Source organism: Eriocheir sinensis, chromosome 12 (assembly GCF_024679095.1).
Source record: "Eriocheir sinensis breed Jianghai 21 chromosome 12, ASM2467909v1, whole genome shotgun sequence".
Classification (NCBI taxonomy): domain Eukaryota; kingdom Metazoa; phylum Arthropoda; class Malacostraca; order Decapoda; family Varunidae; genus Eriocheir; species Eriocheir sinensis.
In genome coordinates this window covers 15,507,836-15,575,830 of record NC_066520.1, presented here as the reverse complement: position 1 = coordinate 15,575,830, position 67,995 = coordinate 15,507,836, and the positions used below count along the sequence as shown (strand labels likewise).

Genomic DNA, 67,995 nt, shown 5'->3' with positions numbered 1-67,995 from the left:
TTTTCCTTGAATATAAGCTATGCATGTACCATGTGTTTTCCTTGAGCGTAAGGTATGCACCATATTTTTTTCCCTCCTGGATGAGTTGGTGCATCACATATCATACAGCGCACACGTACGGTAATCCACTGCGTCACTTCTCACAAAATGGTAAATCGCGTGTACTTGCCTTCCATTTATAAACTCTGCGGCATTCCACTCTCTTGTTACACTTTTCCTTCCGCACTTACTCACGGCTGCCACCGAGGCCACCACCAGCCCCTGCAGGCAAACCCGAGGGGGCCTAGCACTCCCTCCTTCCCTGATGCACGTCGCCATCCGTGCGAACCGCAAACACAGTGATCCGCCTCTTATACCAACGTCTGCGTGGCGCCGTAAAGCACATCGATGACGAGACGGACTGACGGCGGTGCAGTGGTGGCAGTAAGGCGAGGACAATGGTTGTGGGTGCATGCATGACTGTGTTTGTCCCTCATGCTGGGTGATGGACGCCACCGCCGCCGCCGCTGCTGCTACGCTAGTGTTGTGTTGTTGGGCGTGCGAGGCCGCGGAGGTGGCGGGACGCGGAGACCAGCTGGCGGTGTGGAGGCGAGGGAGGACAGAATGGAAGGGAAGTCCTCGATGGAGACGAGTTAGGTCTGTTGAGTGTTGAAAAAATAACGTTTCTGATGGCAAAGTGTACAGAACTCTCATGAACAAAAAAAGTGAACACGTGATTGTATCACGAGGAAGTTTTGCGATGTTGAAGTTTTTTCTAAGACGCCACTGCGTTCACATCCGTATACTAAAATATAAAAAAGAAAGTTGTTAGCTAAACGAGCATTCTGTGTCCGCATTTTTTGAGGTCATGCTTTCCTTTTCCTTCTACTTTCTATATAATTACTATTATTATCATAGGCTGAACTAAAAAGTATTGGTGCTGTTATGACAAACATTGGAGCATGGCCTTTATTTTCATATAATTGATTTGATATTGGAAGCAGTACGAAGATTCCTATCCTTAAAAAGTATGGAAAATAAATATAAAGCTTAAATCATGTCGTCCATCACATGGCAAATATTTTACGTGATAATCTGAATGCAAACCTCATGACGAGAGCCGCGTCATCATCACGTAATAATTTGTGAAACTCTGACATGCTAATTTTTCCAAAGCCACTTTATTCTCATCAGGGAAATACCTTTACGCACCACTAACAGCTGTTTCACCGAGCCAATGTCCTTATGATTGTTGAAAAGACTAAATTTAAGCTTTGTGTGGAGACAAGTTGTAGGGTGAGATTCGATGTGGGAAGTGTAGAGTTATAATATAAAGTTAATTTGTGACGTGAGATGTCAAGAAAATATAACACACGCACGCATATCCCCCCACCCACCCACACCCACCCACAAACATCCCGCTCTGTAAATACGAGAGAGAGAGAGAGAGAGAGAGAGAGAGAGAGAGAGAGAGAGAGAGAGAGAGAGAGAGAGAACGACGACGACGACTGACGACGACGAAGAAGAAGAAAAAGAAGAGAAGTAGAAGAAGTAGAAGAAAAAGTAGTTGAAAAAGGAGAATAAGAGAAAGAAAAAAAAATCACCAATGAGGAACTGGGTGTGTGATTGACAGCAAAAAAAAAAAAATAATAATAATAATAATAAAGGACAACGAAAGAAGAGACGTAGGAATGATGGAAAGGGAAAGGGAGTGAGTGAATGACGTATATGAGCGTGGGCGGTGGGAGTGACAGGGCGTGTGTGCATGGTGGGTGCGTGACCGCCGCCATCTATGAGCCTGACGCAGACCCATTGTAGGCTCATGGAGGCTGAGACTAATTATTTGTCTCATTCAAAGCGGCTCCCCATGCTTTCTGCTGATTGCCCGACGACGGAAGATTGAGGCCGCTGGTGTGTGTGTGTGTGTGTGTGTGTGTGTGTGTGTGTGTGTGTAGGGGTGGGATGAGAGAGAGAATGTTTTTTTTTTCATATTTCCTTCCCCCTTGTACTTTTTATAATGATTCTCTGTTGCCATATAGCGTAAAAATCTGTTATCATAAAAGTACAATGTTATAATAAACGTATGCGAGGGTCAGTGGAACCTACGTAGCGAGGAGAGAGGAGGGCGTTATGTTTTCGTTATGTCCGTCTGTCACTTGATGAGAAGAAGATTTACATAGATTTACATAGAAAATCAGACCACACAGACCCCATGGTCCAGACTAGGTGGTCTGTCCTTAAACCTAAGTGAATCTACACAAATCAGATGGCTCCAAAACGTTGCTTTTCTACTCTAGTTAATATTTAGTTCAAGGAAGTGACGGTCGAGCTTGTTTTTAAAGGAGTCAATCGTGTTACACTGGACTACTGACGGTGGGAGCTTATTCCATTCTCGCACTACAACGTTGGTGAAGAAAAATTTGGTGCAGTCTGAATTTACTTGTCTACATTTAAGTTTTATGCCATTGTTAATCGTTCGCAAAGTGTTATCGATCATAAACAGTTTTGTTCTGTCTACATTCGTGAAACCATTAAGTATTTTAAAACATTCGATCAGTTTTCCTCGGAGGCGACGTTTCTCAAGAGAGAACATGTTAAGGGTGGAAAGCCTTTCTTCGTAGGATTTGTTGCGCAAGGAAGGGATAATTTTTGTTGCCCGACGCTGAACACCTTCTAATTTAGCAATATCCTTTGCATGGTGGGGAGACCAAAACTGTACCGCATATTCCAAATGGGGTCTAACTAAACTATTGTAGAGCGAAGTATTACATCTTTATTCTTGAATAAAAAGTTTCTTTTAATGAAGCCCAACATTCTGTTCGCTTTATTTGCTGCATCGATGCATTGCTGTGAGAATTTGAGGTTTGACGCGATTTTGACCCCCAGGTCCTTAACGCATTGAACGCTTGTGAGTTTAACGCCGCGCATTTCGTAATCGAACTTCTTATTTCTTGTTCCAACTTGAAGGACCTGGCACTTATCTACGTTAAAGGGCATCTCCCATCTATCCGACCAAGCTGAAATTTTGTGCAAATCCTCTTGGAGGCTTTGCCTGTCTTCGTCAGTGAGAACCGAGTTACCAATCTTTGTGTCGTCTGCAAATTTACTAATGCGATTATTGAGTCCAACATCCACGTCGTTGATGTAAATAATGAAGAGCACTGGGCCAAGAACCGAGCCCTGAGGGACGCCACTAGTGACCGGCGCCCACTCTGAGTTAAATCCGTCAATCACCACTCTTTGTTGTCTGTTGCTCAACCAATTCGCGATCCATTGGTTTACTTGACCGTCAATACCTATTTGCTTTAATTTATAAAGTAATTTATGATGTGGGACTTTATCAAACGCTTTCTGGAAATCAAGATAGACTACGTCCAATGATTTGGTTACGTCATAAACTGAGAAGAGGTCGTTATAAAAGGTCAATAGATTTGATAGGCAGGATCTTTTGTTACGGAAGCCATGTTGTGAATCCCCAATTAATGAGTGGCTTTCGAGGTAACTCACAATTTTGTCTCTAATTATGCTCTCAAGTAGCTTACCTACAATTGAAGTTAGACTAATGGGTCGGTAGTTACCTGGTATTTTTTTGTCTCCTTTCTTAAAAATCGGTGTCACGTTAGCCTTTTTCCAATCCGAAGGGACGATGCCTTGTCGCAAGAACATATTGAATACGGTTGTGAGGGAGGAGAGTATTTCGCTCTTTGTTTCTTTAAGCAGTATAGGATATACTTTATCGGGTCCGGGACTTTTATTTGTTTTAAGTGAATGGAGAGCTTTAAGGATTTCATCGGTTGTTATTTCAAAATTAGGCAATACATGCTCGAGATTTACATTAGTACTGGTGTTGGTGGTAGCGGGAGGAAGACTGTTAGTATTAAACACCGAGGAAAAGTAATTGTTTAAGAGGTTTGCAATGTGTTGGCTGTCAGTCACTAGTGCACCGTCACTGTTTGTTAAAGGTCCAGTTCCACTTCTGATCGCCTTTCTGTTGTTTATGTAACTGAAGAAAGATTTCGGATTATTTTTACAGTTGGCTGCAATATTTTCTTCATATCTACGCTTTGCCTGACATACTAATCTTTTTACTCGTCGCCTGGCATCGTTATAAAGTTTAATGTTTTCGGGCGTGCTTTGTTCTTTCTTTAACCTGTAAAACAATTTTTTCTCCTTTACTGAGTGTTTAATTTCGCTATTAAACCAAGGTGGGCTTTTATTAGTGTTAATTCGCTTCTCGCACAAGGGGACGAATGTGTTCTGCTGAGTGAGTAAGTGATTTTTAAAGCTTAGCCAAGCTTCCTCTACATTGCCGTCATCTGATAATTGTATTTCTGTTAGTTTTTGTCGGATTTCTACGAAGTTAGCTCTTTTGAAATTGGGCACCTTTACTTTATTTTCAGTCACTGATGTTTGAGCTCTAATGTCGACGCGCACTAATTTATGATCGCAAGAACCGAGGTGTTCTCCTACCGTGACATTACTGACTAGGTTATCTTGGGTCGTTATAACAAGGTCGAGTATGTTATTTTGTCGAGTTGGTTCAGAAACCATTTGGCTTAGATAATTTTCTTCTTGAAATTCGATCATTCTATGTGACTCGCCTTCTGTACCTGACAGTGTCGCCCAGTCGATATGGGGGAGGTTAAAGTCTCCTAATATCAGTGAGTCGTTGTTATTAAGTGACTGCCTTAAAACGCTGTACATTTCAAGGTCGTCATCGAGTGATTGCCCGGGAGGCCTGTAGGTGACAGATATATTTAAATTGACTTTTGCAATGTTTACTCGCAAGCACAAATGTTCAACGTTAACGTCTCTTGGTGTTTTGTCAGTGGGTTGTAAATAGTTTTTGACAAAAAGGGTGACGCCACCACCTCTACGGTTTACACGAACATTGTTGAAGAGTCTGTAGCCATCTATGTTGTATTCGGAACTTAAATCAATGTTTGTGGTGTCGATAAATGTTTCGGTTCCAGCAATTATGTCAAAATTTTCTGTTAGAGTAAGACATCTCAGTTCATGATTCATCAAATTTGTTTCTTAGGCTACGCAAGAAGAAGATGATGAAAAAGAAAAAGAAAAAGAAAAAAAAGAAGAAAGAATTGATGGAAAGAAGCAACTGAAGAAAAAGAAGCAGAAGATGAAGAAGATGAAGAAAAAGAAGAAGCAGAAGAAGAAGAAGAAGAAGAAGAAGAAGAAGAAGAAGAAGAAGAAGAAGAAGAAGACTAATGCAGAGTAATTTTCTTCACCGCTAATAGATTAAAACATTTACTTTTTTTACTGTACACAGCGCACGTGACGGTAATGCGACAGTAAAGGCGGCTAACCCCATGAACGAGCGTTGCCAAGATTATAAACAGAGATAAAAAAAATGTATATAGTGGAAGTAAAAGGTCAGCCGTGGCAGTCCATCTCATTAGAGGCGGAAAAAGATGTCGTGAAATGGGAGATAAGACTGACGCGTGTGTGTGTGTGTGTGTGTGTTTGTGTGTGTGTGTGTGTGTGTGTGTAGGTCAACATATTAGGGATCAAATTATCTTCCCCTCTCCCCCAATCTGATTTATATATGGGATTATTTATTATTGTTGTTTCTTTTCTTTTTCTAATACATATATCGGCAACAGAATAGTGAGACCCGCACCGCCAGATACACCAAGACATAAGGCGTGAAACTGATGAATCCTAGAGAAAAAAAAGGAAAAAACTAACACATCTCTTTCTTCGTAAGTTTATTTTTCGTAATGCAAACCATAGTTCTCTTAATACTTAAACAATCGGACGGAAACCAAAGTGAAGAAAGTCAAAGGAACACAGGAAAATCTATATAAAAAGAGAGCATTATCAAACTCAGCTAAATACGAAACTTGGAACTTCATACGGAAACTAGAAACACAAACGTGATAAAAAAAAAAACGCGTGGGTACAATGCATTATGCCGCAAACTAAACACTACTGCTTAAGTCTGACTCAAGCTGACAACATAAACCTAAGCGTGTTTGCAAGCTGAGTGCTGATTGGCTACCGCTATGGCTTCCAATTTTTTTTTTTAACCTCTGTGTTTATCTCACGCAGCACTTTCTGCTAATCTGCACTGTGCTTGCGAACACGCTTAGGTTTATGTTGTCAGGTTGGGTTAGACTTAAGTGAACAGACTATAGCAAGGAATGAAACCTACTTTTTTCATGGTTTACTGATGGTTTTTCATGGTTTTCATGGTTTACACTATTAGGACAGGGGAGGATGCTAGAGCACTGCAGGAGGATTTCAACAAACTGTCAGCTTGGTCAGAAAAATGGCAGATGAGTTTTAACATCACCAAGTGTAGCGTACTTAGTGTAGGAACACGCAACCCATTACACGGGTATAGTTTAGACTCCACAGCGATAGGCAGATCAGAGTGTGAAAGGGATTTGGGAGTGTTAGTGAACTCTGACGTAAAACTAAGTAAACAATGTATTATTGCAAGGAATAGGGCTAACAGGGTATTAGGCTTTATCAACAGGACGATAACCAACAGGAGTCCAGAGGTCATCCTCAGACTCTATTTAGCGTTAGTTAGGCCACACTTAGATTAGCTGTCCAGTTTTGGTGCCCACACTACAGAATGGACATCAACTTGCTAGAATCAGTTCAGAGGAGGATGACCAAGATGATTCAGGGGCTGAGGAACCTCCCATATCAAAATAGGCTGAAACATCTAAACTTACATTCACTAGAAAGACGAAGAGTGTGGGGAGATCTGATAGAAGTATTCAAATGGGTCAAGGGTTACAACAAAGGCGATATAAGTAAAGTATTGAGAATTAGCCAGCAGGATAGAACACGCAGTAATGGATTTAAATTAGAAAAGTATAGATTTAGGAGAGATATAGGCAAGCATTGGTTTAGTAATAGGATGGTGGGGGAATGGAACAGACTCAGCAATCACATAGTTAGTGCAGGGACGATAGCTTGTTTTAAGAGTAGACTGGATAACTACATGAACGAGGATGACAGGTGGCAGTGAGGTGTGGGTGCAGTAAGGAGACAGGGTACTGGAGCGTACACCCGTACCGAAGGTAAACGAGGATCAAGCCTCTACCTGTAATCCTTGAAACTACACCTCACCCATCGTGAGTAGTGGGGGGATTCTGGAGCTGCCCTGTGTAGGCCACTCGGCTTCTTGCAGTTTCTTATGTACATTATCAAAAATCTATTTATGTGCGTTTTTATTCCATTCAGCTACAAGATAACTGATAACGTCTTCTACAGCATCCCAATAGCTATTTTACACTTGTCTCTTTTATTTAACTTTTATTTCCTCTCTGTTCAGGTTCTTCGTGTTCTTCGTGTGGAAGGGTGACGTGGAGGGGGAGAGGGTATGGATGAGGAGGAAGAGGGCAGGGAAGGAGACGGCGTCCCCTCCTTCATTAAAATTAACCCCGTCAGGAGGATGTGCAGGTGAGCGTACCTTCCTCACACCTATTACCCGAGTCTTCATTATCACACCTTTATTCTTTTAATTAATCATGCTGTTTCATCTCTTATCTCATATACGTTGTCACTTTTTGCTAATATCCCTAACAAACCCAATAAGTGATGTGTATGTGTGTGTGTGTGTGTGTGTGTGTGTGTGTGTGTGTGTGTGTGTGTTGCAGGGGGATGGAGGTGGAGGAGTTGGACGACGCCGGGGGGGTGGAGGCAAGTTCAAGCAGCGTGGTGGTGTGCCCCGCGGTGTTGCGACAAGTGTGCGGGCAGATGCGCCTCTCGAAGTAAGCTGAGTTTTTTTAAGTCTCTCTTCTCTTTTATATATATGTTATTGCCTGCTAGTCTTTAACGATATACTTTTCTGTACTGTCCTAAAGCTGTGGGACGCTGAAAAAGCTCCATTGTCTATACCTACGTTGCATTTTATTAAGTTTTTGATGGGTAATACTTTAAAAGACTGAGCGCTCTAGAGAGAATAAGAAAAAAATAAAAGTTAGACTGAATAAGGATATAATACTCAGTTAGGCCTATGCTGAACAGCTTAGGTTTGGTTGATTACTTGTGCTAATGGACGGCTTGTAAGGTGAAGATGACCAAATTTGTTCCATGTCATCCATTCATGTTTTTTATAGTTTTCTTCTATGTGAGTTTTTGGCGTCTCCTGAACTTCATTATTGTAATTTCCATTCTTTTCATTCCTTTCCTTCTTGTATTTTCTGCTCTTCGACCTCCTTGACATTCTCCTATTCTTTTCTCCTCTCTATCCTTCTCTTCACTAGAGTTTATGGAAATTTCTCTTGAAACAAATTTTGTGCACATGACCCTAACCTTTTCCCTTGAGGAGCTCCTCACATTTCAACAAACCACAATTTCTCCCTCTTTCTCTTTTATCATGCAGTTCCTTCCCCGACATTCTGCTCGTTACTGGGTTATATATTCTCTCACACAGAGCGCTCTGGCACTTCCCTTCCTCCCTGTACCGCTTGCCAGCCCCTTGAAGCACTACTTTGCGCCTCATGTGCAGAAATAGACTCACTCACGACCGACGGCGGGAAGGGAAACGAAAGTGCAGAGGGTTAGGGAAGGGAAAGAAAGGGATCATTTGCGAGAGAACTACGGGATTTTATAGAGGATGTAGGACATAACAATAGCTTTTATTGCCAGTGATGTCATAGGGGAAGAGTTAGATGTTTTCGATTGACCCATGACTATCTGATACGAAGAATCCAGTAGTTTTTCTTTTTTTATTCCATTGAAGTAGTAGCAGTAGTAGTAGTAGTAGTAGTAGTAGTAGTAGTTGTTGTAGTTGTTGTAGTTGTTGCGGCTGCTGTTTTTGTTATAGTATCATTACCATTATCATCAAGAGCAGTAGTAGTAACAGCAGCAGCATTAGCAGCAGCAACAACCGTAGCAGTAATAGTAGTAATAGCAGTACAATGGTAGTAGTAACAACAGTAGTAGCAACAGTAGCAGCAGCAGCAATAGTAGTGTAAGTAACTTCCCCCACCATGCACAAACACACTCACAAACACACACACGTACACCCACAGAGGCGGGCGTGGGGTGCAGTGGTCCCTGACGTCCCTGGCGGCGGTGAGGGGCGTGCTGGCTGCCCGTCCGTACTGGCGCCGCTGCCTGTGCCGGGCCGTGGAGGTGCCCAGCGTCGGGGAGCGTGAGTTGGTGCCCCTGCTCTCCCTCATGCCGCCGCACCGCTTCATCGTCATCATCGTCACCAACTCCAGCGAAAGGTTTTGAGGGGAAATTTGACTTAGTTCAGTTTCACGAAGAGAGAGAGAGAGAGAGAGAGAGAGAGAGAGAGAGAGAGAGAGAGAGAGAGAGAGAGAGAGAGAGAGAGAGAGAGAGAGAGAGAGAGAGAGAGAGAGAAAAAAAATAGGGCACCAAGGTATCACGTAGTTTTTCATTAACTAATCTAATGTTTCTTTTCATGATAGTCTTTTAGTGTTTATCGTTACACTGATACTGATAACTCGAGTAAACCCGCTAAAGAACCACGGAATACTGGCCGATTGACTAACGTGGACTATACTGTTAATCACTGGACTTTTCTCCTTCCCCAGCCTTGGTTCGGTGGTGGTGGGTGGAGAGTCGATGATTCAGGCCGTGTATAGATCTAACAACCTCCCTGGGCTGCGGCCGTGCCTTCAGAGCACTAGTGAGCCCTCCCTCGCCTTCGTCAGCTACGACATGGGCAAGGGGCGGCAGCGGCGGCGGGAGCACAGCAGGGGCGCCGCGCTGACCCTGCTCAACGGGGGCTGCGTTAAGGTCGGCATGATCCTGGTGGGTGTTATCGCCTGAACAGTCTGCGGTTGTGTTTGTTGCTAAAAGGGTATCGGGTTTTTTTTCCATGACACGAGATATTTCGAGGGACTTTGCCTCGTTTTGGCCGCTAAGCTACAGTTGGGTAATGAACGCCAGGGGGCTCACGCACGCAGCCTCCAATCCGCCCTATGTGTCCAGGGTGAGGCGTGAGGCGCGTCGTGCGTACGTCATACATCGGTACATGCGACGCTGAAGCACTGACGTCAATCGTTGCTTTTCTCTCCTCATTTCTGAAAAAGCATTAATTTTTTATCGTCCTCATCTCAGTGATTATTTTTTGCCACACATTTTTTTGGGTGGAGTGAGTAGTAAAAACTGATCATTAGTTTTTTTCTTCTTATGCATGTTATGCTCAGTGGTCTATTCATTCATTTATTAATTTATTAGTTGACTGACTGGTTCATTAATTTTTGTTTTTGCAGAGTAGAATGAAGCGTTACAATTTCTTCTTCAACCTTTTCCTTCATACATGATCAATCATATTTATGGAAATATACTAATATTGTAGTGAACTTTAACAGTTATGAGACTGATGACGAGAAATTGTTGTTTTCTTTGTACTCCACAACATAGCCATGTAACTCTCCACCTTTTACACTTAAAACATGCGTTAACAATCTCTATCACTCTCATGTGCCGTTTTTCTGACATTTGAAAGCATATAACTGAGGCCACCTCGTTCACCTCTCCAAGCCTTGATTCAGTGATTCCTCCCGGCAGATATACCAGCAGACCAAGATGCTCTACTCAGGCTTCCCGATGGACAGCTACGGGTGCAGCAAGCAGGACTTTCTAAAGGTTGTGTCCAAATACACCCAGCACACCTTCCACCTCAGGATTCCAGACCCACCGTCGCCTCAGCTCTCTAAAGACCCTTCCCTGGACGAGCCTGAGGATGCCACAACTCAGGAGAGGAGGCCAGACCAGGAAGAATCACTGGACGAGCGGCTGGACGATTGAATGAGTGTGGTCAGTACGTTTGTTGCAATTCTTGATTGATTGATGGTTTATTGTAAAGGAACACACCAAAGGAGAAGGGACGAACATGCCATCCCTACCCCCAGGCAATACATACTTTTTAAGGGGCTATCGAGATGAAGGATAATATGAAAAATTTTATAAAGATTCATGCAAGTCTATATGTATTTGTCCTGAAATGGATTACGTTGCTAAATGAAAGGAAAATACTAAGTTGAAATAAGTCATGAGAGATAATAAAGTATTAACTAATTATATAACTAAATAGATGGTAGAAAATGCTAAAGATGTCTGGAAAGGCAATACCCCGAAAAAGAAACAAGCCCCTGAAGTACTGTTTTGAAATGTAAAAGAAACAACTTGAGATTAGAAAATAGAAACAGATCTCGTAAAGAATATACAACGTGCCAGATGCGTGAGAGATTGATTGATTGATTGATAGTTTATTGTTGCAAGTAAAACAACAAAGGAGAAGGGAGGAGCATGCCATCCCAACTCCCAGGCAGTACAGAATGTGATTATACAACTAAGAATACATGAGAGTGGCGTCAAAGTGTGAAGACAATGAAGTTACCTGCAGCAATCATATAGATATAGAAAACATTATTTGGGGTTTCAAAATGATAGTACCGAGAAATAAAATAAAATAACAATATACATTTTGGATACTAAGCAAAAAGAAGAAGAAGAAGAAGAGGAAACAAATCAAAACAATAGGCGCCGTTAAAAAGAAGGAATTCAACTTTAGGCGCCGCACGTTCAAGGGGAGGAGGAGGCTGGTGAGATTAAAAACACGAAAACTTTGAACCTTTTACAGCAGAATACCAAGATTTCAGAGCATAAAGAGAGGAAGGATAAGACTGGGGACTAAAATCTGTCTTAGGATATCAGCACAAGACAGACAATACAATACAATACAAAGATTTCACGTTCACTATAATACGAGGGTTTCAGAATACAAGTGACGATGGATACAAAGCATTACAGGTCCAAAAAAGAAGAAGAAGAAGAAGGGAGGACATACTACTAAAAGCTGTACTGGAAATAGGCCGGGTAGTCAATGGAGCCAAGGTTTCTAAGAGGTCTAAATGTCAATAACTACCTGACGACTTTTAAGGTGATGATAGGCCTAAGGGAGTCACGCTTTTGGTTAATTGAGTAGGAAAAGAGATATCAGCAGGTTAACCCAGTAGCTGCAGGGATCATGTTTCTTAAAGGCCCCTCTAAGTGAAAAAAATGAGAAAAAATCATCACTCACGCAAACCGTTTCATAATATATATCAACGCATTTGTGATCAGTTTATGCATCATCTATTTTGGGGGGTTTATATCATGGCAAAAATTTGGCCCGTCGCTGCTACATGGTAAAGCCACAGATTTGGCCAGTCGCTCGTACCAGGTTAATAATACCATGATACCAATCTTTACCTGATGTTTTTGCCATGATTACTTTGGTTTCTTCTGCATGGTATTGGCACAGCTGGGGTGGGTAGACACTGGTTCCTGGTTGTCTTGGTATTATTCAAGAAGTTTGCTATTTGCTACTAATCATTCAAGGATTTTCCAGACATGCTAAATTTATTTTTTTGAATATTTCTGGCACCAGTTACATGCAAAATGCAAGAGCACACTGCATACAAGTTATGTGCTATGTTTTGATTTCTATTTGTAAAATTCTCTTTATATTGCTAAATTATCTGCAATGTTCTACCAGATTGTGGAAATCACCAATGACTGGAGATCTAAGGAATGGTCACCAATAGAGCAGGTGGATCAGTTGATGGCACGACACATAAAAGGTGGTGAGTATTTTTCACTGAATTGAGAACTTGTGGCAGTTCATGTTCCTAATGGTCATATGATTTTGTATTGCCACTTGTCTAAGGGACGCTGTTTTTAGATTACAGCTTTTTTATTGGCAATAGACCTTTGACTAATGCTTAAAAACTAAACATACTGAATTATTAAAGATGGAAGCCATCACCGTCTATCATGGTCAATCACATAACTTGTGTATAAAAATGAGCTTTCCAACTGTCATGGAGATCTGTGGAGCCACAAGCCTGAATAATGCAACAGTCACATCTCTGTGTCTAAACACCCTTCACTAGATGCATTATGTTACTGTATGTGGAAAAAAAAAATCACATTTTTTGGGAAATGTTAAACAGCTTTAATTTTTTAACAGACAATGGACTCAACAAACAGTTCAGGGATCACCATGCCAATCCTTTCCTTCAAAAAAATGGACCAGCAAAATTTCAAAGCCCCTGGAAACATTCTCCTAGTGGAGGGAAAGGTCAAGGGATGGTTGAGGTGAGTGTTCGGCATAGTTGAACAAGTTGCTGTGGTCAGTTTTTATCTTGTACAGGGCTCCCTCATACTAGTTATGTGCTTTTTTTTTTGTAATGAAGTACAGTGGAAAAAGACTGCTCTGGAGCTCACCAGTCATAGTGATTAAGGACTGAAGGTACTGGTTAACTTTTCTCTCTGGATAGGGATTGACTTGAAAGTCATGGGCAGAATGGGGCAAAGCATTCAGTTAGCAAATAAATAAGCTTGAAATTAATGGTGAAGGATACCAAAGAAGCAACATAGCAGCTGATTGTGAGTGGCTGGAGATGCTTGACAGAGGGGAGCTGATGAAGAGAATAGTCTTCTTTAGGAGAGCCCTCTGAATAGGAAGGGCTCATGATTGCAGCCCCTCCCCTAGAGATGTTTTGTGGACTCCATACACATCACTCGTGTATTTATCCGTTGTGTTTTTTGTTTTATTTATGAGTTTTGTGAAAATAATGCTACTCAAGATTTTGCATATTTGCTTGGATAGTTTTTAGTCAGAAGAGTACAATATGAATAGTCTGGCAGATGCATATTTTCCAAATGTAAATGGTGGGAAATCCCCATGCTAGGGCATGATATTCATATGTTAGACACATTAATTTTTTTTAGACGTATTTATGACTTACATATCACTATTTGAAAAGAGTGCCTCTGGTTCCCCATATTGTTTTTTTGCTAGTCTTTGTAGTTATTTTACTAATTCTTTGATTTTACTCTGATAAGCTCTTTTTCTGCAGGATGACTTTGACTTTGGGGACTCCCTTTGCACTACTGGTGTTCTGGACAACCTGGAAAAGATAGAGGCTTTGAACACACACACATCACCACTTGCACCTCAGCTCTCCAAAACCACCACCCAGCAGCATCCTGAAGGGACGTCAGGAGATCAGCTTTCTAAACCTTCAGGCCCCAGGCGCTCCCCTAGAATAAGACTACAAAACCTAAATGTACAAAAAAATGTAGTAATAGATGAAAGTGAGGAAGGAACTTCTCACAAGGATATTAATAACAAAAAAGGGCTGAAAGATGACGCACTCACATCGACCAGAAATGACACTACAGAGGCACTTGATGCCATGGAGCTCAATGAAAGTATCTTCCAGCAGTTGCAGCTGTCTGAACAGAAAGTGGAAGGTTTCGTAAGCCAATTGAAAGAAGGGTTTCAGAATGCTCCAGATAATCAAGAAAATCTCCAGAACCTTCCTAAGTCTGAGCCTCTGAAGCCGAGGAACAATGAAAATGAATGTGTAAAAGATTCTGTACAGTATTCAAATGTCAGGAAAAATGCAATTACGAACAGGTCAGTTAACACTCTCCCTGTCCATGCAACTGTGTGTGAAGCAGAAGCAGATAGTAATACTTGTAAAAAGAAAGTACCATCATCTGACAAAAGAGAAAACAATAAGGAAATTGAATGTGATGGCAAAAATCTAAGGAGTGCAAAATTGAAATATCCTGAATCATCAGTAAATCTGAAGCACAGTAATGAAGAAAGGCATACTCAAGAAGCAAAAGATTCTGCAGGAAAAAGTCCAAAATATCTAAACAAAGCTACTTGCAATAAAAGTCAAAACAAAGAAAATATAAAAAACATTAAAGAAAGAGTTGAAAAAAACATTATCGCTTCAAAAATGTCAGATAATAATCTTGAGGATGTTAAGAGTTTCAGGACATCACTAGAAACTAAGCAAAAAGGCCTCTTTCTTACTTCTGCTTCCTGTAGCAGCTTCCCTAAAATACCCACTTCTTTGGGCCTGCCTGCACAGCCCTTAACAATGGAGAGCAGCGAGAAAATTTGTGATACTGTACCTGATGTTGGTGTCAGTGGTCAGCCACACAATATTAAACCCAACTCTGAGACAAAATCATGCTTAAACTTTAGATTCTCAGTGAATGAAGAAGTGGAAAAAGAGCAAGATGACATCCCTGCAAACTTCCACAGCCCTCAAAACATTGGAGAGAAAACAGAGAACATTGTCATCAAATCTCCTCTTAACAGTACAGACTCACAAAACATCCTGTCAACTCAAGAGAAGATGGAGCTCAGTGCTTGGGGACTCCCAGATGCAGTTTTAAAGGTACTGTAGGATAGATGAGGTTTAGGAATAGAGATATTATTCTTAAATGCTGCCTATAAAGCTGGTAGGCTCTCTTATGGGGCTTGGTGGATGTCCCCAGCCTTGTCACGGTGCAGGCAAATTTGATAGTTAATGGCTGCTGTGATATATATTGGAGGGATGCAGAAGTGGGTGGAATATATGCATAGATAATGGAGCAGGGGAGAGAAGGCCTTTAATGCTTGCAATCTTATGTCAACACATTCACCAGTTTACCAATGTACTAGTGCCCTTGATAACTTTCTTTGTCATAAAAATATATCCTTTTTTATGTTATCTTATAATTCTAGTTTTGAAAGGAAATTTTTCATAATATTGTAACATCTCTCATCCTCAGTGCTACCATGAAAATGGGGTAAAGAAAATGTTTCCGTGGCAGGCAGAATGTCTGAGTCTTCCAGGCGTACTGGAAGGCAGGAACCTGGTCTATTCAGCTCCCACCTCAGCAGGTAAACTAAAATAGGATTCTTTAACTGGGTATTGGGTACTGAAAAGTCGGCACTTAAAAATAATGAATAGAAAATTCATTTTCATTTCTAACAGCTGCTGGAAAAAAGCTGAAAGTTAGTTGTCAATGATGTGCTGTCTGTTGGAGATCCAAACTCAGCCAAGTGCATTAGAGAGTATGAAAGTATTAAGGCAGTTTTTTTCTGGTCATTAAGAACAGTATTTTCACTTCCTAATGTGCATTAGCTGGTAAAATCATGGCTCCTCTCACTGTTATCTCTTCTTGTCGTGGTTCCTGCCCTGGATGGATGTGGCCAGGCAAGACGCTGGTGGCTGAGTTGCTACTGCTCAAGAGGCTGTTGGAGGGCGGCCGCAAAGGAATCTTCATTTTGCCATTTGTTTCCGTGGCTCGGGAGAAAATGCGTTACTTGCAGGTGAGTCATGTGTTGTGTCCTGCCTCATGAGGGTGTGCTGCAAGAAATAGAGCAGCCAACACTTAAAAGACCATTCTCATTACTCACTCTGTTTAATTATGTCAATATTTTTAACTGAACTTTATAAATAATTGCTATTTTGTTCTGTTATCTGATCACTTCTGTTTGCAGGGAATATTTGGGAGTGTGGGTGTTCGAGTGGAAGGCTTTATGGGGTCCCAGGGACCACCTGGAGGCCTTAAATCAACTGATATTGCAGTCTGCACCATAGAGAAAGCCAATAATCTCATCAACAGGTAAGATCATATTACATTTTAATCTCATTTATTTTTCAGATTGTTTCTTTGCAGTTTTACTTTAAAAACAGATTCAGAAACATTCTTAAATGAATTAGATTTCAGTGTATGGTTTTGTAATCTTTCTAAGTTGTTCTTTCCAAGCAGGATTCTTTGCATGCCTGATAATATACACGTTCAGGGGAGTGTGAGCCTAATTGTTCTTACCACTTTACAACCTAGAACTGTAATTGCCTAAGGAGCTCCTTTATGAATAGAAGGAGAGGTTGAAGCAGTGACTGAGTAGAATGTAATGGAAGTACTGAATGAGGTGGCAACAGACACTGAAATCTGTCAGTGCATTTATGTAGACGGGCTTTAATGTGCTTAAAGTGAAACAAAACTGAAGAGGGGAGTGGGAAAGTGGTAAAGAGAAAGGTAAAGTTGGGGCATACTCAATAGTGGCACGTGGCCTTGTTGCTCATCTCCGTTGCATTGGCCCTTGATCTTGTGGTGGGAAGAACCCACTACCCCAGGACACAGGGCCAGTGTGACATCTGGGTTACCACAGTTTACCTTCTCTAGGTTTCCTCAGGTAACCATTTATCAACCAGCCCAAAAGGGGGGATGAACAGCTAAGTGAGGTGAATGGCGACTGCCCAGGCTGGGAATTGAACCCGTGCCAGCAAATTTATAGCTAGGCACACTAATCACTGCATCACAGAGGCGTCATTAGTTGTAAGATTTTACAATTAAAACTCTTACTTCCAGGTTACTTGAAGATGGCCGTGTGAGTCAACTGGGCATCGTAGTGGTAGATGAGCTTCACATGCTTGGAGATTCTCATCGTGGCTATTTGTTGGAGCTTCTCCTTGCCAAGCTCACCTATGTCACCTCCTCCAAGCCATCAGATAATTCCTCTGATTCACCAGAAGACAAGGTGAGAAATGAATATCACTTTCCCTGTGCCATCTGTTAAGTCTCACTTATCACTAACACATCTTCAACTTTAGCTGTTCCCTATTCCATGACACTTCATTTGCTTTAAGCACAGTCATAGAGCCTATCAATATGTTACTTTATTTTTAAAAAGCACTCCAGTCCAGTCTTATAAATTGCTTTATTTATATATTATTTGAGTGAGAGTTCGGTTTGTATCAGGTGTCCTAAGTATAGGCTACATATTCATTAACTGTTTCTGAAGCTTTCTCTTGAGACTTAATTGGTTGATATGAGCATTGGTATTGGACATAAATTAAGTTTTCTTATTCATTGTTAGCCATAATTGTGATGCTTTACTACTTTCCAGAATGATGTTTTCCTTTGTCACTAAGCTCACATTCCCTTTTTCCAAGTTGCAAGATTATGTAGTGCATTTATTATATTTGTTTCAGGTGGTAAATAATGGTCTCCAGGTAATTGGAATGTCAGCCACCTTGCCTAACCTGGAGCTGCTGGCCGGGTGGCTTGATGCAGCTCTCTACACCACTGATTTTCGGCCAGTACCTCTTCGGGAGTCTGTTAAGCTGGGGACATCTGTGTATGACTCTGCCTTCAACAAGCTGAGGGACTTGAGTCCCCACATGACTTTAAAGGTAGACTATGTACATACTACATCAGGAAACATTTCCACAGTTCAGTGAAATTCCTGCAGGTTTATTTTATTTGATACGGCAAGCAATCTCTCAGTTATACATGGTAGAAGTAATGATAATATAATAAGTATATTCCTCAAGGAACACTTTGGCAGAAGACTCAGCATCTGGCATTGCATTACTGATATTTCAGAACTGAATTGCTTTCTTTTCATAATAATTCTATAAAGATTATCATTAGTTTATATTTTAAGGGTTCATTATTGATAAGGAAAATAATATTCAACATGAGTTTGACCACAATTGGAATATATTTTTCAGTGTTCTTCAAACTTTCCTTACTCTGGCCTTTTTTTTTTTATTTATTTGAAGTGAATGCTGCAGTTCAAACAATTCCATTTTAATTGAACATACATTTTTTGTTTGAGTCCTTAAGACTTGCAAAGCACTGGGAATTTTAGAGGAACAGCCATGTTATGAGTGTCCTCCCATCACAAGAATGTTTTTACAGGGAGACCGTGACCACCTCATGCAGCTGTGCTTGGAGACCGTGCTGGAGGGCTATTCCGTGCTTGTGTTTTGCCCCAGCAAGGCATGGTGTGAGAACCTGGCTGATGCAATAGCCAAAGAATTTTACAAGATAGGTAAGAATAAATAATCCTCCTCAGCTGTACATTAAAGGAGATGAGAGGCATAGTCATCACTAAGCAAGTTGCCGGAGAAGAAATTGGTCAAAGGAAATAAATCTTCAGGACCCTGTAGAATTTTTAGGCAGCTTGTAAGGAATTGTAAAGAAGCTCTCACTGGTGATAAGTACAGATTATTGAAATTAGCTTACATTCCTATTTTTAAAACTGGATTTGCAATCAGACATGGGATAAAAGTAATAATTAATAGTAATAGACTATTATACTGTTTTAGAGTAACAGTAATTGGTCACAAACTCCTTTTCCAGTTAAGAGAACTGGTCCTACTTAAGAGACATTCAAAATATAGGATTCCAGACAACAAGTGGATTGTGGGTTGACTTTCTGTCTTCAGCAGTTATCTCCTATTGTTACTTTCCCACCATATATCTATGATACTCATGAAGATTATGATAACCACCCTGTTGAATGTACCATTTTACCTTCTTCTCTAGGCAAGACCAATGGTTCATACCCCCCTGAGTTGGGTTCTCAGTTGCGCGATGCCCTGGATTCCGTTGGCATCAAGAGTGTCTTGGATGCACTGCGCAAAAGTCCAGTGAAGCTTGACAACATTTTGGCTCGCTCTGTTGCCTTTGGAGCAGCCTACCATCACGCAGGTCAGTAAAGTCAGTTCATCCAGGCAATTATCAGGAACAGAGCAAGATACGGTGAGGTCATGCTTCTCATGTTATTTAGGCACGGAGAATACCGTGAGAAGTGAAATCATGAAAAGTGTGTAATTGAAACAATGAGAAAATAGCTAATGGGATCATAGGGGAGCTCCAGTACCAAGTCCTCAAGGCCTAGATTGTTTTTATTAGGTTCTAGTCACTTTTATTTAACATTATTTAAACCTAATTTTATTGTGAAAACTGCATGCATTCTCATTGCAATCCATAACAAATGTAATTTATGGTTGTCCACTTCTATTTTTTTTTTTTTCATTTTCATTACACTCAAAACGTTTTCCCCTCACGTTTATCTCACTTGGTTTTCAGGCCTCACCTTTGATGAGAGGGACATCATTGAAGGAGGTTTTCGTACAGGGGCTCTGCGAGTTCTGATGGCTACCTCCACGCTTTCCTCTGGGGTCAATCTTCCAGCACGGAGAGTCATCATCAGGTCACCTATGTTTGGGGGATCCATTCTTGATGTCCTTACCTACAAGCAAATGGTTGGACGTGCTGGAAGGAAGGGAGTTGATTTGGAAGGTGGGTTATGAAGCACCAAGACAGTCTTGAGTGATTTTCTTCTTTGACTTTTTTACCCTTTTTACAGTGTTGATTTTGGGGAAACTGTACTGGTAGTCAATAAAGGAATCATTAATGAATTGTTATTATATGTAATCTAGTGTGTTGTTAGTATAAAACTGCAGGGTCATGTGAGACTTATCTTGAATTTTGCCAATATATTTAGTAATAATCTGGTTTTCTCAATTGCTTTCTAGTATGATTTACACCCCACCATAATCAACAATATTTACTATAGTTATGGCAGATATTTGATAGATTATTTTGTATGTTCTTGTTTAAGTAATATTGCTGCAACTATTCATATAAAAATCCTTGCCAGGTTTGAGGTCAAAGTTTCAGTAACCTGACTGATTATTGAATACAGTTGTATCTATGTTATTCAAAAATTATTTCCACCTACACACTTTTGAGGTAACAAGTACCTTGGCAAGACATTCCTACCACAAGCTCTTACTGACTAACCTTGCCGTAAACTCATGATACTGATTGGGTCATTATACCCTTCTATAACTGCTCTTAAGGTTTGCTGTTGCTTACCTCACCTGGTTAGCATAGGAAAGAAATTTGTCAGATAATGGAAGGGTAAACTGATGATTACAGGGGAAAGCATCCTCATCTGTCGTGAAGGAGAGAAGGAAAAAGCCCAGACATTGATGAATTCCAGCCTGCGTCCCATCACCTCGTGCCTTCAGCAACACTCCTCGCTCACCTCCAGCATGAAGCGCGCCATTCTAGAGGTAACGTTCTGCATGTGTATAGCTCTTTCCTTCCACCTCATCTAAGGGTCAGTGCTGAACATGGGAATTTTAAATGATCATACATATATATGTAAATAATATACATATTTACTGTATTTGTATTTTTCTCTTGCAGGTAATAGTCAGTGGGGTGGCCAAAACTCCTGAGGAAGTTAAAGATTATTGCAGCCACACCCTCCTGGCTGCTTCCCTGAGGGCTGAGGAGAAGGAGGCCAACAAACCAAGGACTGCACACGGCTCCCTCACATCCTGTGTCAACTTTCTGTTAGAGAATGAATTTATCAGGTACATTTGAATTCATGTGTGTGTGTGTGTGTGTGTGTGTGTGTGTGTGTGTTCTTTATTTAGTTGTAGTGTACAGGGTCTGAACTGTGCTGATCCTATCTCCATATGTACAGTTTTTGCGTCTCAACTAGTGACAACTGCTTCAATCACTTCTTCCTTTAATCCAATCCAAGCATCAGTGTTTTTGTGCAGAAAGCTATACTTCAAGCACATGCCTATGTACCCAAACTTCCCATTTTTTAGGTGTAACCTCATTACACCTGATTTATCCTGAAAGTGGGAAGTTGATGATAGATAATTGACCTTCAAACCCTCCACAGGCTGCAGGGTGAGGAAGGAAACACTCAGTATGTGGGGAGTCAGCTGGGCCTGGCAGTGCTGGCCTCGGGTCTTTCACCAGATGAGGGACTTCATGTTTTCTCTGAATTGCATCGTGCCAGGAAGTGCTTTGTCCTGGAAAATGAACTTCACATAGTGTACCAGGTATGCATCACTTAAAAGGAACTTTGAATGTTATTTAAGAAAAGATACATGGGGAGAATGTTTGCATTTTTTCCACTTACTGCAAATGAATAAATGATTTACTTTACATGCAACATGGGAGGTTGATCCTTAGGAAGTAGAAAGGTACAGTTAAGGACATTAAGATCATCCTTTATAATGTGTCATACTCATGCACCCTTTTGTCCAAACTGTCTTCCACTCTGTATGTAAACATTGCCCTTTTAGTTCTGCTTATTGTCTCCTTTATGTGTCATCCAAAGATCCAAATATAAAACCTGAACAATTCAGAATCTTTTTCATATAATATTTGAAATGATTGTCTGATGTCATAAATCTAAACTACATATCCCCTTTCACTTATAGAATGTTATTTTGATTTACCTTTTTAGGTGACACCAGTGTATGTGAGTGCTGCCTGGCCAGATTTGGACTGGATGTCATTCCTGAGGGTCTGGGAGGCCCTTAGTGAGGACCACAAACGTGTTGCTCAGCTGGTCGGGGTGGAGGAAAGCTTCATTGTTCGGGCCATGAGAGGCGCCATCAACAAAAGGGTAAGTAGCACCTTTACAAAAAGTTTTTATATATTTTAGTAATGGAGATCAAATATTTGCACAAAGAGGCATCAGATAACTTTAAACTTCTCCATCTCTAAATTGCCTGGTTATCTGTACATTCTTCAAAATTATGCAAGGTATAACCACTCCTGATGACTGGTTGATCACTGAAACAATACTCATACAGTTGTCCCCCAACCTTTGGGAGATAGGGGATAGAGAACTCTGGTAATCTGTGAAATTTGTAAATAATCAATTCCCTCCCTTGCATACTAAATTCAAAAGTGACCCTGAAAATTTATACATATTAAACAGTAAACAGCATGCCTCCTCCAGGTGCTGAACTTTTTATATGTATGTTTTAATGGAGCACCAGACTGAAGATTAAAATAAGCTGAAAAGGTCAATACATACTGAGACACACCAATAAATGGGTCTTCTGATAAAGTATGGTTGTAATATGAACAGTGCAATATAAGGAAAACCAGTGACACTTTGGGTGCTGTGGGAGGAGTCAAGTTCTTCTTGAAGGTGGACCTTTCAGCAAGTATGCTATATGTTAAGAAGTTAGAGTTAATGAAAGTAAATGATATACACATTATAGTAAAAGTCTGTTAAGAATACGTGGGTATTTTTTTGTCTTTTTTCCACTATCCATCATTGTAAATCTTCCACAGGTGCAGAGGCAGGCACAGCAGCTGGCAGTTCATCAGAGGTTTTATGCTGCCATGGCCTTGCAAGACTTGGTACAAGAAATACCACTGGATGAGGTGGCTGCCAAATATGGGGCATCTCGTGGTGTGCTGCAGAGTCTTCAACAGTCTGCGGCTACTTTTGCTGGTGAGTTGGCTGATTGAAATTGGAAACTTTTTTCTTGTAAATAGGAGTTAAGATATAACTAAGATGCAGCTCTTCCCTAGAAACCATAACAGGCAAGATTTCTTATGGCATTAACTATTATTTATGCTACCCCACATCCTCTGTAAGACTTATGGAGGTGCATAGTAGAGTTGGACAAGAATTCACAATTTTATTGTTATAAATAATTCTCTGCACCAGTGGTATTGCCAGAGTTAACTGTGGTATCAATTCTGACAGCCAGATTGGCATGCTAAGTTGCATACATCTGGTGAAAATAATATTTGCCTTGTGTATCTTACATCTTAGAAACAGACCAAAAATAAGTTATATCTCCAGGTATGGTAACAGTTTTCTGTAATCGGCTTGGCTGGAACAATCTGGAGCTTTTGGTGGCACAGTTCCGTGAGCGGCTGCATTTTGGTATCCAGCGTGACCTGTGTGACCTGGTTCGGCTTGCCCCACTTCTCAACGCTCAACGTGCCCGCCACTTACACTCTGCTGGACTTGAGACAGTGGCCATGGTTGCTGGTGCTGCACCTGCCCAGATAGAAGAGGTCCTGCGTTCTGCTACACCTTTCCATAGGTGAGAAGGGGTGTTGTAAGCTATATTCTTACCATAAATCCAAACTTGGTTAGTTGTAGTTGTTGAATCTAGAAGTTGATCGACTGGTGTTTTTCATAGAAATAATATGTCTATATTATTGTATTTCCTAATAATCTGAAATATTCTTAATCATGAGGTCAGAAAGGAATTATAAGTATTTCTTTGTGCAACCTTTCAGACAGGCTAAATACATCAGAGAGTGAACATTTATAGGTTTAATCCACATGTACAGTTATCTCTTGGTTTAAACACTTATTAAGATACTCAGGAACCACAAACAAAGATATTAGAAGTACAAAACACAAGATTCTTATCTGTTGCCTTGTCCACACTAGGCATGAAGTTGTGCAGTGTTACACAACCTTACTTATTCTGTAGTGATAAACAATGCTCAAGTGCACAAAGATTAAAGACAAAGGCTGTGATACATTCAATTTTCCTCTGACAGCACCAAGTTTGGAGAAGAAGCCAGCCAGGGCATGATCTGGCTGTCGACTGGCTCCTTTCTAACAGAGGCTGAGGCAGCTGCTCTTATTGTGGCTGAGGCCCGCCAGCTGGTGCAGGTAACCCATTGCACAATCACCTTTGTCAAATTCTACATATGCCATGCACTGAAACTGTTTGATATGAAGAGCTCTTTGATATGGTTATCATCTCTAATCTATGCCATCTTATCTTGTTTGAGCAAACCATTGTAATTTGTTTTCCTTATCCTCTCCCTGAAAGTGCCAAATATATTGAAGTGCTTGAGGGTGACAAAACTCTAGCTGTTGATGATATGATAGTAGAGAAGCTGAAATATGTGAGTTAGAATAGTGTTATGACTATTTGATATGCAAACTAATTTGGAAACAGGAGGGGATGCTTTAGGACTGGAGTAAAATTTTGCTTGTCCTGTTATTCAAAGGGACTGAGACATGAGAATGAATGCTAGAGCTAAAGCCATTCTTCATATGAAATTATTGAAAAACTGTTGAATAGCATAATATTAATTGTGGTGTCTGTATTTATAATCTTTACTAACTTAGGTATATTATTTTATTTCTTTAGAAAGAGCTGGGAATAAATTCTATTGACTGGAACCAGAAGATGCAAGGGGTCACAAAACCTAGCATGACCCCTCACACCTCTAGGCTATCTCAACAAGTGGTGAGGAAAACCACAGCCTCTCCTCTTGGGGGCATGGACACTCCCAGAACAGGAGAATCATTGCTCAAGAGGCAGCAAATATCTTCCCTCTTCACAGGCATCAATATGAAATCAGACAAGCATGCCTTGAACACTGGTAACAGCAAACAGACCAAGAGTGAGGAAAATTCATCATTACGGCCAGGAACTGCTCAACTTGAAAACTTGGACAAAAAGTCTGCATCAGAAGAGGAAATGTCAAGTGGGAATAATCATATGATCACTGGAAATTCTGAAAGTGTTAATACAATGGAACACTCCAAATGCCAAAATTCCCAAAGGAAGTGCAAAAAAATAATGAATAGTTGTGAAAATTTAACTAGTGGTAATATGGTGGGCAGTAATAGTAGCGTTGATTCATTGTCCAAATCCAGTGCCATAAAGGATGCAGGAACTGGAGCTTTGAGGGAGGTAATGAGTGAGACAGCGGGCATTACTGAGGCCAGCCGTGTCGATAAAAATACACCTTTCTGCACCAGGAAGAGTAGAAAGCATTTGACAGACTCCGTCCACCAGGTCTTGTTCACTAATATCAAAACACCGAAGGAGAGAGGAACGCAGAACAATGAAAGTGGGAATGGTTTTATTCCTGAATCGCAGGAAGACAAAGCTGACAATGCGTTTTTCCTGAACCGCAGGAAAAAGAAACGCAAAAGTACATCCTCCATTTTGGAAATAAAAGGAAAAAGATGCAATGATCTTTCCGCTCAGCCAGTTAAGGGTAGAAAGACAGGCGAAGGGACTATAGAAAAAATAGGTGGAAGTTTGGTATCTGACATGAAAGTAATGACAACACAAAGCAAGGAACACTTAACTGTAAACAAACTGGATTGTGGTGGTGCTGTTGCTAATGTCACAACTGGTGGTGTTACTAATCAGGATGGTAACATATCCCTTTCATATACCCCAATTAGGAATGAACTGCTTAATGAAATTGCCTTCTCAACACCCATCACAGTCCCTGAGGCTCAGTACAGCAAGTCACCAGCTCTTCCCCTGACTCCAGGATCAGACGTAGGTGCCTCTGTCTTCAACTTGATGATTAACAGTGGATTGAATGATAGCAGTGACTTGTTCAATGAGACTGATCTGCAAGACATTCAAGGGAACCCAAAAGATTGCAAAGAAATCTCAAAAAACTCAGAAGATATACAAACTAAGGACAATGAGAGATGCTCCTCTGAAGATGCCTATATTAATCAAAAGAAACAATTCTGCAGAAGAGAGTATCAAGGAACGACCAAGGGCTTCAACAGGATAAATCCAAACACCAAACAGAAGATTAATAAAATGAATAACCCAAATCCTTTAAATATAATAAATTCAAATGATGTTTGTATCCCAGAGTGTCAGACATCAAAGAACCTAGTCAGTTTAGAGAAGAACTATGATAACCAGGAAGGTGAGGACTGTAAAGTGACAACACATTCTTCTGATGTTTTAGACAAAAAGGACAGTTTTACCAAGTTTAGTGATTTAAAGTCCAATGAGAGTTTCCAGAGAGAATCAATGGAGGATTTCGTACTCACAGAGTCACAAAAAAATGGCTTAATGATGACAATGAACTCTCAAGACTCATGTTGCTCCTTAAGGCCATCACATCATCAAAAAAAACTTGATATATTTAAAGAAAGTGGTGACTCAGATTGCAATGAAAGCTCCCTAGACTGTCAGAAGAAGCTTGACAATAAACCAAAGAGGGAAGATAACATACTGGAAAACTATAATGGTAGCAAGATTTTAGAAACAGATAAGAAGAGAAAGCTACAACCGGACGCTGATTTACTTGTTCCTACAAAGAGGGTGTGTGCAATGCATGACAAAAGCTGCAACCAAGTGAATTGTGAAAACGAGTATGTGAAAGAACCTACTGCCCATGTTACTTCCAAAACAGACTTGGTGAAGATATCAATGAGAAAGGCACAAGAGATGGATGAAGACTTTCAAAACTCAACATACTTAGAAAAACTGACTGACTTGAGTGACCTAAGTCTTAGTGAGAGCAAGTCTGATATGGAAGGAAAAGGAACTGTAGATAACAGTCCTTCAGTAATTACTAATAAAGAAGATATTTTCAACCAAGCTTTTGATGATCTCACTGAATTGGGCAGTAAGAGCAGCAGCTCCCTCTTGTCTAGGGGAGATGAGGAGTCTCCTTGTAGAAAGTCCAGTTTTGAGAAAAATAATGTTTCTGAGCATAAGAAATCTGACATTGAAAGCACACCAAAAGATTATTCTGTATCAGACTCATTTCTGGATCAAGTTTTTGAGAGTTGGCCTCAAGATGATCAGGGGCCCCAGAACACTATCCAACAGCCTATGAGTCAGGATTCTCAGCCTTTGTGTGATGAGCCTTCAGTATTGCTCTTCCCTAATCAATCGGATAATCCAGAGAAGGAAAGGGAGAAAAAAGTGAATATAATTCAACCACCTCAAAATGGCAGAGATATCCTGAACTGTACAACTGAGGAATACAAACCACACCATAGAGAAGAACCAACTATAAAACCAGGAAGGAGCTCAGTTGGAACTTACAATAAAAGTGACAATGATGATATTTTTAGCCAACTGGAGATAACAGCGAGGACTGAGGCTCTGCTTGAAGGGGAGCCTGTTAGGAACAACACCTGCCAAGAGAGACTTTTTGCGGAGCCTATTTGTTCTTCCCCAGAAAGGCAGGAAAATCAAGTGAATAGCATTGCAACGAGGGAAAGTTCAGGGATGTCTGCGAAGAAAATGTCACATAAAAACATTACGAGTCACTCAGAGGGAGCAGTAATGCCAGCATCCATCACAATTAATGAAGTGGATGAAAAAGGAAATAACAAATTATTGTGTAAAACATCCAAAAACCACATTGTTGATGACTTTGAAGATACAAAATCTAAAACTGTAATAGCTCCTGGTAAATCTGGCCACAGCATTTCACAAGTAAAAGACAAGGGAATGAGGAACATGCAGGAACAACAACAGAAAGCGAATGGTGCAAATAGTTTGTCCTCCACTGTGAACAACTCATTACCAAGCACTTCTTCATTCTGCATTATTGATGTTGTAAATGACAGCCAGGTGTTTGCAAGCTTTGTAGAGGAACTAAAACAGCAAGCAGTGCTGTCAGTGGCTTTGGCGTGTGAGCGTGCTCCATCACAGAAGCAGAAGCAGGAGCAAGGCATAGGTGAGATTTTTTTCCACTCTTGTTTTTATCACATCTCAATAAATACATGAAGAGAGAATTTTAAGGATATCAAGGTAATCAGTCAGCTGTATGAAAAAGAGTACAAAATGGTGTGAATAAAGCATGATCACTAAAGCTAATACATGATATCTTAACATGACTGATCAGGATGGAGAATCACCCATAAAAGCCGCACCCCAAGACGGAAGGTGCAGAGCAGGACGAGGCAGCAGGTGGCCGGGGTGTTGGTGGAGAGCTCTGACCTTATGGTGGTTGGGCTGGCAGTGTGCTGGGGCCACCACGATGCCTATTACCTCAACCTGCGCACCTCCCAGGATGGTGAGTAGCTGCTACTTATTGTTGCCATGGCATAAAGTTTGTTCTAATGTACCCTGGTGTATATGCCTCTCATGTTTTCAGTTTTTTCATAATGAAATGTAAATCTCCAAATTTGATCAAACTTGCACAGGTAGCTCAAAGATACACACTAAATCAAATGAATTATCTAAATAATTCATGATAAAATGGTGCTTTGGTCAACAAATAGCAAAAATAGAAGTTCACCTAGCTGGTGTCATTAATGGCTGTTTTAAAAATGTGTTCAATTATTTTTTGTTATTCATCAGAACCCACCAGCTGCAGCATGCCTACTCCTGGCCTTAGTGATGCTGTTCTTCTGGAAGAAAGACTGGAAGCTGTTAAGAACTGTTTCTCTAATGGTATAGTTTGTCACTTCTTGTTGAATGATCTTAGATATGTCCGTATTATTCTTAATCTTTGCTTAAGTAATTCTGATAAATGTGAAAGTGAAAAAAAAATCTGGCTAACTCCAGTGACCCTCATAAAACAGAGAAGCAGTGTGTGGTGCGTATGTGGGATGCCAAGAACAGTGTACGGCTGCTGGCAGCGTCTGGTCTGGCTTGTGTGACAGGACCTGTGGAGGACCCCAAAGTGGCCGCCTGGATGCTGGACCCGGGAGCAAAGGAATCTAACATATGCAACCTGGTACCTGAACTTTCTCTTGCCATAAGTCTCAATTGATATTTTCTGATTAGCACTGCTTTGTTGTAATTCCATATAAGTGCCTACACTCAAGACAGAGCTGAAGTGGTTCTCTTTTACTGACCTACTTGTATAATACTTTAATTAATAATTTGTATAATAATAAGCTAAGGGCAAGGAGGGTTTAGAGAGGATAGGGGAAAAAGATGACAAAAGCAAAAGCTGACCCTTTGTATAGCAAAAAGGGATGTTAAAACTAAGAATATTTGAACAAAAAACTGTGCATTCAATAATCATGTATTGGGGTCTCCTAAATTTGTTTACTGTAATTCTTTATTGACTCTCACCATCTTCATTGCTGAGAGAAGGTTATTTTTTTGATTTTTCACAATGAACAAATTACCATTTTCCTAAGTGAAGTTCAGTACTGTTCTACATAACTTCAATCTTCATTTTCTGCCTTCGACAAAAATCTGTATTTATTTTTCTACAAAGAAATTACACAAAATTAAATGCTCCTGATGCTTCTTCCAACAGGTTATGAACCACCACTTGCCAAGCTTTCCGCTACTGGAGGGTGTGGATGGCTGCCGGGGCCTGGGAGGTCTGGGCACCACCACCAGCAACCCAGGGTCCAGCCGGGTACGGGCAGCAGTGGAAAGTGTGATAGTGTTCCATCTGACACCAGCAATAACTTCCCAACTCAGAGAAGTGGAAATGATGCAGTCCTTTGTAAGTACTGTAAAAATAAGCTTACATTATTATGAAATTTGTTTAATAAAGTGGTAGAAATTAGCAGTCCCAACTCACTTATTGTGAGTGACTATGGTATACTGTATGAGAAGAGTGAATCATAGCTATTGATGGTGGTATGGTTATTCCACTTGATGAGTTTTCCTTCTTGGGCTCTGACTTAATGCCTCATTATACTATATGTATAGAAAGGTCGAAATTGACACCAATACCTATTGTTACAGGTAGAAGTGGAGATGAGGAGCGTGGTTGAGCTGGCATACATGGAGCTGAATGGACTGGGCTTCAGCAACAAGGAGTGTGAAGCACAGAAGCAAATCATGCAGGTAAGAAATCAGAGAAGTGGGCCCTATCTTCTATGTCTCTATTATTCATCACTCTCCTATCCTTACTGGCTTATGCACCATTGAGCCGTCCATATTAATTTTCTCTGGAAATTCTCATTTCTTATTTATCCTCAGCTTTTCTTATTATGGCACCTTCCTTGTTTAGGGGTTAGCACACTTACATATAAATATGCTGGCCTGGGCACTTGGCAACCAGGTCACCCAGCTCTTCATCCTCCCTTTGGAGCTGGTTTATAAATAGGTACCTTGAGAAAGATGGGAAAGGTAAATTTAGGTAACCCAGATGCCACACTGGCCCTGTGTCTTGAGTATTGGGTTCTTACCCACCAATGGTTCAAGGGCCAATGAGATGAGCATGGTGGCCACATGCAGCTTAGCATAGTCTCCTAACTTTACTTTACCTTTGCCTTCCTTATGCCTGTGGCATATTGTTTCTTTACACCATTATGTGCTCTGGAAATAAACAAGAAGATTAGGTTTGCTAAACTTAGAGGAGAGAAAAGAAAGAGGAAGTCTAATTGAAATGTACAGGGTGATGAAGAAAATGGAAACAGTTGACAGGGATGACCACTATGTATGAGCACTAGAGATGGAAGAGGTCTCAATAAGATATTGAGGAAGACAAGGTGCTTGAGGGATATCTAGAAACACAGCTCTCCCTTTTGATGTACTGGCATCAAGAATGAACTTGAAAAGGAGATAATCCATTCCAAAAATATTCATATATTCAAATTAAACTTGATGAGATACAGATGCAAGATCCCATGAGTGTATATCACAAATAGGTTAGTATAATTAGGGAAATTCATAAGTGGTCATGCACAGATATAGTTAACATATTTGAAATCTGAAATTTGCAGGCAAAGCTGTCATCCCTAGAAAGAGAGGCACATCTCTTGGTTGGTCACCCCTTCAGCCTCAGCTCCCCTCTTGAGATTAGCAAGGTGCTGTATGGAGAGCTGCACCTACCTCACCCAACATCTCATGGCTCCAGTGCCGCTCCAAACACTAGGTGAGAGAACTGAATTTTATCTTAATTAATGCACCCTTCAATTTCATTCAAATAGATTTCTTTGTATTTGTAGTTGATGGCAAAAAAATAGCAAATAATTAATTAACAAAATGGTAAGTTCTGAGATCTTTAGTTTTTGTTTTCCTTTTGGAAGTTTGAGCCACATTACTAACAGCAGTGTACCGTGTGTGGCACAGGAGGCATGGGAGAGGGAGGGGTGCAGGCCCCACCAACAAAGAAGCCCTGGAGAAGCTTAAGCCTCACCACGCTTTGCCTGGTGTCATCCTTCAGTGGCGCAAGATCTATTCAGCCCTTACCAAGGTAACCTGACAGTTTCCCATTTACAGCCCATATTAATGATTTGGACTTCAGCCTGAAAACTTCCAAACTGATAAACTGATATTTTATTCATACCTTTACATCGTTCATATCATCTTACAGACCTTGAAAACAAAACTCAAAGCTACTCTCAAATTATGGACACTAAGTTTGATTACTACACAAGTTAAAATTGAAACTGACTTGGATATCATGTTTTTCTTTTTATAGTGACATTCCAGTGGATCAGTAAATCCCACTTTTCTGTGCACATGAATTATCTGCACATATTCAGTTGTACTTGTATATGTATTTGCATGGTGTTTGCGTCTCTTCATGGTTAATAAGTGTCTGTGCATGGTGGGGCAGGTGGTGTTCCCACTCCAGCAAGGGAAGGTTCACAGTGCCCACCTTGCCATGGACCGGGTCCACCCTGTCACTTACACCTTCACCTCCACGGGCCGCATCACCATGCACGAGCCCAGCCTCCAGACCATTCCCAGAGACTTCGACATACAGGTAAATATTTTTGTGGAATGATATTTATGAAAAGCTTCACCAATCAATGAGATAAAGTGTAAGTAGGTATGTGTGTGTGTTATTTAGTTTGCAAATATATATACAGCTTAGTGAAAGTGTTTTTGGTCATGCAGATACCACCACTTCAAGTGATGGGAGAGGACACTAGCAAGAACACTAAGAAAAAAGGGCTGACACAGTATTCTGCCCCATATTCAGCTGCCATGACTCAGCTGGCTTCATTGTTGGTGAGTGTCAATCCCTTAGGTTAAGATCCCACTGTGTGGCTGCTCTTTGTACACCTCCATTTCAGCTGCTCTTTTCTGTGGGTTTCATACCACTGCTGCATATTTGAGTGTTGGTCTTATGAATGGTGTAATTGTCTTTACCATTTCCTTATTGATATATGCAAATGCTACAATAATTTTTGCCAACATGCTACACATGTTCCTTACCTTTTCAATTATTTTTTGTATGGTGATAGTCAGCTATTGATAATTTATCCTAATTGTTTCTCTGTCATCATACTTGTAAATTGTTACTCCCGAGTTTTCAGTCCCAGTCACATTGTGTGTGTGTGTGTGTGTGTGTGTGTGTGTGAGTGTGTGTGTGTGTTGTGTGCATACGCACGTGCTTGTGTGTTCATGCGTATGTATGTGAATGTGTGCATGAATGCTTAGACTTATATTTAATCTTACTAAACTACTCTTCCTCAGGCCCCAATACCTGAGAAACAGCAGTACACAGTCAGCCTAAGGCATGCCCTGGTAGCTCGTCCAGGTCATGTGTTGCTGGCAGCTGACTACTCTCAGATTGAGCTCAGACTGTTGGCCCATTTAGCTGGTGATCAGCCTTTACTGCAATTGCTCAACAAGGGAGAAGATGTGTTCACTCTCTTGGCTGTCCGACTCCTACGCACCCCAACGCACCCCTCAGAGGTCACCCAAGAACAACGCCACCAAGCCAAGCAGGTGCTTTGTTTGTGTATTCTGCATAATCCTCATTAATTCAACTGGTTGCCATATTTTAGTACAGTGCTCACTCACATTTTACACTTTCTTATTCTGCAAAATCACAGTTGGGGAAAGGTAAGAATGGCACCAAACCTCAGACAAAAATAAATGGCAATGTGCAAGTTTGCAACTTTGTACCTATCTGTTGTCTGATATGTTTGCATGCAGTTTTAATTCTCCCCTCTTCATAGCAGCATTCCAGTTTTTTTTCTATATCATGTAGACAAATTAGATATTCCTTAGCACAACTCCTATCTCTATTGCTCTCAAATATTCATTAACTTCTAGATGAATGTTACTTCATTTTATCATACTGATTTCTTGTTGCTTAACCCCTAAAGGACCGGAGGCGGCTATAGCCACTTTACAGAGTGAGGACCGAAGGCAGTTATAACAGCCATGCTGTTTTCACGCCAAATTTAGCTACATTTCACTAATTTTTGTGATTCACTTATTGGGAACTCTGCCTGAGAGTTAGTTCAGCTACTCTGTCAGTCTCTGCTCTGCTCTTATCATGGCAGAAAGCAGTGACATTGATTCCGATGAGTTTGATTTCCTGCCCACACTCTCCCGCCCTCGGACCTGAACGCCATGCGTATTACCCTCCTGCTAACCACACACAATAGGGGCTTTATTGCGTGGAGAGAGCTTATATTATAGTCCAGCTTGCATAAATAGAGCTCGGGGCACCCGTTTTCATTATGACTTAGCCATAGCCAAGCAGCCAAAACGGACGCATGGCCGTTCCTGCCAGAATTCTCACCTCTTCAACTCGCTGTCTCTCCATAACCACGGCATGTAGAGACTTTTGGATGGCATCATTAGAAAGAGGAAGACTTGATAGCCTGTTTCATTTGCTCGTCCATTGTAGGTTAAAAGTAAGGAGTGTGTGAACATAGGCTATTATCGGTGTTTAGCGCTGGAGGGCCGGTCCTGGCAGCACTAAGATTACCACCACTGCCGGTCCCGGAGGGGTTAATCCTCTGAGATTGTCAGACCTAATGTCTGACATATTTTATTCCCTTTTATCCATAGGTCTTTGTGTCTTAGGTGAGTTGGGGTTAGAAATTTGGTTGTAGATTTTGTATGCCCATATAGAGTGAGAATTGAATGTGAAAAAGAATGCAAAATAATTTTGAATGGTAAAGAAATGGAGGAGGTCAATGAGTTTAAGTACCTTGGATCAGTTATGTGTAAGCATGGTGGTATGGAGGGTGAGATAAGAGAAAGGGCATTGCAAGGAAGAAGGGTGGTAGGGTCTTTGGGACGAATCATGAATGGCAGAAGTGTGAGCATGGAAGTAAAGGGAGATTTGAGAAATACAATAATAGTACCAATCCTCACATATGCAAGTGAAACGTGGGCCTGGAATGAAAGTCAGAGGTCTAGAGTGCAGGCAGTGGAAATGAGTTATTTGAGGAGTGCTTGTGGTGTGAGTAGAATGGATGGAATGAGTAATGAAAGTGTGTACGAGCATTTTGGAATGTGTCACAGGGGTGAAGGGAAGAAGTGTGGAGTGGTGGAAGAAGTGAAGTGACAGACTTTAAAGTGATTTGGCCACATGGAGCGAATGGAGGAGAGTAAGATGACCAGAAGGGTGTATGTGAGTGAGATAGAGGGAGGGAATGCAAGAGGAGGACCTCCAGTAAAATGGAGGGATAGGGTGCAAGAGTACATTAGGGAGAGGGGGGTAAGATCTTTGAGAAACTTTGAGCAGGCAAGGAGGGAGTGTCTGGATAGAGAAAGTTGGAAGCTCTTCTGCCGTGGCCATCCTCTGGTGGGAGCTCCTAGGAGCAGGCGTCGATGAAATGATGAAGCACCACTGCTAAGGATGGTGTTTTTTGCAGGTTTGCTATGGGATGATCTATGGCATGGGAGCACGTGCATTGGGGGAGCAGCTTGGAGTAGAGGAGGAAGAGGCACGCACACTGTTGGACCAATTTCAAAGCAGCTTTCCAGGTTTGCAGAAGTTTGCTAGAGCCACAGTGGAGGCTGTCCGCAGCACCAACTATGTCACCACCCTACTGGGGCGTCGCCGCTATCTGCCTGACATAAATAGCCACTGTTCCCAGGTCCGGGGTAAGTTTATATAAAATGACCATCATGGTTATTATGGTATTCACTGTACATGTCATTTTGTTAAAATAAATAAATCTTAAAAGGGGCACCCTATGCCACTAGGTAGCCTTTTTCAGCTGTCATACAGACCTGGTCTGAGCTTGTTTGGCCAGGTTAATATACAGTATAATATAATTTGTAGATATTGCTTTGATTAAATGGACAATTAGTTCAGTGTCATTTTTTTTATGGTGTACTCTATTAAAATCAGCTTCAACTCCATCACAGATTAATGCTACAAACTCTAAAATACACAATTTAAGGCATCTGTAAATCTCATGTTCTCTTGGCACTAATCATCTTTTTCATTTCCTCCTTTCTTTATTCTCTTTTCGCAGCTCAGAGTGAACGCCAGGCAGTTAACACGGCAATCCAGGGCTCAGCAGCAGATTTGGTCAAGCTTGCTATGGTGCATATACAAGTGGCCCTCAGGGAAACTTTTCCAACATCATCGGCTCACCTCACAGCACCCATGTCACCATCCCGTTGTAAGGAATCCAGAGGAGCTCACCTTGTGCTCCACCTTCATGATGAATTGATGTATGAGGTAAGAGCAATTCTTATTTTGTACATGAGGATGAGGATGAGCTAAAATTCAAGTTAATTGTCTTCCTTAGGTTTCTTTCCCCAAGAACAAGAGTTCCCAAAGGAGTGAATATGGACACTCAAGGGTTGATTGAACTATCTAATTGGTCAATAAATGGCAAGGGCAGAATAGGGCTTGATGAATGATGAAAAGTCCATTGGAGGTCAATCAGTCCTCTGGGGTCAAAAGTTTAAAATATATTTGAGATTTTAAAGCACACTGCCATGCAATGTATAAAAAATAGTTACATGATCTATGTATAACTACTAGGTTTTATCATGTACCTTAGACTAGTTTTATTGAATCAATAGTATCCTTTATCATGTCCCGTCCATTTTATGTATATCTCTACCCTGCCCCTCTTACTTTTTGCTATGGCTGTGTCTCTTATCTCCCCTGCCCTAGGAAAGATATTTGTACATGTACTATCATTATCATCATCATTAATATTTGTATTACTATTAATTGATTAAATTAATGCAGGACTTCCCCAATAACTGGCCTGTTTGCAGTCAGTCAGTCATTGAACGATTGAATGTTTTAGCATTTATTTCCATCAGATTCATAAGAATTAGGTTACATTCTAGACCTAGGAGTCACAGCAGTAGCAGCCAGTTCCTTGTACCTTGCATTGCTCTGGATGATGGTGGAGATGGTTGAATGTGAGATCTTCATTTCTCAGACCATCTTGTTCAACCCTTTCCATCATCATGGCTTCTAATGATGTGTGTCTTGGCACTAAGGCTGCACCACATGACTACACTTGCCAGAAATAGTAGGGGTCTTGTTAGAAGCCATGAGGTTGAAAGAGCTGGACGACAGTCTTGGCCTTTATCTTGATTTTGGTTGAGAGTTGCTTTGTTGTAGATGACTACAGTGTTGCCTTTGACTTGGTGCTCTTCCACATCTGCCAAGGAGAGGAAGGGGTAAATGAATACCATTCCTCGCTCCTCCCACCACTCGTTATAAAATTGACACTCAGGATGGTCTAGTTCACTCTCACATCCTTCCATCCTAATAATCCATACTCTCCAGGAACTCTCACTTTCCAATGACACCCCTTTTGGAGGCTCATATCTCCATTTAGTCATTAGGGAACTCATCCTTTCTTCTATGTATATGAACACACATTTGTGTATACACCTACACACTCGTCTTTTACTGTGTAGCACATACCACAACACATACACACACACATACATGTAGTCTGATACCATTACTAAGTAAACACACATGTATGCATGCACACACACATCTGGATAGATGCATAACTTGAATAAAACGTGAAAAATGGACTTGACTGCTAAGAAACTTTACATTTTAAAAACAAGAAAAATTAGGAAAGACCCAGATGGGAGTATAACATAGGGAGGAGGCCCTTAGCAAAGTAAAAGATTAAAAGACCTGACAGTGATGGTACAAAATAACCTTTCCCCAGAAAAGCATCTAGATATGATAACTGAAGAATGTTTGAAGTTGGTGACAAGCACCTGTGGAATTTTGTACATGGTTGAGATGCTAAAAATGTTGTATGGTAGGATTCAGACAAGGAATTGTACAAAGCTAATTGCATAAAGGTTGATTTTGAAATATTTTACAGGTTGTGAGTGAAGATGTGATCCAGGTGACCCAGATAGTCAGGAAGCACATGGAGGGAGTCTTGCAGCTTTCTGTCAGCCTGCCCGTCAAAGTCAAGGTTGGCACTACTTGGGGTTCCATGCAGACATTGAACTTGTGATATTATCCATGAACGAAAACATCAGCACTTAGAGTAGGATAAATATAGTCTTGAAAGTTTATCAAGATGTAAAATATAGACATTTGTTTTAAATCTTCAAAGGAGCATGAAAGGTGATAAGATGCAAGGTTTGTTTCTTAATATTAATTTAAATAGGCAAGCAAAAAAGGTTTTTAATGATAGGGAGCAAATGAATGGTACAGAAATATTGTATCACTAATGGGTGTTAAGAAAGACATGTATATTAAGATTTTATTCTATTTGATCCTTGTTCTATTCAGGATTTTAAAAATGCTCATGTTATCTCCATACTTGCTATTATCAAAGCTGTCATAAAAGAGTGTGTGTGTGTGTGTGTGTGTGTGCTGGTGCTGCCTTTTAAGATGGTTTTATCTCTCTCTCACACACACACACACACACATATGACACTATGGAAATGGAGAATGTTGAAATCTTTAATGTTTAACTACACTTTTATTATGTTATATATATTATGTGTACCGTATTTGTGTGTATACTCATGATTAGACATTAGTTTGTATGGTTTGCATTGTTAATATGGATAAAACAGAGTGGATTGAAGCTGTGGTGTTGACGAATGCTGTGATAAATATTTTTATAACTTGACATTAACACACTCTCTCTCTCTCTCTCTCTCTCTCTCTCTCTCTCTCTCTCTCTCTCTCTCTCTCTCTCTCTCTCTCTCTCTCTCTCTCTCTCTCTCTCTCTCTCTCTCTCTCTCTCTCTCTCTCTCTCTCTCTCTCTCTACACACACACACACACACACACACATAATGTGATTTCTGTGTAAAAAAATCGGGTTTTAGTGATTTGCAAAGTCTAACTAATAACACTTTTTAAAGTTAATTTAAAGAATAAAATATAAATGTTAACTTGTTTGATACACATCTATTAGTCAGATCATGGCAAGAAAGACCATTTTGAACTAACTGCTAAAATACTGTGATGGTCAAATGCATAATGCTCCCTTGTACTTTTATATGAAAGGAAAATGATTAAAAAATGAATAAGAACATTGAAACCTTGAACATTTATCATGGAGAGCCTCAGTCATGCATAAGTTTGCCATTTCATTTGATTTATTTCACAGGATGTATTAGCCGGTGTAGAAGTTCAAACTGATTGTATTTTTTTAAATTTTTTTTTGCAATAGCAGAAAACTAGGAAATCAAAAGGATTAAACACGAAATAACTTCACACTTGGTTGAACTATGGATCATACAAATAATTGTTATATACCGGTATTATTTAGCCCTAATTCACAGCTTTAGAAGTTTTATTGCACTGTAGAAATGCATTTTGACAGTGAGACTCCTTTTGTTGCTTCTAGTATGTGTCAGCATTGCAGTGATGCTAGTCAAACAGGTATCTTGCAATTTTTGTGTTTTACATTACACCAGCCTCAGTTCTACTTGGCTCTGAAAGGGAGCAGGTTCTAGTTCAGTCTGTGTTAAGAGTGTTCTTCTTATTGGCTCCTCCTTGACTAGGCAATTCTTTGTATGTTTCGGAGGAGTAAAATGACCTCACTACTTTGCAATAATTACTGAGCATTCATGTCTGGTAGGTGCAGGATGAGTTGTGATATTTTAGGGATTGGTTGACTTGAGGAATTCAAAATACATGCGATTCACTAACTTTACTCTTTGTTAGCTCTTGTTACTCCATTGCATTTGGGGGGGCTTCGTGGTGCAGTGGTTAGCACACTTGGCTCACAACCGAGAGAGCCCGGGTTCGATTCCCGGGCGGAGTGGAAATATTTGGGCGGCTTTTCCGATACCCACCCAGCAGTGAGTGGGTACCAGGTATTAATCGGGGGTTGTGTTCCGTCTCCTGGGATCTGTTCCCTTCTCTTATAATTCCTTCCCCTTCTGTCTCTCTCCGGCACATGACCACAGATGTTGCGCCGACTAAACGAAACTTTCCAACTTTTCCATTGCATTTGGAATCTACAAACCTACTGGTCTCAGACTTACGTACACAAAAAATGTCAGGAAACTGCACTACCATGGCCACTCTGAGTGTGTCACAGCAGTAACAGTGGGCGAGGGAGGCACAGATGAGTACGTTTTGCCACTGACAAAATGTGCAACAACAACAGCAACAACCTTCTTGTTGTCACCTCTGTTGCCTTATCTCACTTCACAGGTTTGTTTGCTTCTCTTGGTCCTTCCTCTGCATGGAGGGAGGAGGGGGTGAGGGTGGCACAGACCAACAAACTGCCAACAAGGTGAGGAAGAGTTGAGTTGACCTGTTAGAAGCAAGTATTGCCTTTGTGACAGTATTTAAGTTCCTTCCATCAAATACATCTCTTTTCCTCCATTTTTCCTGTAAAACAGCCCTCCTTGCATGATTGTTGTAATTCAGTGATGACTGGGGATGTACACCAAGGGAGGGGGGCAGTACATCACTGTGAAGGAGCCAGGTACATGCTAGAGTTAATCAATCCGAACCAAAGTTACTTGTTGATCCTCTGATCAGTTGTCTAGGCTTGACCACCCTACCACCAATGACCCCTTCGCAATGGGTAACTTTTCCAAACATTACATTTAATTATCAGCTCAACTTGGACATATCACTTCATAGGCAGAGTTTCTTTCTTCTTTATCTTTCTAGTTAGCACAGGTAGACACACCTCGAAAATGGGTCTTCATATGACTGGCAACATCAGACTTTGTTTTGAAAAGCTTCTTAAAAATATCACACTTAAACTCTCTAATGTCGTAGTGCCTGAAGACATGTTCATTATATTTCGCCTTTACACCGAATCTTTTACCACACTCTTCACACTCATGACGTTTTTCACCAGTGTGTGTAAGTGTGTGTGTTACAAGGTGATGTTTCATTTTGAATTTCTTTCCACATTCTTTGCATTCATAGATTCTGATGCCAATGTGTATAAAGGTGTGGATGGTGAGGTAATTCTCTGTAATGAAAGTTTTTCCACATTCTTTGCATTCATAGTTTCTCAAACAGCATGTGTATGGGCATGTCTGGTAAGACCACTCTTAAATGTGAATTTTTTTCCACATTCTTGGCACTGATGTTTTCCTGCATCGTGTTGAAGGGTGTGTTTGGTGAAGTCATCCTCCTGACTGAATTTTCTCCTACATTGTTGACATTCATTGACTCTTATGCCAGGGTGTGTGAGGGTGTGTTTGGTGAGATCATTCTTGTTACTGAATATTGTTCCACATTCTTGGCAATCAAGCTTTCTTCCATCAGTGTATTCGAGCATGATGTGTCTGTTAAGGCGACTCTTGTCAAAATATTTTTTTCCACATTCGTTACATTCATGGTTTTTCACACCCTTGTGTATAAGGACGTGGTTGGTGAGGTGACTCTTCGTGAATTTTTTCCCACATTCGTTACATTCATACTTTCACCCTTGTGCATGAGGGTGTGTCTGGTGAGGCTATACTTAACAAGGAATTTTTCCCCACATTCATGGCATTCATAGTTTTTCACAGCAGTGTGTGTGAGGATGTGTTTGTTGAGGTCACTCTTCTGGATGAATTTTTTTCCACAATCCTTACATTCATGTTTCCTTGCACCCATGTGTGTGCTGGTGTGGTAGTAGAGGCCGCTCTGGTAGAGGAACACTTCCACACTCCAGACACTCAAACTTCCCTCTTTCTCTGTGGCTGTGGCTGGAAGTAGCAGCGACAGGCTGCTTTTGATCAGCGAGTCCCGCCTTCCTCCACCTGCCATTCTGCTCCTGCTGCTGGCCAGCCCTGCAGCCCCTGGCCGGCATGCTTGGTGCAGGGGCGTGTCACCTTCCACCCAGGGGGGTGGCCACGGCAAGGGAATACTCGCTGTGTTGTGTTCTTCTGGCTGGTTAGGTTGTGGGACCATGGCCTCCAGAACCCCATCAGTATTAAATGCTAGTGGATGTTGTTAGTTTTGTTGTTCTGCCACCAGGGAGGGATTAGGTCCTGTTGAGTTGCCCCGACTCCTTCAGGAAGGTCTGTGTACACCTGAGGGCTTGGAGGGCAGTGTTGGAGCTGAGGGTGTCGCCGCCTCTGAGGCTGGTGTGGAGGGCGTGGAATCTTATGCAGTGAGGCAGGAAGTGTTTTGGTGTGTGAGGCACCGCGGGCAGGGCTCACCCATTCGTGTCTCCAATTTAATAGGAGGCTGATCACCTTGAAGCACTTAGTAGTGAAAGGCACAGACGTGTCTTAGGAAGTGAAAAGGGAGGAAAAGTGGAGCCAGAGGGGGTCTGCGTAGGAGGAACAGTTTAGTGTGTGTGTGTGTGTGTGTGTCGTGCCGTACATGCATGGGACTCATTAATTATTTAGGTTCATTGTACCTCAAAGTAGAATTAAGTGTTGATCATTTACACCAGAGACACAATATAGTAGTTTATTCACCATACCTTATAAGGCATTTTATCATACACACGATTAGCATCTGCCAACCAATAAGGGCAGCGTGACTTTTCTTGACATTACTTACATATAGGTTAAGAGATTCTTATGGTGAACAAAGGGTCTAGAGGGTCCAACCATTTGAGACAAAATTCCGACACTTAGAACACTTTAGAGCTTATAATCTAGTTACTTGTTAAACTCTGCAAACACTGGAGAAGCTAACATTTTAAACTAACATGCAAAAATGATAATAAGTAGCACCAACACGGGAAGAAATCATAGCAAGTGTTTCCACTAACACGGGGTTAACACAACCTGCCCACTCGGTCTTAACATCACTCATCACCTTAAGCCCTAACTATAAGCTTGTGAGTGTTTGCGCTTCACCCTGGTTACCCCTGAGCACGACACACACACACCAATGTTCCTTTTTTCCTTTTCCCGTACACTCTGCCATACAAGCCCAAGCCCATTGGCCCTGGCCTTGACGGCGGCTAGCAAGCCTCCCATTAGCGACTGGCTTTCAGCATCTGCAAACGAAGTAATGTCTCGTAAATGTCAACTCAAATATAGCATTAGAGCCAAAGTGTATTGAACACTGCATGAGAACGGCTCCCTCCTCACCAGAGAACAAAGCGATGTCTCGTAAAAATGAACTCGCCCGCCCGCTCTCCCTGGGGCGCGAGGGAGGGCAGAGAGCCTGCCCCCCAAAACGCCTTGGGGTATGACGCCACAGAATACAAAAGTACTCGCAAAATCGTTTTTTTTGAGACATTAAATTTTAATGGTAAGCCTCTAATAATAAAATAAGGCTACTGGTATTTCAACTCCATTATAAATATTCGCCGTTTTCCCTCAAAAATTAATAGACAGCAGATTAGCAGCTTGTAGTAAAATTCATGTGTAGCCCAATCGTTAACGATTGGGCTACACATGAATTTTTGTTGATGTTAGCAGATTGTAGGGCATAAGGGGCGCTTTGTTTCACGATCCATCTCTTCCCTCTCTCCCCTCTACCTCTCTCCCTTTTTTTCTCGCCTTCCCTCTCCTACTTCCTTCTTCCCTCTTTCCCTCCTCTTTCTTCTCTTTCATTTTCTTCTCCCTCTCTTCCTTCTTTCCTTTTCTTCTTTCCTTCACAAGTCATGAGAAACCCACGTACATATTATATGGCTGCGCAAACATCCCCATAACTCGTATTTACATGGGGAAAAAATACCATTACAATTATTATACATTTCGGGCCATTACATGTGTGTGTGTGTGTGTGTGTGTGTGTGTGTGTGTGTGTGTGTGTAATTCACCACGGCCTGATCACGAGCTGGACTCGTCATCGTCAGCAGGTAGTTACCCTTCCGACATGAGCAAAGCTCATTTTAGTTGAACTCTGGGTATTGCCGAGCCTTTCACACACCACACACCACACCCCCCATTTCCCTTGCTCAAGGGGGGATAATAACCACACCTTGTTAGCGATAAAATCCCGGCCTGATCGGAGCTCGAACCTCCGCCTGCCAGGGCGCGAACCCTGGCAGCGCAGAGCTTTAACCACTGAACTACCGGAGGTGTGTGTGTGTGTGTGTGTGTGTGTGTGTGTGTGTGTGTCACTATGGTCTGATCACGAGCTTGGAGCTCACAAGTGACAGATCTTTGGTTACAGCTAAGATCCACGCCCAGTATTTGCAGGCTGGGGTGTGATCAAACCATTTATGTGTATATAATTAAAAAAAAGAATGAGTGGAAAGAGAATTATTTTTTTGAACGAGGTGATGCCTCTGAAAAAAAATCGAAGAGAAACCTTAAAGTGTAAAAAAGAAAACAAGCGCAACGATATGCAACACGTTTTGGTGCGACACCTGATGGCCTGGATGAGGGTTTAGTAAAAGCGCTGCTCGACAAAAGCTGAGCAGGAAATTTAGGGCGGCCGGTTGGGTTTGTCCCGAGGAAGGGATATGAGGGCTGCAGAGGTGGTGGTGGGCTGTGGGAGGGGTGCAGTGTAGGGGTGTGTGAGGGCTGCAGGGGAAGGGTTCTGTGTGGTGGGGATGTCACGGCGGGGAGGAACTGGACTTGAAAAAGGTGTTATGTGTGAAGGGTGAGAGCTGGAGAGGAGCTGTTGGTGTGGGCGGGGATGTGAGAGCCGGAGTGGAGCTGAGTTATGGGAAGGGGTGCAATAAGGAGGTAAGGGAAGAGGCTTTAGGGGATATGAGAAAGAGATTTGTCACTACCTGAGCACTTAAGACTGAGGAGTGCAGGAGATGGAAGGGAAAAGTTTCTAGGAAGGACGTAGAGGAAGGAGGTAATACCGTTTGCCGCATAATGAATGGCTTCCCCCCTTCACTCAGGCCACTCCCTCCGTGCCGAGAACCTGGAACGAGCGGCACCACGGGGTTGTTGCGGTGGGAACGATGGTGGTGACGGGCTCGGCTGTTTTAGGCGACGGCTGGAGTTGTTGCAGGCGACAGGGGAGGTGTTTTGACCAGTCGGAGTTGTTGGAGGTGGTTGTTTTGACTTGATGGAATTGTTGTAGGCGATGATGGGGGTTGTTTTGAACGGGGATAGTTGTTATAGGTGACGGCAGGGTTGTTTTGGCCAGGCGGAGTTGTTGTAAGCGATGAAGTTGTCTAAAGCGCGGTGTTTCTTTTGGCAGGTCTGTGGGTTGTTTTAGGGGACTGGAGGGTCGTTCTGGCCGGGGGCGGGATTCTGATGTAACGAGAAAGTTCTTTTGACCGGGTATACGTTTATTTTAGGCGATGATAGTGTTGTTTGGACCAGGCTGGGTTGTTTTGTTGTTTGTTGTGTGAGGGATTCGGGGAGGGTGCAGTGAGGAAGGATGTTTGGAATGGGGAGGAGTGCAAGAAAATAGTCAATGTAAACAAGGCTTTTTGCACTACTCGTTGATATGACCGACGGCATGATTTATTTTAGATGGGAGCATGTTATTTAAATATTAGCAGAAATATTTTTTTCGATAGCAGTGCTTGGGTGGATTATTAGCGCGGGTCGCTGCCACCGACAGTATAACCTGAATTAATTAATTATGATGTCCGATGGCAATTGTTTTAACTGATGGCAGCTGTAGTTTCAGTTGTCAGAAATTTATGTGACTGACAGTTGCTGACAAAGGGTGGTGATTTACTGAGGAAAAGTGTTCTGGTGCTTTACGTTAACTTAAAGGCAGCTGGCTAATCACCTCGAAGCAGCTGGTGGTGGAAGGAAAATGGGAAGAAGAAGGAGGAGAAGAAGAAGAAGAAGAAGAAGAAGAAGAAGAAGAAGCAGAATTAGAAGAAGAAGTAGAAGAAGAAGAAGAAGAATAGAAAAGAAAAAGAAGAAAACGAAGAAAAAAAAGAAGAAAAAAATTAAGAAAAAGAAGGAAAAGAAGAAACAAGAGAACTAGAAAAAATAAGAGGAAAAAAAAAACAGATAACAGAAAAAAATAAAATCAAGAAAAGTAAAAATAAAAACGAATATGAATACTCAAACATGAAAAAAAAGATTACAAAGCCCGCCCTTTACCTGTCTGACAGAAGCGTGGCCGCCACCTGGCCGTGAGGAGGGTTACGAACGATAGCACTAATGTGGGACTCCTGAAACCGCCGAACTGGCCATGAACTCAGGGCTGACTACTGGGAATTTCCGGAATGGGCTCTGCTGCAAGATGTAATTTGGGCTGAAGGAGGTTTTAATATTAATGTGGAGAGCCTGTCGCCTCGCCTGGTGTACACGGGGAGGCGGGTGTGTAGCTAGTCAGGAAGGCCGGGGAAAGGGGAGGTAAGAAGCGGGGGAGGACGGGAGGAGGGGTGGAAGGGAAGGTCTGGGGCGGTGGATCTGCAAACTCAGATAAAAAACACAGAAAAAAAGGTAAAGAATTGTGTGTCGAGTCCATTTTCGTATTGAGCGTTTTTTTTGTTTTTTTTTTGTTTTTTTACAGCAAAGGAGACAGCACAAGGGCACAAAAAAGGAAACAATAACAACAAAAAAAGCCCGCTACTCGCTGCTCTTGTTTAGAAAGGTGTACGTTTATTTGTGGCGGAAATGTTAATTCTTGCTTGGGTTCGTGTCGTGTAATAATTTCGTGCAGTCAGCCAGGGATCCTAATGAGACGCGTCGTGCTATGAGAGAAAAAAAAAGTTATGTTGACCACCTTAATTAGCTATAAAAAAAAAACAGGCTAGCGAAAACCTAGAGTAAAGAGAAAAAAAACTTCTGAACCAAGACTTTTTTGAGTTCCGGTAAAAAAAAAAACAAAAAAAAAAACGTTAGGACTGAATCTGAGTGGTACATCTTATGAGAACAACGTTTGTGAAGTGACATCGGCAACGTTCTCTTGTCGTACGGGTGATACATGCCACTCACTGACTCATATACGCATACATATTTTTTTTTACAACAAAAGAGGCAGCTCAAGGGCACAAAAAAGGAAATAATAATAAAAAAAGCCCGCTACTCGCTGCTCCTAAAAAGAATCCAAGGAGGTGGTCTAGCGTGCATAAGTAGATGAATAGAGAGATAGATAGCCAGAAAAGTAGACAGCATGTGGGTGAGGGGTGGGAAGGGGTATGACAATATAAGGGCCATATTGCCAAACATTTCGCCGCCCAAGCTCACCTATTCGACAAGGCTTTCATAGGGGTTTTGGGAATTTTCAGGGATAGTTTTATGACCCTGGTGGTAGTTTGACCCTTCTTCTGTACCATGAACCTAAAGAAAGACTCATTAGAATCCGATTGATCTCCTCTTTGACCCTTAGAAATAGTTGATGTGAGAAGCAAAAGTGTCTTATTATACCAACCATTGTAACCCCCCTGTTGTCCTGGTTTACCCCACCAACCTGCTGCACCGACATGATCCAATTATCACGCGTGGAGACAACACAGAGAAAAACTCCCTCTGTGTCATCTAAGCGTGAAGAATGGTAGTGGAGGCGAGTCTGCGCGAATCATTGCCTTGAAAACACTGCGAACGTTGAATCTTTGTCCCGTATGTAATTTAATTTGTCCATATCAGTGACTATACGGTAATTACATTTATAACTCGAAGGTAAAAGCGTTTTCGAGTTGTTATTATTATTATTATTATTATTATTTGGTTAGGTGCTTTTCTTGTTTCCCTCTAATGTCTTTTTTTCCCAATTTTCGTGTTTTTTCTGTTTTGTTTTTTTCTCCCACCTTTGAAATCTTTGACCCTTTTCCTCTCGGGTTCTCCACCTTTTTCCTTTCTTGGTTTCTTGGTTTCCTTGGATAGGTACTTTTTTCTTGTTTCCATCTAATGTCTTTTTTCCCAATTTTCGTGTTTTTTTCTGTTTTTTTTTCTCCCACCTCTGAAATCTTTGCCCTTTTTCCTCTCACTTTCTCCACTTTTTCTCTTTCTGCAGTCTCTCTCGCTCCTCTTTTCCGCCTCCCATCTCTATTTCCTTCAACTGTGAATGCATATCGGTGAGAGTTTCCATTCGTCGCATTGAAACAGGCGAGGGGGTGTCCATAACTACATTTTGTTTCGCGTTTCATTTTTAGTCTCTCTCTCTCTCTCTCTCTCTCTCTCTCTCTCTCTCTCTCTCTCTCTCTCTCTCTCTCTCTCTCTCTCTCTCTCTCTCTCTCTCTCTCTCTCTCTCTCTCTCTCTCTCTCTCTCTCTCAATCGCCTTTCTTCACTTATTTTCTTTTTTCCTTTCATGTCGTCTTTCTCTTTTGTCCTCATTCTTTATTCTTGTTTGTCCTCTTTTCCTTTCCTTCTCTCCCAATTTATCTCTCTCACTCACTCACATCGTTTCGCATTCTTTCTTTCTCTCACTCTCCTCTTTCACTCTTTTATTCACTTTCTGTCTGTCTGTCTGTCGTACACACACACACACACACACACACACACACCTGGACTCCTCTTAAAAGCTTTCCTGTGGGTCCCTCGCCTGCCACGCTTTGCATCAGTATTATATAATTTAATCTATGTTCATTTTTCGTTGCTTCTCCCTCATCCCCCCTCCCCTCCTTCGTTTCTTTACCACGAATAGATTTTCTTAAACATCAGGGCCCTTCAGGTATTCGTGCCTCTGGTCACAATTATTGATGTTAATATAGAGAAAATGAAGAAAAATGTATTGTGTAGTTTTTTATTGTTGTTACCTAGCATTCATATGTCATCAGCCGGCAACTTACGTGATTAGGACAGTCAACTCAAACTATATATATTCATGGCCAACCCGTCCGCGTTGCTACCCGTTCTGCTGCTTGTCTCTCGAATATTCCAGCCAATTATCAAACTAAAGTACGTACAACAATGTCGGTCCCAAACAACATTACTTCCTTTATAAGCATTCCGGGTTCCATCGTGGGGTTGCTTTGTCCCTCCTATACACCGCTTGCCCGCCGCTGCATCCTCCGTCACCACCACGGCCACCAGATCTCCCGTCACAGCCTCCCTCGCCTGCCTCGCGTCTCCTGGCTACCCTTCCCAAGATCCTCCCAGTATCCCGGCACACTTGAGGCTCGTTCAGCGCCGCTCATAAAGAGTTCCCGCGGCACCAAGATGAAACTTTGACATTCGCGGCAGACAATAAAAAGGCTTTACAGCGCTTCTGGGGTTAAAAGGTGAGGGGACGAATCGGAAGAAGGAGAGATAAAAGGATGGTGTGTGTGTGTGTGTGTGTGTGTGTGTGTGTGTGTGTGTGTCTCTCTCTCTCACCGTATGCGTGTTGATAGTAATTACGGTAACTGTAGATGTGTAAAAAAAAAAACATATTTCCTAGTTAACGAACCGCAGTGATGGATAATTAGCGTCATTAAATCGGTGCAGTCATCCCACGAGTCCCCTTTATTAATGCATCTCATTGCGAGGGATCTGCCGGAAAACTAAAGGAAGCGATGAATAATTTTCTCCACTATTAAAACAAATTCTAAAGTTAATTGGAATATATAATGTGCATCGGAGACATGATTGTACGACTGATTTCCTTATTGTCTCTCACCGCCGTCTTTGTGTCGTAAAAAAAAAAGCCCCTTAATTAAGAGTAGGGGACATATGCATCGTTTGGTTAACTTTGTCAGTAGAGCAAGTAACCACGGACTTTGCACGCCACGCTTCCCTACCCTTTTAGTTGTGCTGTACAGGTGTGTGTGTGTGTGTGTGTGTGTGTGTGTGTGTGTGTGTGTGTGTGTGTGTGTGTATACTTGCGTGTGTATGAGCAAGTATGAGGGTGAAGACGGGGAGTAGGAATACGAGGAGGAGGCAGAGGAAGAGGAGGCGGAGGAGAAGGAGAGGAGGAGGAGGAGAGGAGGAGGGGGAGGAGTGGGTCGATTCATCAGCGGGAGTGGTGCTTTTCCTTCTCACCGTGCACTCTTACTCTCGATATACTCCTTTTTGTGTGTCTGTCTATCTGTCTGCCTGTCTGTCTGGCTGTGTCTGGCTGTCTTCTTGGGGTTAATTGGGCAATATTTTAGGTTAATTAAAAAAAAAGCTACTACTTAAACCACTTTTGGGAGCGGTGAGTAGCTGGCTTTTTTTTTTTTTCTCTGCACTTTTTGTTGTTCTTGAGCCGTCTGCTTTGCTGTAAAAAAAAAAAAAAAAAATCACCATCTCCCATCCCCACCTCCCTCCTTACCTCTCCCCTCAACCATAACCCTCCCAGTATTCTCCCCCCTTTCCCCCACGGCAGCTCTCCATCCCCTATACCCCTCTCCCATCCCCCACCCCCACTGCAGCTCCCCATCCTTTTTCCTCCTTTCTCCAACCCTGGTTTCTGAAGGTAAATACAGCCTCTTTTGAGTGTCTAGTTGGCTCCTTTTTTTTTTTTTATTTTTTTTTTTTACAGCAAAGGAGACAGTTCAAGGGCAAAAAAAAGGAAACAATAATGAAAAAAAAAAAAGCCCGCTACTCACTGCTCCTAAAAGTCCAGAGGAGTGGCCGAAAGATAGGTCAATTTCGGGAGGAGAGGTGTCCTTGGTAATCACTACTCGTAAATATTAAAGATTGTAAGAAAATGTAGACGTGATCATGAGCCCCAATTATCAACTAGTAATTTTCAAACATCAGAGAAAGTAATTTCAGGAAATACGTACACAAAACTTGTTGCAAAGTTAAAAATTACTTATACAAAATATGATGAAAAGTAAAAAAATAAATAAATAAATAAGTAAATAAAAATCTACATATTCATCCTTTGTGTCATTCTGTGTTCACCTCTCAGAAGTTTGCCGCATTACTAATTAGGTACAGTTTGTGCAAGAAATTATATCGTACTGTTATCCAGCTCCTCCTGTTTGCAAGAATACGAACATTTTCTCTTTCCTTCATAGTGGTGTAGTTTCATGTCAGTGGCGAGGCACAACGAGACATGCAGTTTACTTGCTTTGTGATGTGCGAAATTAGAAGCTCCTGCCCCACGTGTTGCTAGAAGAAAGTAAGGCGCGAGTGTTCATCCAATTTAACATTCGACTCTTTGGGTCGTATTATGAGACATTTCGCCGCCCAAGAACACATATTTGACAAGGCTTTCGTAGGAGTTGTGAGCATTTCCAGGGGTAGTTTTATGGCCCTGTTGGTAGTTTCAACCTTCCTCTGTACCGTGAGCATAAAAAACACTCATTAGAACCTGACTGATCCCCCCTTTGTCCTTTAGATATTGCTGATGTGAGAAGGCAAAGTGTCTTGTAACACCAGCCTTAGTTTCAAGGACAATCCTCACCCATGTAGGAGATGTGTCACTGGCCTCCAAGCACTTGACCTGAATGATATGATAATGACAATCACCACAGTTTTTAAGGTAATGTGATCACTGGAATAAATAGGTCTGCCGATTCCAGCTGGGGGTGGGGGGGGGAACAGGTTTTATTTACTTTTTTCTTATGTAGCTAAAGGAAACAGCTCAAGGGCGAAAAACCCAAAAACAAAAAGTCCCCCCTCTGTTTACCTGTTTGAAAAGCCTCTCGTGGAAGTTGCTGGGTTTCTCATGGGCTGTTTTGTGACCCTAGTGTGATAGTTTTACACGGCCTCTACACCTTGAACGGGAAAAACCACACCAATGAAAACCCAGTTAGTCTTTTCTGTGGCGGGAGTTCGGTACGTTTAATAATATGGACCACAGTCACTACCCTTGCTACTATACTGTTTGGTGCCTCTTCGTGCGATATTATGACCTCTTGCCGCCAATCACGAAAGAGGAAAGTACCGTGTGACTGTCCATCCTTTCGTAGTATCCAACGTTTCTCTACCGAGTTTCAAGAGCACACTCACCCCCCTTGCTGGAACTGTTGCTTTTTCCTGCCTTCGAACTATAGTCCCTCCGTTGCACCTCTCTCTGCAAGCGTGTGACTCTCAAGGGGACGCTTCGTGTCGGCCGGAGAGTACAATCACATAAAGGGAGAAGGAAGCGGGGAACGAAGGCAGAAAAGTCAGAGGCGAATGAGGAGGAAGAGGAGGAGCAGGAGGGCTATCGAAAAATACAAATACTCTTCGCCGATTTAAGGTGAACAGTTGTTGGTTCAGGTTTTGTTCCCCCTCTCTCGTACGGCTGTTGAAGAGGTCTTGGATTTGCTACTTGCCCAACACACACACACACACACACACACACACACACACACACACACTACGAGTACAACAGGGAAAGGCTTCAAGAGTGTTTACCTTATTCTCCTGAGGGTTGTGCTAATTGCTAGATCCAGGTACCGAGAATGCGTGACTGGATGTTATATTACAGGTAATTTTTGACTTTCTTTACGGCCGCGCCACGAATGCTGTCAGGATAGATGAAAACATAACTTGTCTAATTACTCTAATACACAGTAGTTTCTGGATGTTGAGTGGATGATGGCTAGACTTTCTTTTGTTTTTCTTTGGTTCGTAGCATACTTACATTAATAAACACTCCTCGTGCCGCGTCGTTGTTCATCATTACACAAGTTTTCGGAAGTGGGCGAGATGTAACGTTGATAATTACTGTGTGTGTGTGTGTGTGTGTGTGTGTGTGTGTGTGTGTGTGTGTGTGTGTGTGTGTGAGTTTACTTAGTTGAAGATTAAAGGATTTGGGTCTTGTTCGCCCTGTACTGCTTTCAAATCTGTATTTATCCAGTGGAGGAGGAGGCGGAGGAGGAGGAGGAGGAGGAGGAGGAGGAGGAGGAATGATGTTATGAAGGATGAGGACTTGGATATAGGAGGAAGGTTGTATCAAGGGGAGAAGAGGAGGGGGGGGAGGAAGGAGGGGAAGCAGAGGATGGGATCAAACCAAGGGGGAAGACAGCAGCAGCCACTCATTATCGGAAAACTGGTTGAGGATGCAGCAGGGATTCGAACTGGAGCCAATAACAGACCGGCGTCCACTCGCTCACTGGGAAGCTGCGGGCCAGTAAGGAGTCACGGCTTGAGGCGACTTTGCGATCAAACGAACCACTAAAGGCAAACAATGAGAGAGAGAGAGAGAGAGAGAGAGAGAGAGAGAGAGAGAGAGAGAGATGTTTAGTTTAAAAGATGAAGCAGACTCGGTAACATCTTATTTCTTCGTGTGTGGTGAAACGTAAGTTGTAATGTCTCTCGTTTTCACTCCTTCTACAGTTGGCTTTAGTTCATCTTTAGTACAACCACGAAGAGCCCTAAGTCTGGCAGCACTTTACCCTGGCGCTCATTACCTAACAAATGTTCTTATTGTAATCGGTAGTGTTTCGAGCCGTTAGCGTTTCTTTTGGTTTGTGAGCAGCGGGTCAGTCACATTCCGCTACTCTCGTCTTTCCGTGAATATCCGTTGCTATTAATGGTGTATGACCTCGATAACGCGACTTCTAGAACGTATAGTTAGCGTAATGTGTGAGCGTGTGCACGGGGAGTAGCACGGCTCACACGGGCTGGCGGGGCGGTCGGTCGGTGGCTCTCCCTCGCCTCGCCTCACCTCAGTCCTCTGGCGGTCGGGAGGGGTGGCACTATTGCGCTCTCTCGCTCTCGGCACCAACTTGATCCTCCTGGCGACAGTATCTTGTGGCACGCATTTGTGTGCTTGTGGGGAAGGAATGATATCGAAACTATCTTCCCTCATGTTCCATTCGTGACTATGGTTTACATTAATGGTGGTATGTACTAACATTACACATTGGTAAAAAAAAAAAATGCCTTGAGAGGAGGTATATAATGGTGACCCTCCCGGGAAAGTAATTTGTATATTAATTTTGGTGTGAGCGACGGGAAATTTGTGAACTATAAACCATTTTTTTAATTAGTGATTTGTGACAAAGCTTACGAATCAAAATCTTCGTGAAAATCACCTGGAAATTGTCAGTTCGAGGAGAGTGACCGGCTAGTTTGCGAGGTGTCCCAACTGTAGCCGGCGTGGATGGTGCTGCCCACGACCGCCCACAGGATGCCGTGCTCAGACTACCTTCTTGTCCTGTCACTTCTGCTACTGGCCCTCCTCCACCCCCACCCGGCGCGCGGTGAGTGCATGCTGTGTTGTGGTGTGGTGTGCTGCCCTCCCTCACGCCGTTTTGTTTTATGTTATGTTTTATGTTATGTCTTGTTTTACGCTGCCATGCCTCATCTCAGCTTGTCTTATGTCTCACCCCATCTAGTTTAATGTCATCCTCTATCGTCTATATATTGTTATGTCTCACCCCGCTGTGCTATAAGTCATGCTTCACCCCGTCTAGTTTCATGGTGCCATGCCTCATCTCAGCTTGTCTTATATATGTCTCACCCCATCTAGTTTTTTAATGTCCTGCTATCGTCTATGTATTGTTATGTCTCACCCCGCTGTGCTATAAGTCATGCTTCACCCCGTCTAGTTTTATGGTGCCATGCCTCATCTCAGCTTGTCTTATATATGTCTCACCCCATCTAGTTTAATGTCCTGCGCTATCGTCTATGTGTTGTTATGTCTCACCCCGTTGTGCTGTCATGTTTCACCCCGTCTTGTTTTATGGTGCCATGCCTCATCTCAACTTGTATTATATATGTCTCACCCCATCTAGTTTAATGTCTTGCTCTATCCGTCTATGTATTGTTATGTCTCACCCCGTTGTGCTATATGTCATTCTTCACCCCGTCTTGTTTTATGCTGCCATGCCTCGTCTCATGTCGTTCTGTACTGCCATGGCTTAACCCGTCTTGCTTTATATTGGCAAAACTCGCCCCCTAGTGGTCTATGCTACAACGCCTCGCCCAGTTTTGTTCTATTCTACAATGTTATACTCCGACTTGAGTGCCTCCCACCTCCCTCCCTCCGCTTCTTTCCTCTTGACGCTGTCCCTCTCCAGGAAGCTCGGTCGTTATATTATTGTTACATTATATTTAGTTTTCCTATTTCTCATTCATATTCTCCCTCTCCCTTATTTATCTTCTCTTGCCACCCTCTGTTCCTCTTATTTCCTTCTCTTATTCTTGCACCGCTTCCATCATTCCCCTTTCTTACTCTTTCTCTTCCCTCTCACCTTCTCCCTTATTCCTCTCGCTAATTATCCTTACATCTCTCATTTATTCACGTCCTCCACTTTTCCTCTTCCCTCACTTCCCTTACTTCCCATCTCTTTAAGGAAGTTTCTGAATTATACCTTATGATGTTCTTCCTACAGACTCTTCATGCATTCACCTGCTTCAGTAATCAATTAGGGCGGAATCTGCATTTATAAAGTTCGTCAGTAAAATGTATTCAAGGCGTGCAGAACATGATACAGTGACGCTTCTGTAGAGCAACTCGGTAAATTATTTCACTGTGCACGACTCTCACACTAATCTGCACTTGCATGTTCAACCTTCAGGCCTTCACTTTGCATGTGTGCAGAAAAGTGTATTAACTTGAGTCCCACCGTCGTCAGCTTGCTGGTGTACATTTAAGTAAAAGAAAAAAGCGGTTGCATCTGAGCCGGCTGCCGTCCACAAGGCTTCTCACTCGCTATTACTTGTCTATTAAGTTGGCGTTTGGGGCACTTTTAGCTTGAAATGGTGTTGGTGTCGTGGGGCGGCGAGGTGAGGCAGTGCGAATGTATAAATTGTGTGGGAAACTGAGGCGCCTGGCGGAGAGCAGTGGCGGCTGCGATATGGCCTTGAAATGCCTGCTCTGTTGTTCGTTTTATTATTCCTGTGACGAAAAGATTCTTTGGTCTGTGACTTCATTGTGTGTGTGTGTGTGTGTGTGTGTGTGTGTGTGTGTGTGTGTGTGTGTGTTATATCGTGCCCACGTCTGGGTTCTGGCAGGAGCAGGGTTGTTCCTGGGGCCAAACACCATCCAGGCCCCTCAAGCAAACCTACCGGCGCAATAGGCGTAGACGTAAAAAAAAAAGAAAAAAGTGGTGGCGAAGAGTATCCAGGCGTTGACTTGTTTCAGGGGCGTCGTGACGGCCGGAGGGGCCATCAGAATGGATGGTGAGGCGGGTGCTTGGTGGCCCTGTGGCTGTGCTCCAAGCTACTCTGTGGTTTAGCTGCTGCTCTCTTCCTGCTTCTCCTTTTATTGCAGCTGTCCAGCGCGCCGGACAGCTGTCGTCTCCCCCGACGGTCGTCGTTTTTCATGCAGTATCTGAACTCGTCGTCCTGGTCCTTCCCGGGCACTCCTATTCCCTTAAGAAACCAACTCCCACGAGGCGCCCACAACACTCGGATACCTCCCTGTTTTTATTTCCTGGAGTTTAGTGACTTTCCTGGTCGTGGTCGTGGCACGATAGTGAGCTTCTGTGATGTGGCTCTTGCACAGCCTCATGGCTCCATTCCGGCTAAGGATGCCAAGGAAAAACAGTATTATATGCAGTGATAAGGTACCTCTAGTATTTTGTGTTTCCTTTCGATATTGGGTATTGCTGTTTTTAAGGACTTGTTTAATACATTTCCATTTCTACAAATACGTTGGCTGAATGATTCGTTCATAAGCACGTGATGGCTTCAAATTTACTGGGTCATTGACAAGACTTTGGGGGAAAAAAATAGCATCTCTCTCTCTCTCTCTCTCTCTCTCTCTCTCTCTCTCTCTCTCTCTCTCTCTCTCTCTCTCTCTCTCTCTCTCTCTCTCTCTCTCTCTCTCTCTCTCTCTCTCACACACACACACACACACACACACACACACACACACACACACACACACACACAGAGAGAGAGAGAGAGAGAGAGAGAGAGAGAGAGAGAGAGAGAGAGAGAGAGAGAGAGAGAGAGAGAATCTGTTTATTTGTTGTCCCGTGAAATGGCGTGCGGGGAAGCAGAAGGGCGGTGCGCGGTGCCCGACAAGCAATATCGCCGACGAATATCACACAACGCCGTTATGAGGTTATAATTGCGCGTTTTACATTTATACGAGGCAGTTTTGAGGTGTTGAATATTTAAAAGAGTGATCACGAGGACCCACTTGAATATATTGCTGATCTGTTTTTTCATGAACGAATGTATTGGTGTGTGTGTGTGTGTGTGTGTGTGTGTGTGTGTGTGTGTGTGTTTACCATGCGTTGACGTGCACATAATTTCAGCTTGTTATTCTTCTTTACAATGTGGCGTACAACTGGTTACTTCCGCCTTGGTGCAAAATTATTAATGGCTTAGTGGAGATCATTTCAGCATATCAGATCAGCGAAGGTAAAGAGCTATGGAGGCTGCTCGGTAAAGTCCCCAATGTCCTTTGCCAGCCCTCCGTTATCTCACGTTTCCCTCCCCCCCTCAAGACAAATCGCTTCTCAAATCCACTCCGCCAGGGCTTTCACTCCTTGTCAGCCCCGCCCGAGCTTCCGATAGCCCCGTGCCCCTGTACCAGCATCCCATCAGCCTCTGCAGCCAAGCTCGGAAATACGGGAACGCCACGCCATGCAAAAAACCTTCCACTACTGGCTCTTGGGTATTTGTTCTAACGATGGAGATAAAAGAAAATACAACTGTGGGGCTGGACACACACACACACACACACACACACATACACACACACACGCTTAATCTTGTTCCACATCCACAATCCCCTTCCGTACACATTGAATTTTACGCTCGTCGTATTTACCAACCTCACTACTTTTGGGAACCTCCGCTAGAATTCACGTAGCGCGCACACACACACACACACACACACACACACACACACACGTAAATTGAGTCTGTGCCTTCTCTTCCTTCTCTCCAGTTTCTTCTTCTCATGGTTTGGTCTTTAGAACCTTTAGAATCTTTAAAAGGAAAACAAGGGAATATTGTGAGGAATGATAAAGTAATAAATAATTCGTGCCGTGGAAGAAATCCGTAAAATCAAGAGAGAAAAAACATGAACACATCCGAATTTACACGCAAAATGAATTGTTTCTCATGGAGTGGTGGGTTTTTGTTTTAGAAATATGATTTTTCTATTTGTATATTTCAGTGAGGAGGAAAAAGGATGTGTGTGTCTGTGTCTGTCTGCGTGCGTGTGTGTGTGTGTGTGTGTGTGTGTGTGTGTGTGTGTGTGTGTGTGTGTGTGTGCCTTCCGAGGATTGGAAAGTTTGAGGCTGAGGCAACTTTTAATCAATCTGACCCCGCCTGGTGCTCTGAGCCTCCCGTCAAACGTCTCGCTTTATCTCACGTCAAAGAGAGGAGAGCGAGGAGAGAGAGGAGTGGTGGGACGGAGGGCTAAAGGTAAGGGATAGAGTGGAGTGGTGGAAGGGTGGGACGAAAAGTATGGAAGAGAGGAGAGGCGTGGTGGGAGATAGGGACCGTAAGTAAGGGAGAAAGGAGAAGATTGGAGGGAGGGAAGGACTGAAGGTTAAGGAAGCATAGTAGTGGGAGGGAGGGATGAAAAGTGAAAAAGTAAGTCATGGGGAAGGAGAATCAAAGGGATGGAGTGAGAGAAAAGAGGGAGTATTTAAGAGGAAAGGAAAAGAAAAAGGAGGAAAGGTGAAGATAGGAACGAAAATTTAAGTGTGATATAGACAAATAGATACAGAGAGAGAGAGAGAGAGAGAGAGAGAGAGAGAGAGAGAGAGAGAGAGAGAGAGAGAGAGAGAGAGAGAGAGTCACATTGTTTTTTCCCCTCTTGAAACAATCCAATCAACTTCATTATCCCTCCACTGGCGTTACAAGTGCGTGTTTGATTGTTCTCGCCGTGGGGGAAAGGCAGGAAAACACTGGTGGTAGTTTTTTTTTTCGGTTTTCCAGAATAGCTTGAAACACACACACACACACACACACACACACACACACACACACACACACACACACACACACACACACACACACACACAGGAACACACACACCTGCAAGACTAATTACCTGGGTCGTTAGTGAGGCGTGTGTCCTGAGCTTTTGCCGGCAGTTAACGTAAGGCTCCCGCTCCCCCCTTTCCCCTCCCTCCTATCCCCACCCCAGGCCTTCTTCCTCCCCATTGCCCCCCTCCTACACTCTGCCGAGGCCTTGCTGGCAGACGCTCCTTTTGTCATGCTATTTACGCTTCACTGATTTTTTCACAGACAGGATGGGCGTACTGTGTGTGGGTGGAAGTGTGCGCGTGTACGTGTGTGTGTGTGTGTGTGTGTGTGTGTGTGTGTGTGTGTGTGTACTCGCGCCCACCTACATGCGTGGTCCCTGGATGTGCAGTGTTGGGCCGGAACGATACCGTGTCCACAGGGATAATGCCGCGAGTCGTTGGAGGTCGTGTGGGCGTCTCATTTTTTTGACGACGAGAAAAGGAAAATGGAAAAGGCCTTTGTAACCAGCCCGCCGTACCCACCCTCGTGGAAGGCGTTGCTGACCTGGAATGGGAAGACATCCGGGGGAGGCTGGAAATATTTCACGCATCGTCGATCCCTCCAGGCGTTGTATAGCGGTGTTTTGGATCGTACAAGCTGCTCCTTCTGCCGCCAAGACGCCTGAGAGTCATCATCGCTGTTGAGCAAGACACGACACGCCACAGTCACGCCACTCAGAGCACAACCCTCAGCAATATCAAGTCACCAGAAGGTCTACGAGTGGTTGGGTTTAATCTCATAGTTTGCGCTCGTCTGGGGAGGATCAGCGAGTCGGCAGATAGTGGCGACGCAAGTTTAGTAAGTTTGTATCCCCACTTGACCTGGTGGTTGTGGCGGTGGTGGTCGTGGAGGTGGTAGTCGTCGTGGGGGTGGTGATGGCGGTAGTCGTAGTGCTGTTGCTGTCGAGGTAAAGCCATTTTGAAGATATAGCGCCATAAAAAAGAAAAAGGGAATTATTTCTTTTCATTCTAACGAGGTCAGATTTCTATGGCGGAATTGCTCGAACACGTAGACGCGTAGATATAATGTCATCACAAAAACACTTAATCTGTACCATATATAAGTACGAGGATATGGGATTGTTTTATTGCCTAGTTTGATTGTGACTGTGTACAGTGATATCCGGCCAGTCTACGGAAACAAACATATACTTTCATGATGGTTATATAAGTTTTGTGAATGTAAATCTTAACCAGAAATTATTGTTTGATCTTTCTTAGCAATGCATATTTGATGAGAGAGAGAGAGAGAGAGAGAGAGAGAGAGAGAGAGAGAGAGAGAGAGAGAGAGAGAGAGAGAGAGAGAGAGAGAGAGAGAGAGAGAGAGAGATACGAGGAGCAAGAGGAGGAAGAGGAGGAACTAGTGGAAGGGGGGGTGGATAAGAATGAGGGGGAGGAGCAGGAGAAAGAAGAGAGGAAGATAGATGAAACGAGACGAGGAGGCGAAGGAGGAGGAGGAGGAAGAGGAGGAGGAGGAAAAGTCGTGCTGGATGGGTGAAGTTCTCCTTGGAACTGAGAAATTACTTGCCTCTGACCGCCATATTGTGCTCAGGGGCCCTCTAGTGACCCTGAGAGAGAGAGAGAGAGAGAGGAGGAGGAGGAGGAAGGAAGGGAGGAGAGTAAAGGAAATGAGGTAACGAGGGAGAAGAAGAAGAAGGAGAGAGAGAGAGAGAGAGAGAGAGAGAGAGAGAGAGAGAGAGACTGGATTTAAATTTCATCAGTCTATCTTTCTCCACACCTCTAATTCGTTCCTCGCTTACAATGCGTTATTTATGCTCTTTTATTTCCGCCGCCACAAAGAAAGCCTCGCAAATTACCTTTCTTTGTGCTACGTTACCTTACCTACATTCACCTTTCCCCTTTGGAGGTAATTACTAATATTGTGTAAGGGTTCAAGTTAACTAATTACGGTGTCTGCTCTTCACACCACCTGCATGGCCTCGTCTAAATGGTCTTCTCACCCTCTCCATTGATGCTGCGGCCCGGCTTTGATCCCTCGTCTTAGCTTACACGGCCTCGTCTTGTCGGTCTCCTCCTCTCTCCATTGATGCTATAGACCGGCCCTTATCCCTCGCCTTTAACCTTGCCACCGCCTTTACGTTCTCCAAGATCATGTGTTGTGTTCTGGTGATGGAGGAAGGGTATAGCGGCCTAACAACGGCGCTTTCGGGTCTCAAATATTTCCACAGGCCACAAAAGAGATTAGTCGGGTTCTGATGAGTCTTTTTTTCACTAGGCTCATAAAACTACCCATGGAAATACTACCACAACCACTACGAAAGCCTTATCACGTGTGGGTGTGTAAGCCTCGAAAAGTTTGAGCATATGGGCCAAGGTCAGGGCTTCCAGCGGGGGAGATCGGTGTTATGCTGCTATATAGTCCGAGCCGTGGATCCCCTTCACGAGACGGCCATCCGGTGCTCTGGGCGGCCATAGTTTTGTTAGACCTTCACGCGGGTAACGAGGAGGCGAGAAGCGTCGCATTAGGGGAAACGAAATTCTATGTTAATCTTCCAAGGTCGGAGAAGAAGAGAATGGAATGCAATAAAACTATAAAAAAATATGGAAATTTGAAGTTACGAGCCCTACGCAGTAAAAGGGACGGGAAGCCTCAAGCAAGACAGTAACGGCGGAATGTATGTGAACCCAAAGGAAGCTCTCTAAGACAACATTAAAGGCAGAAAGTTGATACCCTCTCTCTATATCTATCTATCTATCTCTATCTATCAATCTATCCGTCTATCTATCTCACTCTCGCACAACCCAAGTCTCAGTTTCCATTCCTCGCCGTCCCTTCCCCTCTTCCTCGCCTCCTACAGTGTGGTCCTCCTCGTCTTTTCCTCTCCTTCCCGCCCTCACACCTCCAGCTCCTGCTTGCACCTGGCACCCTCCAGCAGCACCGCGCGGGATGGTTATTTTAAGTGACCAGACGCGGACGGGGGATCTAATTACCTGCAAGCCGAACAAATGAGGAGCGAGACAGGGGAGGAAGGAAGGGAGGAGAGTAAAGGAAATGAGGTAAGGAGAAGGAAACGAAAAGGGAAGGAGCACATAACAGTTTGATGGATGGTAATAAGGTGTTCTTCAGAGGTTTAATAAGACGTTTCACGGAGCTTTTATACGCATTCTGATCATCACGTGGGTTTGAGGGGAAGGATGAGTGGATTTTTTTTTCTGTTATTAGGGTTATAAGAAGAGGAATGGCAAGTTTTCTCTATCCTTTTGTTATTTCTTTTGGTATTTTTATAGTTGTTATCTTTATGCGTTATTTCTATTGTATTATTATTATTTTTTTGTTGTTTCTCTGTTAGATTCCGTTCTTATTCAGTCTGTTGCTTTCTTGTTTCATCATTAGAGTTGACACTATTTCTTTTCCTTGTTTATAGTGTCACAAACTACCACCATTACCACCAAAGACCATATAACAACACCATACCACACCATGCCCTTCCTCTACACCACTGTCACTACCACACTACCACAATCACCACCACTATAACACCACACCACCACACTTCTTATACTACCGTCACCAACACCGCACCATATCTCTCCTTATTACCACTGTCACTATCACTAATACACTCTGCTACCACCACCACTACGTACAACACCATACCGCGTCACACCACACCACGTCATACCTCACTCTACCACCGCACACCACCACCACTGATACCAACCCAAACACACACCCTCACCGCCACAAGAACCCTCTCCCCGAAGTCTCCGTGTAGGCGTCTAGACCACTCATACGTCGTTCTTTGTGCAGTCCGCCGACACTTTTACCTCCGCGTTAGTCAGAACCAAAGGGAGGCGGCATGGATCCCACCGAGCTTCCCTTTGTCCGGGATTACCATAGGAAATTAGGTCTCGCGGGTGTTGGTGGTGGAGGAAGCGTTACCAAATGTTTCATCTCGTCGAAGCCTGCAGCGGTGAGTTTGATATTGTGCTAGTTTACAAGTAGGACACACACACACACACACACACACACACACACACACACACACACACACACACACACACACACGTTCCTCCCCTTTCTCCCCTACTGTGGCCTTGGCGAGGGGGAAGGGAAGAGAGAGGGAAGGGGGACATGGAAGGGGAGATAAGATAGGCATGTGTCTCTCTACCCATATTTTCCACTTTTTTACTTGTGCATAAATCAAATTAATTATCTACTACGTGAACATAATAGCGCGCACGAGCACACACACACACACACACACACACACACACACACACACACACACACACACACACACACACACACACACACACACACACATTCCCATAATTATTTTTGGATGGTTTTATTTAAGAAAAATATACCGTATAGCGTTGATCAATGTTCGTTCCATATTTTTCTCTATTGTATTTGCTTATCATTGCGTGTGTGGTTCATACTGAGTTCTATTAACGCCTCTGTAGGGTAGCACTGCCTCGCTGGTCATGGTGGCGGGTCTACAGCGGAGTCCCTCTCTGACCACTAAGTCGAGAGTTTCAACACCAAACATAATCATGCAACAAGTTAAATAATTTATTTTTAATTTTATCTACAACGTTCTTGAGACAATAAAGGAAATGAGAATCACATCAGCATACCGCTGTAGTAAATGAATGTGTTTCTTCATTATTGGCTAATGCTAATAGATATAATTAAACCTTACTTGAAACTGCACCATCTCTGCTTTGTCTGCCGTGTATGCACCGTGACTCGGCGAGGCGCGACACTCAGGCCTCGGCGCGCGTGTGGGCGGCCCGGGCAGCAGCGCGGCGGAATTTCATAACGACTCCAATCAGTTAATGGGAAACACACCTGGTATTCTTGTCACCCTGGAAAATAATAAATAAAAAAAATCGCGATGGTGAGATTCTTTACAATGTTTCTTGAAAAGAACCATTTTTTTTCATAGCTCAATAATATTTTTAGTAAGAGACAATGTAAAAAGCTGCTAAAAACAATATTTTGTAGCGTGACTGATTGATGAGTAACGCTGTTTTTCACACGATTTCTTGGGCGGGGGAAGATTATCAGTGAAGTACTTGAGAAAGGATTAGTGGTAAAGAGCCGGGCCATTAATATCACAGCCAGACCTGCTAATCACAAGAATTTGTGTAAAGCACTTTCAACAACAGATGCTTATTAATGGCGATTTAGATTGCTGTAATCCATTATCATTAGCACGGCACCAACGATAATTACAACATCCATCTTATGGACGAACAAGCTGCCTTCATCCATTTCCAGCGTGTGTGTCTGGGGAAGGATGACTGAATTATATATCGAGGGATCTCCATTGGTCCGGAAATAGCCACCGATGTACCACGAAGGGTTCATAGATCACTTTAAGTAAGAGTGAGTAGACTTAATTCAATCATTGCTAGACTCTCGCCAGCCAAACAGCGGCGTGTTTGTGCCGGTGTTTTTCTTCCTCACGACCATTCATGCTCTGTTCAGTGGCTGCCGCCGTCCGTTGACACAGTACTGAGGTCATGAAGCTTCTTGCCGCTGCATTCGCTGAATGACACCATCGTACAGAAAGAAGCGGAAACGTTGAATGAGCAGAGCTACAGCATCATTATCAATATTTATATTAACGTCCACACCTGCACTCCTAAACCTACAATAACTCTTATCCCCACACCGTCTACCTGCAGGAGCAGCCCCTGTGCGGCCCGAGGAGTGGTGGGAGGGTCGGCCGCGCCCCTACTTCGCTCACTCCCCCGCCAATCTCACCGTCATCTCCGGCCAGACCGCCTTCCTGCCCTGCCGCGTCCACATGCTCGGGGACCGATCCGTGAGTAATGGACAGCTTTTTCCTCTTCCTTATATGTGTTCTTGTGGACAGACGAGAAGGGAGGGATTTGTACACACACACTGCCCCGCCCGGTTTCTAGCCGAGGCACGTGTGTGTGTGTGTGTGTGTGTGTGTGTGTGTGTGTGTGTGTGTAAGTGTAAGTGCGATGGTCATGAACTCCATCACAAATGTCCGAGCAGTAATATGATTTTTTTGTATAAATATGTAAGTATTAAACTTTTATCCTTGTATATGCATGCTGGCCGCAACTCATTTAATGAAAATATTCGTATGAATTTTAAACTCAATTATAATTTCTAGAAATAAATGATGAATTACCGCTGAATCATTTTGCGGGCGGCTGTATTCATAATGCACCCGTCATTACTGGCCTTTTTGGGTGTAGACTGAAACGCATATATCCCATGCTTACACACACACACACACACACACACACACACACACACACACACACACACACACACACACCTGCCTGTTTTTATTTTCAGTTACCTTTAAAACATTTCTGTAGTTCTTCGTAAGTATCCTATGTATAGTTCAGTAGGTTCTTATAATCTTCCTCTTTATTATTTATTTGTGTGATAAGTATAAATGTTATGACAAAATACTCGCGTGCTTATAACGTTCAATTTATATTTTGGTTGACAGTCATTACACACTGGGTCATTGCTGCGGCGAACTTAAGTAAAGAAGTTGAAAAGCTGAAGTGTGGAGAAAAACCTAAAAAAAAAAAAAAAAAAAAGGAGTATTCTGTGGAGATATCTTGTTTTTGGCTAGAGGCTGTAGGGAAGAGTGAGCCGATGCCGTGGACTGCCGGGTGAAGGGGCGTGTGGCAGGGTGGCAGGTGGCAGGGTGGAAGGTAGCAGTCAGCTGTCTGCAGAAGCCTGGGGTCAGCACAATCAAGGGGAGAGGCGGTCGAATGGTGACAGGAGCCGCCCACGTAGTAATTGGATTAGTTTCCGGTAATTTTTTTTAATTGGTCTGATGTTTTTTTTCTCGTTTTTGACAACTTCAATTCATGTGTTCCCTCAATGACCAAAACAAAATTGCGACGGACGGTGCCGGACTTTTCCTCCCCACATCCAGCTCGCTCCTTCTTGTCATGTAATGGTGAACTCAGAAAATGTTTCCCTTGAACGCCTCACTCGCTTCTCCAGCAACGTAACAGTGCTCCATATTATTTTTCGCCTCGGGTTTCACACCGCTAACAATGTCTGTCCCTTCTTCACTTCTTGCGTTCAGGCAGGCGCGCTTGGTACCGGGTAGGAGGCAGTGAGCGGGAGAAGCATAGAGGCAAGATGACGTCTGTGGGGAGATTGGGCAGACTCTCCCTGTCTAAGGTTTTGGGTGTGGATATTGTAGTTCGTCGTTATCGTGTATTCTGGTATTGTAATAGTTGCTGATTTTGTTTTTGTGGTCTTTTTTCCACATGCAAGTTATTAGTGTCCTTTCATTGTTGTGTTAGTTGTTCGAATCCTTCTTGTTTTCTTGATATTCATGATGGAGATGAAGTTGCTGCTGTTTCTGTTGCTACACTTGTTATGGAGGCCAGCATAGTATGATGAGCGGTAGATTCATGAAGTGGTAAAATACAAGTTTCCTTCCCGTCGTCTCCTCGTGGGTGGGTTGATTTTTATACCTTTGGAAGCAGTCAAGGGCAAACTAAAAACAACGAAAATAAGCACCCAGAACTAGTGTCCTGTCTGCTGCTGAGTTCGAGGCGGCGTGTGTCCGTCCTTCAGTGTTAAACACTTCTCGTTTCCATGTTTCCCATGCACCGTTATCGGGTAGCTGCTGTGCTGCATTACTTAACGTTTATGTCGGCAATAACAGCGAATTTCCATCGAGGTCAACTTGTTCGTTGGCATGTGCAGTTCATGTTCAGTGTTGAATATTGCATAATTGTGATGGAATCCTGAGGCCAACGAGCCGTAGTTGATTCACTGAATATTTCAAAAGGCTCGAGGAAACTGGTTTGTAGTCGGGTAATATCAAATAATATGATTACAATGGAAATTGTTTCTGTGACGGCGTGCAGACCATTAAAGGTGCCATGCGTAGGAAGCTTCACCCCAGCACATGAAGCTGCGGCTGTTTAGATAGACAGGAAAAAGCCATCCATGCCCGCGACAGTGGAGGTGCATCGATATAGACAGCTCCTTAATTACTTAATTAATGCGCCTGTAAATATTTAAAGAGTGGGAAAGATATTGACTCTTTGGAGAGAAACACCGTTATTTGCGGGAAATAGTAAATGTGGCAGTCACGAATTAGTAATGGTGCACCCGGGGCATTGAGATGATTGAATAAGTCGTATTACGCTGCTCATTACCTCGACTGCTTCTCTCTCGTTACCTTTCTCGGCTCACCGTCGTGGGTCTGGTTTATTATTACCCAACTTGTCTGTCCTCTATAACTGTGACGCCTTGGAGTGCCCAGGGGTTTTCTGTTGTCCATTTTTATGCTATAGTTGCCGCGTTTGATCTTGTATTATCGCTGTGGTAGTTGTCTATGTTGTATCATGTTTTTGGTTTCGGTTTTATATTGTCGTCGTGATAGTTTTAGGTACTTCTTATGTTGTGTTTTTTTGTAGTTATCATTGTTATTAATCATATTGTGGCTCTCGGCGTCTTGTTACTTTTGATGTTTTCAGAGTCTTGCAGGGAAACACTGGTTTTATACACAGAAGCAGACAGATGCTGACGTGTAACTTGTAAGCACTGTTAGAATTCGTAAATGCCTAAAGGAAGAGTTGGCTGCCAGCGACTTCGTGAGTGTCTTCAGTCCTGTGTTTCCTAATCTGAATACAAGGGTAAGGATGTGGAGCCTACAGGTAAGATGGAGGGATTGAGTCTCAGAAAGATGGAATAGATTGTTTATCGCCTTTTGCTTTCATCCGACAAACAATGAATAGTATAGGAAGCAAAACAGAGCAAGTACTGAAGGCATGCACGGGTTCGGCGCATATTGGAGACACGAAGCTTCCTCGAGGAAGCAACGAGTTGCCCTCCCTTGACATGTGATTGCCAACCACACGTCGACGGCATTTCAGTGTGACCTTGCTGGAAGTTGCTCCCAAGAAGATAAAAAGAGGAATAAAATAAAATGTCACGTAAAAGAAACGCAATCCACAGAGGAGTGACAGTCATTGTTTCTCGCTCGCGGCTCAGGCGGACGAGTTCAGGGGCAAGAAAATTTAATGTCCTTGGTCGTGACAGCATAAAATGTGGGCCGTGTGTGCTTGAGCGTCAAACATTTAAAGTCTGTATCTTTTGTGCGTCGTGTTAGCAACGTGTCGGCACCCCAGCTTTTCTTTCCTCAGTCAGCATATCCGAGAATAAGATCATAACACGCAGAGGAGCACATTGACAGCCGCATCATGCAAGAGGCGAAGAGACGCAGAATATTCCTGTTCCCTCCGTGATTTTTGGGGATAAGATCAGAACACGAAAAGAAGTATACATGGCGACACTTGACAGTCATATCATGCAGGAAGTGAAGAGACGCAGAGTTTTCCTGTTGTCTCCGTGATTTTGGGGATAAGATCAGAACACGAAAAGAAGTACATGGCGACACTTGACAGTCATATCATGCAGGAAGTGAAGAGACGCAGAGTTTTCCTTTTTCCCTCCACTTTTTTCTCCAGACTGCCTTTCTTACTACCATTAGGAGGCGCCCCACGTTCAGCCTCGGTGGTGCGGGTCTTGGCTCACGGCACCGCGGATCACACAGCGCTCCCACACTTTTCCACATATATACGCCTGATTCAGTGTGGACGTCGGGTGCATATGCGATGGTGAACTGGTGCTGGCTTACATATGTTCGCCTCTGTTGTATACCGATCCTGTTTTTTTTTCCCCGTTTGAATGTGTGCGTGTGTTTGTGTCAGTTTGGCGGGAGCAATGAAGTGAGTGCATGGGAACTAATGGCTGTGTTAAATATTGGTTCGTGTTGTCAGTGAAAAGTAGAAATGTGTGGAAAGAGCAGAAAATTACTACCACTACTGCTACAAAATAACAACAATAACAGCACCACCAGCAACAGCAGCAGCAACAGCAAGAACTACAACAACAACAACAACAACAATAACAACACCTCCTCCTCCTCCTCCTACTACTACTACTACTACTACTACATCTAATTCTACTACCACTGCTAATACTTTCCGCAATCGTTTAATAATTCTCTCTAAAGGAGGAATATTGGCATTGATAAAAAGAGTAAGTTTTTGTAGCCTAAAACTTTCCGGAGAACGAATTAGAGGATGATAAACCTTAATGGAAAAAGTTTAAGGGGCGGGGCACGTGACCAGACGGTGGGCCGGTTTTGAAGTAGTCACTAAAGTTATTTAATGGGTTACGGCTCCATTCTTGTTATTCAGGCTTGGGCGGCGGAGGGG

The 67,995-nt window shown here is 42.7% G+C and overlaps 3 protein-coding genes and 1 long non-coding RNA gene across 6 annotated transcripts in view; 3 read left to right on the top strand and 1 right to left on the bottom strand.

Moving 5' to 3' along the window:
• Window positions 1-7,300: 7,300 nt before the first annotated feature.
• On the top strand, window positions 7,301-10,013 carry LOC126997487 (uncharacterized). The gene is made up of 4 exons (XM_050858591.1): window positions 7,301-7,416; window positions 7,614-7,727; window positions 8,994-9,191; window positions 9,522-10,013. Exons 1-4 carry the CDS (start codon window positions 7,337-7,339, stop codon window positions 9,757-9,759), a joined length of 630 nt encoding a protein of 209 aa, XP_050714548.1. The 5' UTR covers window positions 7,301-7,336; the 3' UTR covers window positions 9,760-10,013.
• Window positions 10,014-11,494: 1,481 nt separating this feature from the next.
• On the top strand, window positions 11,495-38,434 carry LOC126997486 (DNA polymerase theta-like). Its single transcript, XM_050858590.1, has 33 exons — window positions 11,495-11,540; window positions 12,476-12,563; window positions 12,950-13,077; window positions 13,842-15,182; window positions 15,559-15,670; window positions 15,987-16,102; window positions 16,274-16,398; window positions 17,149-17,317; window positions 17,772-17,972; window positions 18,484-18,616; window positions 19,114-19,278; window positions 19,660-19,872; window positions 20,515-20,651; window positions 20,788-20,957; window positions 21,278-21,440; window positions 21,851-22,012; window positions 22,693-22,855; window positions 23,213-23,459; window positions 23,929-24,043; window positions 24,531-27,843; window positions 28,012-28,182; window positions 28,470-28,562; window positions 28,694-28,848; window positions 29,383-29,577; window positions 29,823-29,924; window positions 30,806-30,957; window positions 31,155-31,278; window positions 31,645-31,794; window positions 31,929-32,042; window positions 32,511-32,765; window positions 34,655-34,886; window positions 35,264-35,472; window positions 37,112-38,434. The coding sequence occupies exons 2-33, from the start codon at window positions 12,542-12,544 to the stop codon at window positions 37,247-37,249; spliced, it is 9,285 nt and encodes a 3,094-aa protein (XP_050714547.1). The 5' UTR covers window positions 11,495-11,540; window positions 12,476-12,541; the 3' UTR covers window positions 37,250-38,434.
• On the bottom strand, window positions 36,043-42,449 carry LOC126997488 (uncharacterized). 2 transcript variants are annotated; one of them, XR_007752151.1, is made up of 3 exons: window positions 42,262-42,449; window positions 39,248-42,167; window positions 36,043-36,418 (listed from the first exon to the last, which is right to left on the bottom strand). It is a non-coding gene; the product is annotated as an uncharacterized LOC126997488 (long non-coding RNA). The 2 variants fall into 2 exon arrangements; XR_007752150.1 differs by having other exon boundaries at window positions 41,984-42,167; window positions 42,262-42,365.
• Window positions 42,450-52,472: 10,023 nt separating this feature from the next.
• Window positions 52,473-67,995, top strand: part of LOC126997484 (myotilin-like) — a 29,700-nt gene continuing 14,177 nt past the window's right edge. For both annotated transcript variants that reach the window (XM_050858589.1, XM_050858588.1), the window contains exons 1-2: window positions 52,473-53,037; window positions 63,436-63,575. In XM_050858589.1, coding sequence (XP_050714546.1) covers window positions 52,938-53,037; window positions 63,436-63,575 — 240 coding nt within the window. In that variant the 5' untranslated portion in view covers window positions 52,473-52,937. The remainder of the gene's footprint in view (window positions 53,038-63,435; window positions 63,576-67,995) is intronic.

Coding starts and splice junctions, on each gene's coding strand:
- LOC126997487 (XM_050858591.1), top strand. CDS start 7,337: ATGGATGAGGAGGAAGAGGGCAGGGAAGGAGACGGCGTCCCCTCCTTC. Junction 7,417..7,613: donor CCCGTCAGGAGGATGTGCAG/GTGAGCGTACCT, acceptor TGTGTGTTGCAG/GGGGATGGAGGTGGAGGAGT. Junction 7,728..8,993: donor GGGCAGATGCGCCTCTCGAA/GTAAGCTGAGTT, acceptor GTACACCCACAG/AGGCGGGCGTGGGGTGCAGT.
- LOC126997486 (XM_050858590.1), top strand. CDS start 12,542: ATGGCACGACACATAAAAGGTG. Junction 28,183..28,469: donor CCTGCGCACCTCCCAGGATG/GTGAGTAGCTGC, acceptor GTTATTCATCAG/AACCCACCAGCTGCAGCATG. Junction 35,473..37,111: donor ATGATGAATTGATGTATGAG/GTAAGAGCAATT, acceptor AATATTTTACAG/GTTGTGAGTGAAGATGTGAT.